This window comes from Pinus tabuliformis, chromosome J (genome assembly GCF_031772625.1).
Source record: "Pinus tabuliformis cultivar Carrire ecotype Pingquan chromosome J, CPIR1, whole genome shotgun sequence".
Classification (NCBI taxonomy): Eukaryota; Viridiplantae; Streptophyta; class Pinopsida; order Pinales; family Pinaceae; genus Pinus; species Pinus tabuliformis.
The window spans coordinates 271,002,065-271,074,153 of NC_142295.1; the positions used below are offsets into that span (position 1 = coordinate 271,002,065).

The following is a 72,089-nucleotide window of genomic DNA, read 5'->3' on the forward strand; positions in this document are numbered from 1 at the left end:
TCAGTATAGCCAAGCCATAAGAAAAAGTTTGTTAACGGAGGAGTTAACAAAGGAGGCATATCAAAGCTATTGCAGAATATCAAAGCAAGAGAGGCATGTCGAAAAAGGCAGAAGCCATCAAGGTATGAAGGTATCAAGAGGAGGTCATTGAAAGACATTGCAAAGCCAAAGGAAGACATTGGAGCAAGAATAGCCATATCGGAGGAGCATTGCATGTAATACATGCCCAAGAAGAACCAAGAGGAAGAAGTCATCAAAAGAGGAGTCAACATGCCAAAGGAGGCAAAACAGAGCTATCGAAGCTACAGGAGGAGCCATATATATTCCAAAGAAGAACATATCGAAGGAGCAGACAGAGCCATCAGAGGAGCAAACAGAGCTATCGGAGGAGCAAAGAGCAGACAAAGCCATTGAGGAAGCAATCAGGGCTATCGAAGCCATTGAAGGAAGCAGACAAAGCTATCGGAGCAAGAATGCCAAAGAATACACTATTGGGAGCAATATATGCCACAAAAAGGTTATATGCATGCATTAACACTATCGGAGGCGAAAGAATTGGTTGTATTGCAAATACACTATCGGAGGCGGAAATCATAGGTGTATTGGAAATTATTATAGGCGGAAGTTTTAACGCTATCGGGTCCGTAGAACCCATATAGCATCACCCCTGTGTATTTACTTGTTTATCGCCGAATGCCATTTACACAGAGAAATCACGCTAAACACTTAGTGGATTCGGGAAAGCAGACTTGAAATTTTATGCACAGGAGTGTTGAGTCTTATTGGGTCCAGCACATATTATCGCATCACTATAAGTGAGTGGTCTACGTTAAGGTCTAGACCTGAACCTTTGCGATTTGTGATTGCTGACATATATCGCATCGACACTTCGGGAGCGGGAGTTATAAAGTGTTAAGCGGCCCATTGCAATCACCGATAGCGATTAGCGATATCGCATCGGACCTCCGCCAAGGGCAAGCACCGATTGCGATGAATGTTGCAAACCCGATGCAACATTACAATTGACTTAATGCTATATCGCGCCCGCCTTGTCGAAAGTGACCATTGCAAGTTATAAAGGGATTGCGCGATATGTTGCCACAGCCGATTGTGATTACACTACGGACCTAATGCAGGTATAGATGAGGGTGCAATAAATTTGAAGTCCACCCATTTAGGGTTTTGTTCGTTTTTTCATATGTTCCCGTGTATTACATTTGCGACCATAAAAATGCGGGCCCGCATTACCTGAGCATCAGACCCTCCACCGTTGATCATCCCTTTGTAGATCCAACGGTCTACATATATTTCGGGTGGACTTATAGCTCAAGGAATACCCACCCGAAAAGCGGTATCCTCTTCCTTCCTGTTGCTACGTGTCGCCTGCTGAGTGGAATCGGAAGCCATCCGCTTAATACCAGTTCCTGCTTAAGGCCCTTCTGAAATACGACTTGTGGTATAAGAATAATTGCATTGCGCGGGGTTTTTTAGGCCAAAAGGCTTATGATAACAGTTCCGATAGTTCAGTTCGCTGAATCATGGCGATTGTGATTGCGATTGGGACGTGCCATCTCTGTTAAACTGTAAAGTCCTATGTATGTATATGATGATTAAAAAAAAAGGAGCGATGTTACAGTTTTAACTTAAATTATGTGTTCTCTGTGTATTATTCGGTCCTCGTCGTTGAATCAACATGTCTCAAGAGTGTTGGTAAGCACGAAGAGACAGAGGAAGCCACAGCGACCAAGGAGGGAAGTCAAAGGATCAAGCGATGCAGAGGAAACTACAAAGACCGAGGAGGAAGCCAAAGAGCCTGCGAAAAGAGGAAACCGATAGACAGAGACATGAGAAATGCATAAAACAGAAAAACAGAGAACAGAGTGTGGTGTTGTTGAAACAGTTGGAGGAAATAGAGGTCGCTGGACAAGGTCCAACAGAACAGAAAAGGGCCGAAGGACCAACAGGACAGGAGACAGTCGAAGGGGAGAAGTAGCCAGCAGAGAAACAGTCATGCTGAAGCATTCACTATGACAATAAGAACATATGTTTGAACAGAAAGTTGGTTCTTATGCAAAGCCTAGTGCAGATAACAGTGGACATACTAAAGTTGTGTGGAGACATTATTAGAGGTCATGAAGGCTATTGGAGACTCTATGTGAGCAGTATGAAGAGTTGTAAAGACTCCTTCATAAGAAGACTGGTTGACATTGATGCTATAGCATGGAGACTATAGTGAAGCTATAAACAGACAGAACTCAGTAAATAAGAGTTTTGAGAGCAGAACATTACGATCAAACATGCCTTGACAAGATTGGGTTGGAACCCTTAGGGCCGATGCCTCAGAAGTAAGAAGGATTGGAGTCCTTGGGGCTGATGCCTCAAAAGTAAGAAGGATTGGAGTCCTTGGGATTGGTGCCTCAGAAGTAGGAAGGATAGGTGTCCTTGAAACTAGTGTCTTAGGAACTGGAAGGATTGAAGTCCTTAGGAGTTGGTGCTCCTAAGTCCAAGATTGGTGCCTTGGCAAAATAGAGTTGGAGCTCTGGAGGATGGAACCTCACAAAAGTCCAAGTTGGTGCATGGCAACTGATTGCAACCACTTATATATTGTATCTATTTTACTGCAAAGATTATATTAATAAAAGCATTTATTCTTGTTGTTCATCTTGTGTTCTGAATATAAATGTTTTAACTGATAAAACAATAGTCAGAAAAAGAAACACTGATTCATCCCTGCCCCACCTCTCAATATTTCCAACAAGTTATTAATTCAATCTAAATTGACATAATATGACATAATAGTCACTTAAACAACACTCAACATTTGTTAATTTGTTTGTGTGAAAAGCTAATAGAAAAATTCCATATAATATGTTCTTTAATTTTGAAAATATCTTCTTTTCCTCACTCTGAAGCATGTTTGACCTACTATTACTCATCTTTGATTCACTTATTCTCTTTAACTGACACATTTCATCAAGTCTATCATAATATAAGATAAATATCTTATATTGCATTACCTAGTTAGTTCTTAATAAAACTTCAAATGAATGCATATACTATATAGGTCTTGCAATTTGGCATCAGTGTAGCGCTTTTAGTAATATAGTCAAACCAATTAAGATATCCCTCAGAAGTGTATATATGATATTACATTGCTAAATATGATATCATCTAACTGGAATGATGGATAAATACCGACATCTATAAAAATGAATCAATGATTAATTACGGTGTTACAATTTTGCGAGAGATCATTTTTCAAATATTTTTGCCATATTAGTGGCTCTTTTGAATATGGTTGTGCAATTAGAACCTATTTGCACTTCACTATATTTCTTTATTTTAGTATGTAATTTCCTTTCATGAAATTGTACCATCCTATCAACCATTGGTGTTGTCTAACAAGGCCACAAATTAACCCGAACTGTGAATTTCTCACTGGAATTTGGTGAAAAAATATAATTGTGGGAGTGTTTAAATCATTTTTCGATGGCAGAAATATATTCAACATCATCAAGAACCCTGGGGCACCGCAAAATCTTGAAGCTTCACAGTTGTAACCTGGATTTTCAAAAATTTCCCCCATATTTTTTCAAAATCATGCCAAAATCCTATTATTTTCCGAGCAAAATTGTGGCATGTTTAGACCTCACATCAACCATTTCAATTGATTGATAAAAATACACATCCTAAATTAACAATATTCTATTTTATATAATCATATTGGCCTCTAGCATCCATTTTCATATGAGTTGATGACTATTATTAACTCATCTGAATGATTAATTTAATCTAAAATTGAAATAATAATCACTTAAACAACACTCAACATTTGTTTATCTATTTGTGTGAAAAACTAACACCAAAATCCCATATAGCATGTTTTTCAATTTTGAAAATATCTTCTTTCCCTCGCTTTGAAGCATATCTTACCCATTATTACTCATCTTTGATTCATTTATTCTTTCTAAATGGTCCATTACAGTAAAATCTATTATACTATAATATCTTATATAAAACTCCAAATGAATGTATTTAACCATTTTGCCTAAGTGAAACATGCAATTACAGTGGTTGATTTCCCACATAAGTGGGAGCCCAAATTGTTGTAGCAGTTGCAACACCCTCCAAAATTTTGGCATGCATCCAATTTCGGAGACTTCCTTGGTTTTTCCCTTGATGTTTGCAAACACTCGGGCTCATCCCATAAGCTCGTGTCGAGTCTTTGCACCCTCCTCGCTTGACCGTTCACCGGACATCTTTTAGTATGTTGATCACAATGTCATGCTTGCAGTCATGTTCTGGCTATGTTGAAGGTCTATCTTTGTGTGTACAAATTGTGTTTGCTAAGTAAGCATTTGTCGCACTCACACACGAAGTTGTATGCAATGTCGCACAAGTGTCGTCGTGGTCGTTCAATGATCTATCTCAAGTATCGCACTTCCACTCGCACTCGTTGGCCAGTCACACTGAGCATGTTGTCTTGTTGGTTCGAGGTGTCTTGTCGTCGAGTCATGTTGAGTGTGTGTTCGCAAGGTCATGCATGCACGAGTTCACTTGTTCACACACTTAGTCATTTTGCCGAAGTATTGTCGACCAAACCACACTCCACCAGTCAGACCTCTGTCGAGTTGCATTGCACAGTCTCAGCCCTCAGTGATCAAGTATTGTTGCCCAGAATTGTGCAAAGCTTGAGGTTGTCTCCCAGGCAATTTGCACTGCGCAATCCTGGAATCAACCCAATTGTCACCTAGAACAGCGCAAAAGTTGCTCAGCAAGCCATCTCAATCTGTGCTGCCCGCAAGCAAATCTATCAAGCTTCCCGTTGGTCAACCAGAGAGTTTGACCAAGTAGTCACCCCGGGCTTCACTCCAAAAAATTGCGCAGAAGCTGCCAACATGCTCGCCTCCGCTGACTGAAGAAATTGCGCAGACATGAAGGACAGGCTCCCAGTACCTGTCACTGCATTGTCCTCGAAATTTGCGCAGTTCTATCAACCAATTCCCCTGTCAGCCGACCTGTTGCTCCTCCTGAAAACTGCACAGTTTTTTTGGGTTGTCCTCCAACTTCCCGACACCCCGCTCAGCCCAGAAACTGCGCACAGATGTCTTGCGAGCCAGCCTCCCAGTTCTGTGCAATTTTGGCCAGCAAGCTCCAGTAGCCCGTTGCCAGCCTCCCCGGAGAATCTGTGTAGTTTTCACTTCCAGTGTCCTCCATGTTGCCTACACTACCTCCCAAGAAAATTTGCGCAATTCTTGCCCTTCAATCGAGCCAGATCCTGCAGATGGTCACTGCTCTTCCGGACTGCTCATCCCAGCCTCCCAGTGACCTTTGCGCAATTTTCCTTGACAGTGCCTCGTAGCCCGCATCCCGACCTAAAATGTGCTCTGCGAAATTTCAGAGCCTTGTCCTCCCTCTCGATCACCTGCACCCGAGATGCGTCAAAGTAGACTAGGAGATTTATGGATTTGATGTTGTCTTGTCATGAGTGATTGCAGATACAAGTACATGGATGAGACATGGCGCGACGACGAACGGGATGAACAAGGAGCGCATGCTAGGAGACTTGTTCGCGAACAGATGAACACATGAAGCATGCCAAGTACCAGTGAAGGAGATACATGCACGTGCAACATCAAGCGAACACTGAGACCATAGAAGACTTCGCGCACCTTGTCATGCAGAGGTGAAGCTATGATACACCAAGAGCACACTCATCACTCAGCAGCGATGTAGCTCGACATGGACACCACCATAAGCATGAACATACCAGCATTGTTGTGTCGAGTCATGTCACGAGTCATCTCGACCACGTCACTACGGTGGGTAATTCTGTTGTAATCAATGTAATGTAATGTGGAAGTCCAAGAGACCCACATGTAAAGTTGAAGAGTCATGTAAGTCAAACTGTTATGAGGAAAGTCGAACAGTGACAAGGGTCAGTTTCACCCTTGGCTATATATACCCCTCATTTGTACATGCAAAGGACTTTTCACCTTGGCTCCTCCTACATAGCCCTGAGAGTTTGTAGTCTTTTCTTTGAGGAGCGAGCAGTGGCTCCAACGCCCTGTTATGGAGTTTAGTGATGTAATGGTGTACGGATGTGTCTTGGAACTTTCGCTTCATTGAAAAGCATGTTAACAGGCCAGCACATTTTCACACATGTATCGTATTCGTTTGTAAGACTGTTATTTGGACATTTGTAATGCATGTTTCTTTAACTTGTATTAAGATAGTTGAACTATTTCGGTTGTTCTAGTACATATGCTTTTGGAAATGTGTTGTATTAGTTGTTAGCATCGTCGCACTCGTGTGGACTATTCCACTAGGTGTTGTATGTGCTATTTGTTCACTTCGTGTTTGTGACTGCGGCATCCGTGTGGACTACTCCGTCGGAAGCTGCGCATGTCCTGTTGTGTTGTTTGTCTCTAACAGAGTTGGGACTATTCCCTTTCGACTTGAGACTCACTCTTACCCTCTCTTCCTCCGCAGTAAAAAAACCTTGACACAAGCGACACTAAGCACTCACCAAGCACACGAACCTCGTTGTTTGAAGAAAAAGTAAACCTCTCATGTGCTGACAAGCAAAAGCTAAGGCATATCTTTAAGATAATGGAAACCGAGCCATCGTACCGGATAGGACTCCTACACCAAACGGTGTGAGGTCTAGTTGGGACTTCATATCGGAGAGATCCCCTGAATGTTGTCAGGTCCAACAGCGTCAACACAAACAAACCTATTATAATATAATATCTTATATAAAACTCCAAATGAATGTATTTAGCCATTTTGCCTAAGTGAAACATGGAATTCCAGTGGTTGGTTTCCCACAGAAGCGGGAGCTCCCAAACATAATAAAAATATGAGGATCCTCCTAATATCAAATTAGGCTCCCATAGCAATAACTTATTTAGTTAAAGCATTCTTTGTAACCAAAGGATTGAAAAACTTCCAACTCTCCATCAAAATATTCGAAAACTATTTGAGATTGTCACTGTCCAAAATTACCAATCGATTCATTCCGTTTAGAACCATTTGGAAGCAAAAAAATCTGTGTTGAGTTTGTATGTGGCTATTATAAAAGAGCTTAAAATCAGTCGAGAAAATTTTTTCAGCAAAACCATCATAGTTGGGAAAAATTAAATTCCTACAATGCTATCATTTACAACATTACTCATATAAGTTAGTACTTCCAGAGACGATTTTTTCTCATTGATGTTGCTTGTTAATTGTCATTTTAAAATTTTAAATTTGCTTGAATTCAACGGCATCCAGTATCCTATCAGTACCACAAGGCTTCAGGCTAAATATGAAGATATCTCTTATGACCATGTATACATCCTTATGTATGCAATGGGTTATAAAGAACAGCCATTGGTGACCTATGAATGGAGGAATTTCACGCATGCAGGGCATCATTCTCAAGCATTGGTGTCTTGCATCGGTCTGAGATTCATTAGAAGTTAAGTTTTTAATATGACATCCTTTTGGCATAGATACCAAGTCAACCCATGTGGATAGGGCAGACCATAATAACAATGGAACCTTCAAGACAGCTCAACATTCCATCAACCTCACTAGTGAACTAACACCCCATAGGCGATGGAACACTAATTTGGTTTGCAATGTTATATGTAGATCCATTACAACATAAATTCCATGTAATGGCAAAGAAATTTCACATCTTACGAGAGTTTGAAGTTGAATTTCAAGGGAACTGCATTTTCCAATAAAAAAGATCAAATGGATGACTTTGATAAGTCTTGTAATACCACACAACAGGTTAAGTTTAACCACAAAATAAGAGACCAGCGAACACTAGAAAAATGGTTGAATTATGTGTGTCTAGTAGCACAATACAAATGAATGAATTGAGTGGACTAGACAGGAATATTACAGGTTGACCCATATTGGTTTTGTTATCCTGTGAGACAACACAGACACCAATACTTGGGCCAATTAAACTACAGAAAACTATATAAATATTCTCATGTTTAATTAGACTAAGATTTATCTTCAGATTATAGTGCTTTTCATTGACAAAGTCTAAAGTTTGTCAAACACTTCTCAGCTAGTACTATGTTTACTAATTGTAAGGTCGCATTCACCACATATCCAGTTTATGTTCATAAACTGATCTGTATGGGTTAGGAGGTTGGCATGCAAGTTTATTAGCCATTGGTGGTTGTTTCAAAAAAGAATAGGCAATGAATGAGGCCCTTTCCTTAAAAACAATAGATTGGTTAAAATTTCTTCTTCAAGTTGTATAGTAACATCTCTTGTATAGCACTTTCCCATTTTCTTGACCCAAATATTCCCATGTTGTTCATGGATTTCTGCCAGCGATGAAGAATTTATTCTGGTATACAAGAAAAAAAGAAGGAAATGGAAGAATCCTAACTCATAAGATTTGTTCATGATTTAACCCTTCAAACTAATAAGACGAGTATAAATGTGATTGTACAAGAAATTATAAAAATTAAAATGCCACAAAAGAAAAAGATTGATTTAGTAATATAAATGGGAAAGAAACTCCAAGAACATAATAACAAGTTAAAATACACTCTCAAATGCATTACAGTATAGAAAGCAAGATTATTCATATTTTACAAAAATTACATTTAATAGCATGTGAAGGAAGGAACTCATTCTGTTACAAGGATTCCGTGAACTGCGGAGCTGTGAAGTCAAGTTCTTGTCTCATAATGCAGCACATAAACCAATCACTGGTATAAGTTGGCATCCCCGTTATTGCTGCTGCCAGAGCTTCTGACATATCCTCCTCACATGTTAAAGCAAAAGCATGTGAAGGGTTTTGCACTTCTTCTAGGCTTAGCACAGCCTGCATAAACCACATCCACAAGCATGTTTCAAGTCAGCAGCAATTGATGCACAGTATTATGGAAAAAATTATAGTGAGAAAAATACTTACCTTGCCACCTGCAGCCATGATAATGGCTGAAAGATCCTCCACTTGTGGCTGAACATGTGGTGTAAGATACACATGAAAATCATTGAGTAACACACGGGGATTAGCAGATGCTTTAAGAACAACATCTTCCACTTTTACTCCATATTTTGACTCGAAATCTTTATCCTTCAAGACATATGGCATTTCACCTAAACATGATTAAGCACGACATAAGATTCCGGAGGGTGCAACTTGCAAGGTTATTCTTTCAACTTCATATACAATATGCAATAGTAGAATGAATCCTGCAGCTTACCTACAAATTTACTTTCCCTGAAGCTTGCTTTCAGCCACTCTGGTGAGACTACCCAAGCACTGGACAGAGAAAGCATATTAGAAATATAAAGTTTTTTTATTGGGTAATAAACTTTTTGTCTTTAAGAAAACAAATGCTCATGATGAGATGCACAATAGATTTTAAGAATCCCCTCGGAAATAAGATCTTACCCAGCACAAAGTGCAGCACAAAAATTTAGCGTCCTCCTCACTTGCCCCGTGACAATATGTGTGCAGATATTCCCATTACAAGAAACAGTACCTCCCAGGTTCTCAATAATCTATGCTTTCAATTGTTACAGAAGAAAATCAGCTCAAGACTGAATTAACACAAAGAATCAACCAAAAGAAGACCTCAAAACTAGACAACAGTATAAGTAAATGCATCAAGATCTAATTTATATGAACAAGATGCACTGATCCTGGGCATTAAATTCTGAGTAACTAATATCCTATTATCTATATAATGTGCACCAATGCTCAGAATCAGTTTCATGACATTAATATATGCATGTCAATAGATAATATTTGTGAATTGTGAAGACAAATATTTTAGAATTTTTGCTATTAAAATGTTTTCTATTCCATACCAAAGTCACCAGGCTTGACTCAGGATGAGACTTATTTTGACCAGATAGTCGAACATGACTCCAGACTTGGCAAAGATTCATGAATCAACCCAGCAAAGACTTGGCACCATGAAAAATACAAAAATAGAGATTTTCAAAATAATAAATATAAATTTTTAGGTTATACCTGTGAGATTAGTTTGACTTGGCAGCTTTTTTGGTTTGACAGTTTAGTTTCACCAAACAGTTTTCGCTTGGAGTCAGAAAGGTTTAAAAGATTTTGGCAAGTTCAATCAAGTCAACCCTGGCTAGAATCAGACCCACTGGATCCAGGTCAAACCAACCCAGATTGCCCACAGATCAGGTGGACTCATGTAGTCCTATTACTATGTTCCATATTAATGACTTCTATAATTTCTGTGTATGAGAAAACATTGAAAAGTCTTTAGTTTGTAATCATAAACAATATTTTGTGCAAAGTTCAATGTCATGAAAGATTTGCCACAAACAAAAGGTATCACAACTTTCATTATGTTGGTGGGTAACCCATAGGAGATAATTTTTCCCCTCATTTATGAGCCAAACAAAAAGCAGATAGCATTATGACAGAGTTCTCCACCCATTGCTCTAGTCAGATCTCTCTCCCATCTAGCATTCTTCTTCAAGGAAGGTGGGTTATCTCTCAACAGGCACTCTAACCATTCTAGCAATCACGTTCCTTCATTTAATGTTACGGGCATATTAATATGGATCACGGGGCAAATTGGATGATTGACCAATCTCAATTGTATCCTTATTCCACAGTTAACCTAGGAGATTAATCTTTGACTCTAGTCCAGTGGGACCTCCTATAAGGCCTTAAGGTTTAGTAAGGGCACTATTTGAGAGGCACTAAATGATATAGCATGTCCAAGGTAATCCATACCACTTTACATCTCTCTTAATTATCCATCTCCATTCTTTATGTTGGTTGTCATTGGTCATTGGGATTTGGCACCCTATATCCACATCCTTTAGTTAGGGCCCGAAAACTTGGCCCCAAAGGTTGATGTGGCTAAAAGAACATTAAAAGCATATAAAGCCACAATGACGGAAAATGTCAAATGCAAAGATGATTGGGACATATTTACCCTGTGGGCAAAAGCCTAGCATGAGCTCTACCCCTTTCATTAGCCATCACCTAGTTTCTCTAGCATCCAATACTTCACCTAAAATAAAGAAACTATTGAATGCCTCAACCTTGATGAGCAAGAAACTGCTACATCTGACAAGAGTATTGGAAAAGCATAAAGCAAACTTGGGCTCCTATGCTATGCACCAAATAAAGATAAATCATTAAAGTAAAAGGTGCATCAAATGGGTGGAAACGCGGGTCGAGGAAAGGGGTAACTCATGCCACCACAATTGCTCCCTCCTTACATCATTACACTTTGCATGTTGGACCCCATTAGTCGGTCTCATGGTTGTGCATTTTCCTTGAAGTCTCTCCCACTCCATGACCACCAAACAACACACACCTATGGATTGATGGGTCAACTTCGGACATGTCATCCCCCTTTGGCATTGGAAACACCTAATAGGGTTGTTTACTTAATCATCCCCAACATAGGCCAGATAACTTGTTTACAAGTCCTAATCTATTTAGACATTTGAAGGTGAGTTTTGTGTGAAGTATTTATTTGCTCCTAGCATTAAATATGGCCCATTATGATGCTTTAATGGCTTCATGTCCCTAAAGAAGATGATCTCACATGATCTACCGAGGTTTTGTTCAGGTGCTATGATATATGCAGCAAATATCCCTTGAGGGATAGCTTGATTCTTCTTCAGCACCTCCCAGTAGCTAGTTTGCCCTATTCTAAGAGCAAACCTGACTTTGTGGCCCCAACAATGGGCCTTCATAGATAAGCATTGGGCCTTTAGCGGCTTCCACATGCTACTACACCTCTTGATGAGCCTCTAGATGCTTAAACATTGAACTTGAAATCTTGGGAATCAGACAATTTAATGATGTGCCCAGATGGACCCAAGATGCCCTGAGCTAGCCTTGACCCTATTTGATGGACGATACTTTGTTTCGAAGCCTAGATGAGGATGGTTATCACATAAATGACTTAGGAGGGCTAGCACATCCCTCTTTGATGACAATGCTTACCCTAAGAAGTGCCACATAACTCCCACATGCATGAAAAGGGTGACATAGGGCTTCTTTTGGATGACATCATAGTGGGGGAGGCACCTTTTGGAGATGTACACATGTACTTTAGGGGTTCCTTGGAGAAAGGAACACTCTTGGACCATTGCCTCAATTCCTTGATGCAATATTGTCTATTTTGGAGGATGACATCATGGTGGAGACCATTTTTTCCCACACGTGTGGGTTATTTTTGGCATTTTGCTATGTTTTAAAGCTATTTCAAGGTCAGCTTGTGACCTTTAACCTAGTTGAACACTCAAGTAAACTTGTTTAGGGGATTTGCTTACGAAAATCATGAAAAAGTGATGTGCTTACCCTGCTATAAATAGAGGGGAATCACTTTTCATTTCATCATCACACTTCTCTAGAAGTGCGCAGTTAGCTCTTTTCTCTTCCACTTGGCCACAATGTAGTTTCATGGTACAAGTTTGTCTTCGAGGAGGAATTTTGCATGAGGAGATTTCTTTGGGATTGATTGAAGATATTATTATGGAAAGCTTATAACTTTATTGTTTATCTTTTGAATTTTGTGTCATTTCTATCTTATATGAATTATGGTTTCTATGTGTGCCATGTTGAAATTGCAATATCTAACTTGAAATCTTGATTCGTTATGCTATGCAAAATTGTTTTCCTTGAATCCCTCAAGAGAACTCTGCATTGTGCATCTCTTGAACTTAAAATCTCCCACTAAGGAAGCCGCCAGGGTTTGTAAGAAGAGGTTGTTTCCCTCTCACCCTCTTCATCAAGGTTGTGCCCAATTATATCAAAGCACTAGTCTAGGAGATGGTGATCAATCTCTTCTCTATAATTGTTTTCTCTCTCTTCTCTCTAAAATTCCAAATATCTATGGTTAGGGTTAGGGTTTCCTTGAAATATTGCTAAAAGGTAATTTTACTTGATGTTTTATTGCCCTTTTAGTAAGGATTGCATTTAATATTGATAAAAAGAAAAATATAGCATTAATCACATCGTAAAACCCTAATTCTAGAGCTGACATCATCATTTATATTGTTGTTTTATGCATGTCTTAGAGATAAAAGCTTAATTGCAAATGCTAAACCTTGCATATCTAATTGATAGCCATGCTCCTTTATTGACTTATCATTGTAAGGTTATGTCTTCTAATTGGTATCTGACATTGCATGCCACATCATTGAAAATCTATCAAACCCTAACTTATAACAGCGCTCTAATTTATTTAAGTGATCTAAAGATAAAGTGCTTGAATTTTGGCAAAGAATACCTTAGCCCTCTTGGTTGTACCAATACCCTATCTCAATTATTAGACCTACTCATCACCTTAAACCCTTCTTGTTACATATCCTTTAGGTGATCTATATATAGGGAAGCCTCCCTTGTGGTTTATTTGCCACAAAATAGCTGGAGAAAGGCTGTTGAGATGACAATGGTGGCCAATCCCTTCTTGCCACGAGGTCTGCATCTTCCTAGTGACACTTTGCACTAGGCCCTTTAGATTTTGTTGTAACGCATCTAATTCAAAGTAAGAGAAGAAATAAACAATCTACAAAATTTACCTAACATACTAAAAGCAAGAGATTGACTAGATAGGAAGGTTATATTCTTTCATCATTAATGTAATTCAAAGCTTTGAAATTTGAGGGCAGTTTCAACCATTTTGGTGAATATAAAGCTTCTATAAATTTCTGCCATCATTTCTTTTATCCAGATTCTAGTATCGAAACATAGGGCAGCGATGCTCAGAATATGCGGGTTTCCCAATTCAAATATACTTCTTGGTGTACACTATCGAGAAACTCTGGCCCAAAATCCCAATGTTATGCATCTTTGAAGTTTCCTCCAGAAAGAATGAAATCATATCAATATCCACTAGTGACCAAATATAGGTCAATGGGACTCGAGAGTCGAGAGTACATCTAGTGTCAATAGGCAAATGGGGTAGTGCTTAGGGCATCTCCTTTTATGGAATAACCACAACAACATAGAAACGTGTGTGAGTATGGAAAATTTCAGAATGAATCCTCAATCATACAGTGAAAATCAATTTCCTAAAGCATGAGAGAGAGTGAGAAAGATATTTCAACGAATGGAGAAAATCAACTGAGCAACCTTTAACTATCTAACCATCATCCAAGTCAAAGGAAAACATCAACCACTATGAAATCGTTGCTAATGCATCTGATACTATCTTCTAGATAAAGGCATGAACTCAAAGGAGTTGTCATGTAAACTATAGAGGTAGGTAGTTGAGGGCTCTACACTGAGGCTCTCCCATTACCCTAGTTAGATAAGCATCCAGAAGACATAGGGGCTAATCTGGGGATATGCTCCTACCCATGATGAATATGCCCTGTACCACTGAGGACAGAAACCCCACTACACTGAGAAATATTGTGTTGAAAATAGCAATACCATTAAATCTACTATTACATATTTTAAGAATGTGGAAAGTTTCTTATAATGACTGGAAAGTTTCTTGCAATGTAACGCAAAGGATGACGTATTAGTATAACTTGTTGCATGCATTTGACCTGTTAGAGCAGGTTAGAGTGTATAAAAGGAAGAGAGATGCATTACATTCAATGGGATTGGGTGAGACCAGATGCCCCCTGTGGGCTTCTCTGTTCTTGGTACCTGCTGCAGGAAGAATTGCCGTAATAGAATTTGTCTCAGTTTTTCTCCCCTTGCCCGTGTTTTCCTATCCGAATGCATGTTTCCTTTTTGTTGGTTATTTTCTGCATGCTAGTTTATTACATATGTATTCTATTTGCAGATATTTGCTCTATTTTTCTAACAAGATTGAGAAAAGAAAATACTGAGTTTTTCTGGCTATATCCATATGTAAAGCAATGTGATGGTTGTTAGCCAAAAATCGACAAAGCCCATAATGTTATACTATTGTACTTTATTGGCATTAAGGGACGTCATCAATGAGAGATAGTCAGGTAGTTCATAATTACGAACTAATTCTCTAGAATACAAATGTAGTCGAAAGTATTGGAGGGCATCAGCGTAAAGTATATGGAATTGTCCATTGTTGGAATTTCTAAGTCTATTCGTTAGAAATTCTTCCTGTACTATCTAATTTATTTCTTCCTACTTGTTCGGTTACTTAACAAGTTATTTACCCTGTAAACACTGAAAATAAATACAAGTATAGTATCAACACATAAAAATCATCAATTGAAAGAAAACAAGCCCAAGTAACACCGTTGTTTTTGGACTAATGTCCCTGGAAAAACCCAATGCGGGAAAACCGGTGCAGGTATCAGAGGATTTTATTATTAAGCAGTTTCAGAATATAATCTGGGTGCCAAAAATGGCTCACCCAACAGAGAATGCCCTCGGCAGTAGTACCTCTCAGTCAGAGACAGATATTCCGGCTAAATCATCGGAGGAATGATCCCACAGCAAAACTGCAGCACTTTTGCTACTCTCTGTCACCCTAATAGGGACTACATCACCCTATCCAGCGCTCTAGCTCCAATCTGCCCCACAAAATCTCCCAACACCAGCCTTTAGGGTCTGTGTCAGCCTCTCTGAACTAGCGTCAGCCTCACGAGGCTCTACGTCAACCTTTGGAGCCTCTGTGTCTCCCACGCTAGCCCTCCTCAGGCTCTGCGCAGCTCCTGGCTGCCTCATAGTGGCCTCTAGCTGGCTCTGCGTCAACCCTCTCTCAGCTTTTGCATTGATGCTCCCAGTACTATCTCTACCTCTCTGCTACTGTATTCAATGCCCCTCAGCTGCAACTCAGATCACTCCTTCAATTTCCTCAGCAAGCCCTGCCCCAGAAAATCGAATTCTTGATCAACTCGGTGTGTTCTCCAACTGACCCTCAAGCCTCCTCTTATACTTTTCTCGTTGGTCCATCAACAGCCGAGATTAAATCTCTAATCAACGGCTAAGATTAGATTTGGCTTGATCCATGACTTTTGGACCATTTTAACTCAATTTTATATTAATTCACATTAATATTTTATTTTTCCTAAGTTTAGACTTAAGAACTCCATTAAAAATATTAATTATTTTAATATCTCCCAAACTGGTTAGGTTCTGCCCAAACCATTTTTGGGTCTTGGAGATCTCATGTGCTATAGCCTCTCCACCAATTGTCGTGGCTAGAGCACATCCGATACTACCCCAAATCAACACTCCCTCTTAGCGAGGATTGTGCTCTAGTAATACTCCACACAGAGTATCACCCTGATCATCCAACATCGGTCCCTGTGCTGATGCTAAGCCTCCCCGCCCAACATCCTCTGCACTGTTACATCATGTACTACTACCCATGGCCCTGCCACTGCTGCATCTGTACGACAACTCCCTCTGCATTCGTGTTGCTACCCATGGCCCTGCCACTGCTGCATCTGCACTACATCCCCTCTCATCATGTTGCATTGTGCTACCCATAGCATTGTCATTGCTAACTGTTGCACTGCAACACAGTTACTGAGAAGTAAGTAGCTAATCCTCCCAACTCTGACATCTCTGTCAAGCTAGAGACACTCCTGACGTTGAAGCTCCCTTTGTCGTTGACAAGTGTTCCCTCTCTGACCTCTGCGCTACTGCAACAACTCCATGCATCTCGCATTGCTGCCTCACGTTGTCCTTGGACTCCTGCACTGTAGCACTCTCTGTCGCTCCATCCGCATCTGTCTCTACCAACATCTGCCAGTCCTGCTACTCCTCTTCAGGGCTCCTGTAGCAAGGTATAATCCAAGAGGTTGGGTACCTCAAGGATCATGCCCCTCATCACCTGTAGTCCGTCTGACTACATCTCGATGTCTCCCCACCTCTTTTCTCGAGGTGCATGAGCACTCATAGCACAGTCGTCATCAATTTCCACTTCCTTCTTCGCCTTAGTCGGCGCAACCTTGGTCTCAGAAACCTCTCCCTTGCTCTTCTTCCTAGGACACTGGTTCGCATAGTGACCCAGTTCCCCACAATCGAAGCAATTGACCTTGGAGAGGTCCTTCTTTCTTTTCTCTTGCTTTCCCACAGATGCGAGAGTCGCATCATCTTCTTCCTCCTTGATTCTGACCCCTTTCCGCTACTCCCTGCCTTGGACACCCATCTAATCTCTTCTTGACGAAGATCCACCCACAGTTCCTCCCAATCTGGAAGGCTCGTCCTGCCCAGTATGCTCTGGACAAATACCTCCCAATCCTCTAAGACTGCGTTCAATGTTGTCCTCACCATCAGTTCTTGATCCAGTGCGGCCCCTATGGAAGTTATTTGATCACAGATCTCCTTCAATCCACCGAGGAAGACATCTATCTGCTCCCCCTTCTACATCTGATATGACCGCAGTTGGTTTTCAAGTAACATCCTCCTCTGCACAAAAGTATGTTGGTACAATTTCTTTAAGGCCTCCCACATCTCATTTGTCGTCTCCTTCTCGGCAATATGTGGCACCACATGATCCTTGACACCATCAAGGATGATGCACTTTGCCATGGACATTGCCTCCTCGTACTTGTCATTTTCAGCGAGGTCAATCGGGATCGCTATCATTTTCAAGGCGAAGTGTTTGATGTGATACCTGTCTAGAATGGACAAGATCCTGGCCTTCCAGGCTACGAAGTTTGAAGCTCTGTCCAGTCTATCCTGATCTCTTAGCCCATTCATTGCCATTTCGCTACTCCTCTTTCGACTCTTTCAAGTCTCTCTACTTCCCGTCTGGAAGTTCTTGGTTTGACTCCCTCTAAGCCTCGATTTCTCTTCTGGAAATCCCTCTGCCAATCCTTGAAAGCAACTCCCTCCTCCTTGGTCTTGCCTTGTTAGGTATTGTTCTAACCACAGTACCCCACCAACTTCGCTCCGCAACTTACCCACAGCCTCCTATGCCCCAGCAGTCTGAAGGTTAGAGCCTCCAGACTCTGCGCAATCCCGGCACCGGCACAATCTGCACATCTTGGCCACAGCATCGATCCTTCTTGGCTGAGAAAGATGACCGGGCACTGCGTAGGTCAGATCTGCTCCTCTCTACCTCAACGTTGATCCTTCTCCTGGCTAGAACTGATGAAGCAAGCTCTCTGCGTCGCCCCTTTCTTGCTACTTTCTGCTAGGAATAGATTCTGTCACTCAAGAAAGTTGTTTTCGCTACCACTGCTCTACTCGACTGATGCCTTCAGTTATCATGTGATCTGCAACCACACTCTGATACCATGTTGGAATTTCTAAGTCTATCTGTTAGAAGTTCTTCCTGTACTATCTGATTTATTTCTTCCGACTTGTTTAGTTACTTAACAAGTTATTTACCATGTAAATACTGAAAATAAATACAAGTACAGTATCAACACATACAGATCATCAATTGAAAGAAAACAAGCACGAGTGACACCGTTATTTTTGGACTAATGTCCCCGGAAAAGCCCAATGTGGGAAATCCAATGCAGCTATCAGAGGGCTTTATTATTAAGCAGTTTCAAAATACAATCTGGGTGCTAGAAATGGCTCACCCAACAGAGAATGCCCTCTGCAGTAGTACCTCTCAGTCGGGGACAAATATTCAGGCTAAATCACCGGAGGAACGATCCCATAACAACACTGCAACACTTATGTTGCTCTCTGTCACCCGGATAGGGACTGCGTCACCTTATCCAGCTCCAATCTGCCTCGCGAAATCTCCCAACGTCAACCTCTAGGGTCTGCGTCAGCCTCTCTGGCCCAGCGCCAGCCGAGCGTCAGCCTCTCGGGGCTCTGCGTCAACCTCTAGAGCCTCTGCGTCTCCCATGCTGGCCCTCCTCAGGCTCTGCGCAACTCCTAGCTACTTCTGCATGGCCTCTCGCTGCCTCTGAGTGGCCTCTAGCTGGCTCTGCCTCAACCCTCTCTCGGCTTCTGCGTTGATGCTCCTAGTACTATCTCTGCCTCTCTGCTACTGTATTCACTGCCTCTCAGCGGCAACTCTGATCACTCCTTCGATTTCCTCAGCAAGCCTTGCCCCAGAAAATCGAATTCTTGATCAACTCGGTGTGTTCTCCAATTGACCCTCAAGCCTCCTCTTATACTTTTCTCGTTGGTCCATCAACGGCCGAGATTAAATGTCTAATCAACGACTAAGATTAGATTTGGCTTGATCCATGACTTTTGGACCATTCTAACTCAGTTTTATATTAATTCACATTAATATTTTATTTTTGCTAAGTTTAGACTTAGGAACTCCATTAAAAATATTAATTATTTTAATATCTCCCAAACTGGTTAGATTCTACCCAAACCATTTCTGGGTCTTGGAGATCTCATGTGCTATAGCCTCTCCACCAATTTTCGTAGCTAGAGCACATCCGATGATGCCCCAAATCAACATCCATGTACTCTCTCTCACTCTATGATAAAATATTTGTGTTTATCTTCAATCCTACATGTTATTTCTCTTAATAGCACTATTGTATGGCATCTGCATGAGCATTATAAACCAATCACCTATCTCTAACAAAAGGTCCAATTGAGGTCTTCGCTAATGTATTATAAAGCTGAAGAAAGTAAAACTTCTCTCTTGAACTCAAAACTCGTTGTTGTACAACCTTTGTGTTGGAATTGTTGAAAATAGTGTAGGTTTCACTTTCGGCTACAGCCAACCTTATAATGTAGTCATTACCATATTCCTAGGTTTGGCTAATGCTGACCATGTACATGTAAGCTTATAACCTCTTTCGAGAAAAATACCTTACTCATGTTAAGAATAAATACACAAGTCCCATTTGTAATTTATCATGTGATTCTATTTCTTTCTTAATAAAGTGATTGGCATAAGGGCACCCTCAAGTGTTGCGCTCTATTTTGTTCATAGGTTTCTTTATCTTTCTAGCTCACTTGTACTTAGGGTATTTATCTCTGCAGGATTACACCCCCTCTTGGCAGATTTCTCTTCATGAATTGGGCTGCACTAGTTTTGGTTTATTTTCTCTTGATTGCAGAATTAGTGTTAGTGTTGGTTTTGCTCGATTCTCGCACTATCTTGTGAATCTCAATAGAGTCAAAGTGGATGTGAACCTCCCTTACTCATTTCAGCAGCTGATCCAAACCTACTTGGCCAATGGCATCTCTTACTTTTTATGACTGCAGAACCAAGGTTTCAGATCATCATCCTTTTTTCCTCCATTCAACAACTAATCTGAGACTATCACTGGTGGCCTCACCGAGTTTCTATGAATGTGAAGTAACCAAGCTTTTAGATCATACCTTTTTTTTAAATAACACTTTTTATATTCACATAATATATTTACATCAGCAAAGTTAATCAAAGGGCGGAAGGGTGTATACTATATATAATATCAATTATATCCTCTTGCTCAATGATACTAAAGCATACATAAAGTCCAAATATGCATCAGGCTCTAGCAACTTCGCATCTTGATAAGCAAGAAACCTTATAATCAACAATGGCATATGACAAAAGGCTAACAAAGAGCTGACCTCATTCTCAAAAACATACAACAGATTTTCCAAAAGACAATAGAGAAAAGATCCTCACAGACCAAAGACCTAGAGTTACCAAAAAACAAAAATCCCTTGAAGAAGAGTCAAATGTTGCGTCTACACATAATCCCAACAACCCTTGGAAAACTGGCAATTCCAAAACATATGCTTCACTATTTTGGAACGGTTGCACAAGGCAAAGACCATCACAAAGACCGCTACCAACCAAACCTTGGATGGAAGGCCCTAATAGAGAACAAGCCACACAAATACAGGCAGCTTATATGACATCCACACTAACCAGACATTGTGCAACTTCAAAACTTGCTGACCCTCAGCATCAAAAGATACCCACCATACACCGAGTATGTTGAAGCTTATGATAACTTCAAAAGGTCTTTAGCATAGGCTTGGTGTCTTAGCATGTAGAAGATGATTTATCACCTCTTTATGTCTTCTTTCCCAACATATGAAAAGTACATTTAATTATTGTGGACTATTGAGTCAATTTCTAAGGATAAATAATGAAATTATTTAATTGACTTAGAAATGATCTCAACTATTGATCTACTAGATCTTCTAGAAGTGAGATTAGGGTTAGGGACTTGGACTTGATGAAAATTATAAAATAAGCCTAAAGGAGAGGTGAAGACACACAAGTAGAGAAAGTGATTTTCTCTAGAGCGAGAAGCTCAGCCAAACTATAGCGCAAAGGAGGAAGAGAGCAAGTGGATTCGAGAGCATTTCCAATAGAACAAATTTTCAAAGATTGCAGGGCCAAATTGTTGAAGTGAAAAGGAGGTCAAATTGTTGGAGAGACCGATTTTACAGGGCCCAATTTCTTCAAGCGCAAAGGTTGTTCATGGGGAAGACGTAGGTTCTAGTTGCTGGTGAATAGGTGGGCCAAAATTCTCTAGGTCAAATCTCTTCAAAGGCTAATTTCCAAGAGGTAGAAATTCCTAGGACCGAATTCTTCCAGTGGGGTTGAGCTACATGTTCTAGTCAATGCATATTTCTTTGTAATTTATCTATGGGTCGAAACCATGATTTTCTTGAGATTAATGAATGACGGAGAATTGTTGCGGGTGTTTATCCGTTGTAATGTGTGATTGATCTCTCTTTGATTTTATTTCCACTACCTATAAATTTATGGATGTTAAAAATACCAGCGATTTTATTTTTCAACAACTCAGAGTTTATTTGGTTAATAAAATAAATTGTTGGGCATAAATAATTGTTGCGAGCAAAGAAATCCAAATTGGTATTAGGAGATTTAACAGAGTACAAAGCCAAGCTCATGAAATTGATGCAAGATGCAAATCCATGTTCACCTTCAACAAATCCTTGCACAAAATGAGCCCAATAATCTCCATGATGATGGGTTGATAGCCTGATATGTAGGGAACAAGGCATACTTGCATGCTAAGGTTCGCCAATCCTAGGAACATGCATCTGACTACCACAGATCACACCAAAGAAAGATACCCTTCTTGCTCAACTGTTGCACATTAAAAAATGGAAGTTTGGCATTACAAGTGCCTTAATTCCTCTAGCTCCAAAAAGGAGCTCTAACGAAATCCCAACTTGCACAATTGTTGGCCATCTATCACCTAACCAACTTTGCCACTTTCCTCCAAGCAAATCAAATACTCTTGACAGTAAACTTGTCAACAATCTGAAACTAGTGTGGCACCCATAAGGTGCCATAGAAAACAATGGACCCTCATATCTTACCAATACATTGAGTTATAAGCAATCTATGTTTCAATAAAACCTGTTATAAAGAAGACCCTTCCAAACAACAAACCACCCACTTGGTGGCAAGAATGATCCACTAACCCTCAGCATCAAAAGATACCTACCATACACTGAGTATATTGAAGCATATGGTAGCTTTGGAAGGTCTTCTACATAGGCTTGGTGTATTAGCATGTAGAAGATGATTTATTGCCTTTTTAGGTGCTTGCTTGATGGAGTAAGTGATTTCATGTCTTCTTTCCTAAGTCTAACTTATGAAAAGTACAATAGTCTTGAAAATTGTTGTTGGTCTGAATCTGTTCAATATGACCCTGCTTTTTGTGCTTCTGACAAGAGCAGAGGAACTTTATACCTAGTGTAAGAGGGAGTTGATTAAAGAATCTTGTTTCTATCCAAGATTCGAGGTATAAAGCTTGGTGAACTCCTCGTTGAGATTTGGCATAGTGGATTGTGTGTCCATAGATATTTGCATGATAAGGAATCTTTGTTGCTAATTTGATAAATCATATTGATTGGCTCATTGAATTATCTGATGCGTTTAGGACTAGATGCAAAGAGCATTTATGAGTGTTATGTGAACCTGAATGACATGGATGTTATTGTTGCATAGATGACTTATGAAGCATTTGGCCTTCAAAAGTTGTTTTGTATGATCTGGTATACATCTTCGTTGATGAGCAAGTTGTTGATTATTGTCTAAAATGTGTTGCAAGAAAAGAAATCAGATTGCAAGGATTCTTTAACTCTAATTGAACCGAAAATACTAATAATGGTAAAATTACAAACGGTGGATGTGTTAATTTTGGTAACTCGATGACAAATTCCAACCATGAGACTAGATTCTTCTTTTAGAGATGACCAATTTTGATTATTGAAGCACTCAAATCAAATAAGGGAAAGTGAACTTATAAATAAAAACCCACATATGCACATTTGGACAAGTCGGCCCTAACAAGAAATTGGTCACCCTTGGAAGCCTATAAATACAAGTGATCTCAAGCTCATTTGGACATCACCAAGCATCTTCTTCTTCTCTTCTTCATTGAATGATTCGCACAAGTCTGAGGCGGGGTCGAGGAAATTGGTTCGCACAAGTCTGAGGGGGGATCGAGGAAATTGGTTCGCACATGTCCGAGATTACAAGGTCTGAAAATCGCGTGTTTTTCTAGGGTTTTGGGTTATAGTCGTAGGCTTGTCAAAGGAAATTTTTGACAATAGTCGCAAGCTTGCATACTCAAGGTAGCAACTGAAAGCTCTCAGTCGCATGCATGTCTCTTCCTTCATGCGACTAGAAACTACAGCAAAAATTTGACAGTTGACAGCAATTAAATTTGGAAACTAGGGCCAAACTCCACCTTGGACAATGCATATGATGCATCTGATATTTTTATTGGATTCCTCTTTCTAAGAGGTGTAGGATTGATCTAAAGATCATCTCATTCTGACATGTACAAATGGAATTATGAATTTATTTCGTTTATGGACAAATTGTCAAGGTCGGCCAGCAAATTAATGTAGGCTCAGAAGCCCAAAAGACATGTATTTTCATCCTCAACGTTGCATATAAATTCAAGGTGCATCTACCTCATTTGGACATACATCAATCATTCCCACACATCTCTCTCTCATCTAATTGGTTCGTACACTTTTATGGACAGCCTCTCTCTCCACACATGCGAAGGACAAGACAAGGAGTTTCTGTTTCAGCATTGACTGAATTTCAAGAAGGGTTGACTAGTGTTGACCGAACTGCTATTGACTTGATTTCACTGTGTTTTTCCTTGGAGAATCTCTATTTGGGCAGGGCGCATTTCTAGGCACAGAAATCGAGGCAATTTGAGTTGTTTGACTAGCGTTCACCGCAGGTGCGATTGACCACAAATTTGACTCTGCGATGACCAAGTTTGACTGAGTTTTTTGAGACTGTTTTGCGTTGATTCGGATGATTGTTGGAGGCCAAGTTGACTAGGTTTGACCAAGCTGTTTTGGAGGATAAATTCTGCCTCATTGACCAGTGTTGACTTTTTGGTTAGGGCTTCCTGTAGCTATTGTTTGTCTGGACAAATTTAACTTTGATTGGGCAAGTGAATCTTGCATATTGTACTCTCTCTCTGCTGAACTTTTGAAGAATAATAAGAAGAATTGATCAAAGGGTTTCCCCACATTGGGGTTTGTCCCTGGCTGGCACCACATCTTGTGTCCACTTGTCTTGGCTTGTCTTCTACTATTTTTATTTATGTTCTATCTGCATTTATTGTCATGTTCATGTGATTGCTAATCTAGAAATTGATATTGGGCTAATAAGAAAATTGAAGCAAATTGCTCTTAAGCATAGAACATACCATTGTTATCTAAAATTAACATGGTATCGGAGCTAAGGCGAAGACAAAGCCCAAGCAAGAGTGAAAAGAACAATCACTAAGAAGAGCAATCACTAAGATTTGTTGGACAAGGACAATATTCAATGGCCTCCACATCTTACTTCAAGCCTGATGACAAGCTCAATGATAAGTTTGATTATCATGCATGGAAGATGTCTCTTGATTTGACTTTGGAAGAGCAGGATGTTATGGATTATGTGTAGGGAAAGATCACTAAAACTCCTTCAAATGCATCGGCTGCCGCTAAGACGAAGTACAAGAAAGGTGAAGCCAAAGCAAAGAAGATCATCAAAGATTCTATTAACAAGCATTTGGTTGCATACATCTCCGATTTGAACACATCTAAGGAGATGTATGATAGGATGGTTGGCATGTTCAGAGTTAACAATGCAAACCAAGTTCTCTTCCTCAAGAACAAGTTGAAAGACATGAAGAAGGAAAGAAGTGAAGATATCCAATCCTACTTCATGAGGATTACCGAGACAAAGGGGACCATTCCCCTCTAGCGAGAACAAGACAAATAACATCCTCCATCTCATTCATTCTGACATATGTGCTCTGATGCTCGTGCATTCTATTGGTGGCCATCTTTACTACATCACCTTCATTGATGACTTCTCAAATAAGACATGGATATACTATTTGAAGCACAAGGATGAAGCCTTTGAAATGTTCAAGGAGTTCAAGGCTTTGGTCGAAAATAAAACAGGGAAGAAAATCAAAATATTCAAGTCTGACAATGGTGGAGAGTACATATCAAAGGAGATCATTGATTTTTGGAAGAAGGAAGGTGTCAAGATAGACACAATTGTGCCCTATACTCCTAAACAAAATGGAGTGGCAGAAAGAAAGAATAGGTCCATTATAGAAGTTGTATGTGCCATGCTCCATGATCAAAAGTTGTCAAAGTTCCTTTGGGGAGAAGCAACGAATGTTGTTGTATATATTCAAAATAGGGTGCCTCATCAAGCATTGGACAACAAGACCCCCAAGAAGTATTCAGAGGTGTCAAGCTCAATGTTGTTGTACATGTTCAAAACAAGGTGCATCATCAAGCATTGGACAACAAGACCCTAGAAGAAGTATTCATAGGTGTCAAGCCCGATGTTCGCCATCTTTGTATCTTTGGCTGCCCCGTATACTTTCATGTGTCGAAGGACAAAAGAAACAAGCTGGAAGCCACAGGAAGAAAAGGTATATTTGTTGGATATTGTGAAAATTCTAAAGCTTTTAGAATATATATTCTTGGTCAAAGGAAGGTTGAGATTAGCAGGGATGTAACATTTGATGAAGATGTTGCCCTTGGGAAAGCAAGGGACCTTCCTCCACCTCCTCCTCTTGAGAAGAATGATGATATGGATATTTTAGATGGTCCTTCCATGCCTGAATCTGAGACAAATATTGTTGATGATCCCATGGAGCCTATGGATCCCTTAGATCCTCCTCCATGTGATCCTCCTGCCAGGAAGAGGCCACTTTGACTCTATGACACATTACAGGATGATGAGAGACGAGTTCTTGTTCGAAGATCATTTAGAGAAAGGAAGAAGCCATGCAGATACCAGGGATATGTTGCAGCCATGAGCACTATGATACAAGTCGAATCTCCGACCTTTGAAGAAGTTGTGAAATAACAAGTTTGAAAGGATGTTATGGCTAAAGAATATGAATCAATCATGAAGAATGACGTATGGGATGTTGTGCCGAGACCAAAGGGGAAATCCGTGGTGACTTCAAAGTGGCTATTCAAGATTAAACATGGAGTTGATGGTAGCATTGAGAAATATAAAGCAAGGTTTGTGGCCCAAGGATTCTCCCAAAAAGAGGGAGAAGATTATGATGATATATTTGCACCTGTGGCTCGATATACAACCATTCGTTCGATAGTTTTCCTTGTCGCAAGTCAAGGATGGACCCTTCATCAAATGGACGTAAAGATGACATTCTTCCATGGCATGCTACAGGAAGAAGTGTACGTTGAGCAACCACAAGGATTTGATGTAGAGGATCAAAAGACACATGTTTGCAGGTTTAAAAAGGCATTGCATGGTTTGAAGCGAGCCCCCAGAGCATGGTACGCCCGCATTCACAGTTATTTGGTGAATTCAGGATTCATAAGAAGCAATGTCGATCCTAACCTCTACTTTAAGGTAGTCCAAGGTATGTCGTTGATTTTGGTTTTCTAAGTTGACGATCTATTCTTGACAAGTAGCGAGCCCCCTGATGATCGAGTGTAAGAGGGAGCTAGCCTTTGAATTCAATATGAAGGACCTTGGACTCATGCACTACTTTCTAGGCCTTGAGGTGTGGCAAAGGCCCGGTGAGATTTTCCTTTCACAAGGAAAATATGTTGTGAAGTTGTTGGAGAGATTTGGAATGACAAAATGCAAGTCCCTACCCACACTGATGGAAATGAACTTTAAGAAGTTATGTGGAGAAGTTGCAGGACCCGATTTGGCAAATCCATCCGAGTATAGACAGTTGATTGGGGCTTTGATGTTCCTAGTGAACACCCATCCGAACATATGCTATGCAATGAATATGTTGATTCAATTCATGATCAAGCCTCTCCATGCACATTGGATCGCTGCCAAACACATTTTGAGATATTTGCATGGGACGATCACACTTGGTTTGAGATATTCTGCCGGAGATGTTCGACTTCATGGATACACCGATGTTGACTAGGCAAGAAACATTGTCGACAAGAAGAGTACATCTGGATGTTGTTTTAGCCTTAGATCTGCCATGATATCTTGGATGAGCAAGAAGCAGAAGTCCGTAACATTGAGTACCGTAAAAGTAGAGTACATTTCCACTACAATGGGTAGTTGCGAAGCAGTTTGGTTGAGGAAGATCTTTGGAGAGCTATTTGAGCAGGTCCTATACACTACAGTGATATATTGCAACAACAAGAGTGGGATCCATCTGGCAGAGAATCATGTATTTCATGACAAGTCCAAGCACATAGAGATTCGATATCACTTCATTCGAGACATGGTGCAAAGAGGAGTCATTAGACTCCATCACATATCAACATATGAGCAAATTGCATATACTCTCACCAAGGCTTTACTGAAAGGGAAGTTCTTGGTCTTCACAGAACAACTTGGACTAATGGATGTGACCCTCCTAATAAGGGGCATCACTGATCAAGAACATTGTGTCAAATCTTCCCCCCTGTTTAAGATCCCAAGGTGAGGAATTAAGATGGAGGGCTCTTGGGGTTGAGGGATCTCTAGACAATCGGGTCGTAGATGTTGCTCCCCTATCTGTCACCCATAGTGTTGGAGAAGTTGACTCCCTTGTCTTGGTCTTTGAAGAGTATACCTTAGTTGGCATCATACCCACAAGCTGGACTTGTTGGGATTGTCGCTCCCGGTTTGGCCAATGGGTTGAGAGTGTACTTGGGAGTGTACAACCCACGTTGATTATGATGCAAGTGTTCTACCACATAACTCTTGAGGGTCATAGTTGGGAAGATTAGTGGGAAATAGGATGGATTGAGATGTGTTCCCCTATATCACCTATTGCTCTATATGGGGTTGTAGATGTTTAGCTCCACCATGAGATTCTGGGTTGAGATGTGCTTCCTGATGTGGTTTCAGGTTGAGATGTGCTCACTGATATTGTTTTTGGATTGAGATATGTTCTTCGACATTATAGAGTGTGGAATCTAATGCTCCTCGATTCTTCTTCTTAAGATTTGAGAATGTTTCAGCAAATAGAGTTGAATAGAAATGGGGCATGATATGACAACAGGATACACATGACATGATGCAGTTGGAATTTGTCCCTTGCTAAGAGGGAGTGTTAATTTTGGCAGCTCAGTGACAAATTTCAACCATGAGACTAGATTACTCTTTTCAAGAGGACCAATTTTGCCTATTGAATCTCTCAAATTGGATAAAGGAAAGTGAACTTATGAAGAAAAGCCCACATATGCACATTTGGACAGGTCGGCCCTAACAAGAAATTGGTCACCTTTGGAAGCCTACAAATACAAGTGACCTCAAGCTCATTTGGACATCACCAAGAAACCTCTTCTTCTCTTCATCGTTGATTGGTTCGCACAAGTCTTGTTGTCGTCCGGATTGTACAGGGACTGCAACAAGGCTCAGGGCGAGGGCTGTCACTTTTATCCCCGCCCACTCTATTCTAGTTGTCTCCCAATAGCAGGCGATGGAGGGTAGTCCCTATGGAATGAGATGAAGGAAAACAAGTTGGAAACCAACTTGATTGGGAGACATAGATGAATGGCCTAGGCAACTGGTTAAATTCGAGCAAGATTATTAATTAGATTAGATCTTAAGGTATGAGACCAGTGCCTTAATGGAGTCACAAACTCTTGGTTATAATAAATTGGAACCAAATGACCAGATGGACACCCGCTGTTTAAGATGATTGACTAACCTGAATGATATGCAAACCTTTGAGCTATGTGTAATGCAGAGATCTTGGTTGTTTTTAGTTAAATGCCTAATCTAGATGTAACCTTCCCTTAACTATTTTGAAGTTGGGCTCCAAGGTAGGTTATGGGAAGGAGGCCAACAAGAAGCAGGTTAGGGCCTGATTAACGATACATTTTGTTGTGCTCCTATCACCCGATGTCTCTGGCGCTCAAGAGACTGTGGCTCTGATGACTGCAAGGTCACAACGCTAATCGCCGAAGAGTTGTCGAGGCCTCTCAAGCTAAGTGAGAAGGGTTGCCCTATATCTCTATCAACTTAGCTTATGCTAGGAGGTAAATTATTAATGCAATCCAAATCTAGTATGCTTATGCAAAAAAATTTAAGTGAGATTATCTTGAGTTAAGATTGCTTAAGTTACTTAAGTACTTATGTGAAATTTATCTTAATGCAAGAGTACTTAACAATGTTGTGCGACAATCTTAAACAAGATCAATGCTAAGAGATATAAGTGTAAATTTCAATTAACCGACTTAACTACCAATGATTATTAACACAAGATATTATGTCAATCAACAAGATCAATGTTAGATTCTCAGTGCAAAAATGAGATAAGCCAATTTCAAATCTATGACAATTTATATCAATAGTAAAAATTTAGAAAATTCAGACTTTATCAATGTTATAACAGCAGTGAGGAAACCACTTCAAACCGTGAAATTTGTCCTACACATAAAACATAAAAAAATCTTTTTAACCAACAAATGCAAATTAACTTGTTTAGCCCACTTTGTCATGATGTATCCAATGATATTTCAGATCTGATTGCTTAGTTTACAACGGTAAACAACCACAGATCAACAAGCTAAAGATTCCAAAAATAGACGGTCAATGTGCCCAAAAATAGTAAAAATGACACCCCCAGTTTTGTATTCTTGTATTAGTGGATATTTGAAGGCCATTATCCCTAGTACGAGAGCCCTAGACTGTTGTATTATTCAATTGGATTAATATAACAAAGTTGGGTTATTGTACAAAATTGTAAAAAGTTGTCTATATTTTGTGGACTAGTAGATTCACTATTGTTTACATTCCGCTGTGCAAAGTAGCTTCGTTGTGATTCTTGGTTTGGTAGCTTCAGAGATTTAAGATTCTATCCTAGAAACAAAATTGTTGAAATTCAACATGGTATTAGAGCGTGTCTGAGCTACTTTGAGGGACAGTGAATCAGAGTGTGCATAGCGAAGCAACTCAAAGGGAGTTGTGGGTGTCTAGATCATGGAGCAGAGGGTTCAGCTGAAGACATGGAGATGTGGTCTTGATTGGCTTGGCAGCGAGATTGGCTGGGAGTTCTGGTGGATTGGTGGTGAGCCTGGTGAACAACAGTTTGTTGTAGGGCAGATTGTTGATCATGGATTTCCATTGATTTGTCATGGATGGTTGGGACAACTCGAAGGCTTCTTTGGCTTGGATGAGATCAGGTTGATCGAGATAGCTTCATATGATGGACTGCAGATTGGCATTCTAGAGTCTTCATCGGATCATGATGTTGCATATCCGAGATTGGCAGGATTTAAACGAGTGGTATTTAATCCAGGAGGATGAGTGCTTGCAAGACTGAGTCAGTGGAGATTGTGTAGGCTCAGAGCAAGTCTAGCCTCAGAGGGAGTAGCCCTATGGAGGTTTGGGATCTTCAGGTTCAAATGTGATGAGGCAGAGACAGTATTGAGATTGCAAGGTTCATTCTACATAGTATGCTGCAGTGATGGACGCCATATGGGCTAGTGTCGACAGAGATGATGACGGTTACTTCCTAGTCTTGGAAGTACCACCCTCGCTAAGAGGGAGTCTTGATTTTTGTAGCTTGGGAAATACTCCAAGCCTTGAGGATCGAGGGTTTGGAGGAAGGAGCTCAATAAATGGCCTTGTGGGCTTGAAACCTAAGCTTGGCGTTTTGCACCCGTCGATGTTGGGGACAAAAACATGAAGAGATTTCGACATGTGATGGATGAGGATGATATTACTCGTCGAGACGAATCCGACACATCGAAAATCATTCAATTTTGAGTCGTAGAAATTGAGATGTGAATTTTTTAAGTTTGTGTAAGGGCTTGGTTAATGTCGGCCTAGTGATTGGAGGCCTTATGAGAGCTAGACAAGCCCTCTTGGACGTTATGTTGTAGCCACACCTTGAGATATAAGTAAGAGGTGTGTGAGGTTATTTGAGACATCCAAAAGTGCATCAAAGGCATAGAAATTCACCTTTGTGACAGCCACAGCAAAGAGAGGACAAAGGCGTGGGACCAAAGCACTGTTTGAGGTATGTTTAGAGGTATTTCTGAGTCTGTTTTATGTCATATTTTGGTGTGGACAGCCTCTATCTTGAAGGCCGCAGGGTTCTAGTTTTGCACAAGAAGCCGCAGGGGTGTGTGGACAGCTCAAAAGGGAGTGGCAGTCCTGTACAGTTCTTGGAAGGGGGGTCGAGCTCTATATCTCTGCCTGGAAGAATGTCGCAAGGCCTAGAAAGGGTTGGTAACTCTCCAAGGAAGCAGCATTTAGGAGCAGAGACAAGAGAAAGGTGAGCAATGAAAATTCTACTACTGCAACAATTGATTTATTTTTCCTACTTATTCCTCAATAAGTTATTTACGAAATCGCCTCAATAAATATTAAAATAAACTCTACTGCAGATATTACACCATAGAACAGAAACAAATACATGCACAAAAAACAAACACCAACACAGTTATTTTTGGACAAATTTCCCTGAAAAAAAACCCAATGCAGGAAAACCAGTGCAGCATAGGAGGATTTTATTAATCAACTATTCTTGAGTACAACTGGGTGCCAAACTGGCTTACCCAACAAAGATAAATTCTCCAGCACGTCCCCCAAACTCAGCGTCAGACTTGTTGGCCTCTGCACAGCTCCCAGACCCTTTGCGTCAGCTCCTGCCTCTCTACGTCAGCACTGGGCCTCTCTACATCACCCACACAAGCCCTCCAGTGATTGTGTAGTCCTACTGCCTCTACGTCTGCCTCTCTGATCTCTGCTCTGATCTTCTGGTATTGTTCCTACCTCTCTGTTTCGTACTCGCTACCTCTTGTTGCAATCCAGACCTCTAGTTTGAATTTCTCAGCAAACACGGCTCCAGAAATTGAACTCACTGGTCTCCCTCATTATACTTTTCATGTTGATGAATCAACAGCCGAGATTAAGTCCCTAATCAACGGCTAAGATTCAAACAGACTTGATCTTCGTCTCTTAGAAGCTTCTCACCCTTATCTTTATTAATACTCATTAATATTTTTATTTTCCTAAGTTTAGACTTAGAACTTCATTAAAAATATTAATTATTTTAATAACTTCTTATCTGGATGGAATTTTCCAAAACAATTTTTAGGTCTTGGAGATCCCATGCTCTTTAGTCTCTCCACCAATTTTCATGGCTAGAGCACATCCGATGCTACCCCAAATCAACACTCCCTCTTAGCGAGGAATGTGCTCTAGTAATACTCCACAGTGAGCATCACTCTGATTATACGGCACCGGTACCTGTGTTGATGTTAGGCCTCCCCACCCAACATCCTCTGCACTGTTGCATCCTGTATTGCTGCCCATGGCTCTATCACTACCACTGCTACATCTGTACTGCAGCTCCCTCTGCATCCGTGTTGTTGCTGGTCCTTCTTCCCAACATTGCATCTACATTGCAACATCATACCCATTTCTGCTACTAAAATGGATTCTTTATCATCACCATCTTCTCCCTGAATAATCAAACTTGGTTCTCCCAAGGGCCTTGGTAAGGATGCCTGCCAATTGTTCTCCTGTAGGAGTGTATCTCAACTGTATAGCTCCTCGTTGGACACAGTCTCTGACAAAGTGACACCGAATATCAATGTGCTTTGAACGATCATGAAATGCTGGATTCTCAAAGAGCTTGATGCAACTCTGATTATCACACATGATCCTAGTGACCTCCTTCTTTCTTCTGAATAGGTTTACAAGTAGTTTTCTAAGCCATATGGCTTCGCATGAAGCTGTGCTTGCAGACATATATCCTGCTTCAATTGAGCTCAGAGCTACGGATTTTTGCTTTCTACTGCACCAAGAGGTCATTCCCGATCGAATGTTGAAACAGTACCCAGAGGTACTTTTCTGAGCCACTGAACTTCCAACTCAATCTGTATCAGTAAATCCACTCAATCTGATATCCTTACTCCTAGTGTACAAGAGTCCATAATCGACTATTCCCTGTATATATCTGAGAACATGTTTGGTTGCTGCCCAATGCGCCCTCTTCGGTTCCACCATGAACTGACTGAGGATGTTGACAGCGTAACAAATGTCTGGCCTGGTATTAACCAGATACATCAGGGACCCTATGAGCTGCCTGTATAAGGTGGGATCAATATCCTTGTCTTCTGATGCATCAATTTTTTTCAAGTTGGTGATTATTGGAGTAGCCATGGATCTACAATCCTACATCCTGAATCTCTTTAGAATTTATATAGCATATCTCCTTTGTCCAAGGAAGATCTCCCCCTTTTGCTGCCAAACTTCCAACCCCAGGAAATAACGTATCTGTCCCAAATCCTTCATGTCAAATTATGTGGCTAAATTCTTCTTGCAGTCCCCGATGAGCTTGGATGATCCTGTCAAGAAGAGATCATCCACATAAAATACTAGGATTAGAGGCTCATTCTCTACAACCAAATAGTAGAGATTTGGATTTAAGTCACTCTTGACAAACCCCATCTTCTGCAAGTAGCCATCAAATCGACCATACCATGCTCTAGGTGCCTGTTTCAGCCCATACAAGGCTTTCTTCAATCTGCATACATGAGACTTTGTCTCATGTGTCTCAAAGCCTCTTGGTTGTTCAATGTATACCTCCTCTTCTATCACCTCATTCAGGAATGTCGTTTTGACATCCATCTAATGAATCTCCCATCCCATATGTGCTCCAAGAGATATCACGGTTCTAATAGATGTACACCTAGCTACTGGGTGAAGGTCTCTTCATAGTCAATTCCTTCCTTCTAAGCATACCCCTTTGCCACAAACCTGGCTTTGTATTTTTCCATACTGTCGTCTGCAGTGTATTTAATCTTGTAGATCCATCTCAAACCCACCACTGATTTGTCTTGAGGCCTCGGCACTACCTCTCAGACATCGTTCACCATTATAGAGTTGTATTCCTCTACCATCGCATCCAACCAAACCTAATGTTGAGCAGCCCCTTGAAAACTGGCAAGCTCCCCATCCTGAGCTACTAATGTTTGATATCTATCTGGCTATTTTCGCTCCCTTTTATTGTTTCTTGGTGCACCGATGAAATCCTCTGCATCTCGCAGAATCTGACGAAGTTCCCTGCTCGTTCTTCCTCTGGTAGCAGGTGCTTCTATTAGCTCCTCCTGTGATTCTTCCTGATCCGAGGAAGAATTCTTGACTTCCGTTGGTTGAAGTGGATTGACCAATGGCTCATCTTTTGACTGCTCCTTGAGATTTTTTGAATGCCCTATCCTCCATGAACTTCACATCTCGTCGAACTACTACCTTCCTGCTCCCTGGAAGATAGATTCTGTATGCCTTAGCGTTCTCGCTATATCCCACTAGATATCCTTTCTCTATAGTTTGATCCAGCTTCTTCCTCTTTTCCTCGGGTATGCGGCAATATGCTAAGCTCCCAAATATCCTGAAATGGCTGACTTCAGGTGTCTTCCCTGTGAAGACTTTCTCTGGAGTAATCTTGCCCAATGCCCAATGAGGAGTTCTATTCTAAACATAGACTGTCGGGTTGTATCCTTCCGCCCACAGGAATTTTGGCATATCCTGATCATACATCATGGCCCTGGCTGCTTCTACGATAGTCCGGTTCTTTCCTTCTATTACTCCATTCTGTTCCAGATTGTACGGAGTTGTCCACTGTCTTCTGATGCCCTCCCTAGCGCAAAAGTTTGTGAAGTCCTTGTCGACGTATTCTCCACCATTTTCTGAGCACAAAACTTTTATTTGCTTACCAATCAAATTCTCCACCAGAGCCTTGACCTCTTTGAATCGACTGAAAACCTCATCCTTGGTTTTCAGAAATTAAATCCAAGTTTTCCTAGAGTGGTCATCGATGAAAGTGATAAGTATTCGGCACCACTAAGAGCTTTAGTGGACATTGGTCTGCAAATATCTCATTGTATCAACCCTAGTACACTCTTGGCCCTGTTGTTACTTCTAGGAAATGTTGCTTTAGCATACTTGCTCAGAGCACATCCTCTGCATACATCATCTCTTTCTGTACTAAGATCTGGAACTCCTATTACAGTTTTCCTGAGGATTCTCAGAGCCGCATGGTGCAAATGTCCCATTCGTCTATGCCATAGTTCATTCAGATCCTTATCCCCATGACTGCCTATCAGTGCCATTGGTGATTCTAGTTGTAACTTGTTACTCCTGATTCCGATCTGCACTTTCTGTTTCCAACTTGGGTATTTGACGTACACTTTCTCCTTGATGAAGAAAACATCATAGCCCTTGCTTTGAAGTTGTGATACGGATAGTAAGTTCATCCCCAGTCCTGGCACATGCAGCACATTGGTGGCCCAGAACCGCTCTCCCGTTTCTGTTTGAAACACTATGGTCCCCTTTCCTACTGGAGTACACTTTGCCTTATTCCCCATGGTGATCTGAAAATTCATCCTTTCCTCCTGATACTCAGAGAAACATTCCCGGATTCCTGTCATATGCCAGGAGGCTCCACTGTCTATATACCATACCTCAGATGATGTCGAGCTTGTTACACAAGCAACTTCTTCTTCCAATCTAGAAGCCAACATAGAGAAATCAAGATTTCTATCCCTTGTGCAATTTTCTGAAAATCTGCATGAGTCTCCTGATGTTGATGCCTCTGCATCATGATCTCGACCCATAATTGATTTTCCCTTCATGTCTCTGATTCTTTGCTCTCATACCATGTGAAAATTCTATTACTGCAGCAACTGATTTATTTTTCCTACTTATTCTTCAATAAGTTATTTACGAAATCGCTTCAGTAAATATTAAAATAAACTCTATTGTGGATATCACACCATAGAAAAGAAACAAATACATGCACAAAAAACAAACACATCAACACAGTTATTTTTGGACAAATGTCCCCAGTAAAACCCAATGCAGGAAAACCAGTGCAACAGAGGAGGATTTTATTAATCAGCTATTCTTGAGTACAACTGGGTCCCAAACTGGCTTTACCCAACAGAGATAAATTCTCCAGCACCTCCCCTAGACTCAACATCAGACTTGCTGGCCTCCGTGCAACTCCCAGACTCTCTGCGTCAACTCTTGCCTCTCTGCATCAGCACTGGGCCTCTCTGTGTCACCCACGCAGGCCCTCCAGTGACTGCATAGTCCCGCTGCCTCTACGTCTGCCTCTGTAATCTCTGCTCTGATCTGTTGGTACTGTTCCTACCCCTCTATTTCATCCTCACTACCTCTTGTTGTAATCGAGAACTCTAGTTCGAATTTCTCAACAAACCCCGCTCCAAAAATCGAACTGACTGGTCTCCCTCAGTATATCTCCAACTGACCCTCAAGCCTTCTCTTATACTTTCCTTGTTTATGAAGCAACAGCCGAGATTAAGTCCCTAATCAACAGCTAAGATTAAAATAGACTTGATCTTCGTCTCTTAGAAGCTTCTCATCCTTATCTTTATTAATACCCACTAATATTTTTATTTTCCTACGTTTAGACTTAGGACTTCATTAAAAATACTAATTATTTTAATAACTTTTCATCGGGATGGAATTTTCTAAAACGATTTCTGGGTCTTGGAGATCCCGTGCTCTTTAGTCTCTCCACCAATTTTCATGGCTAGAGCACATCCGATGCTACCCCTAATCAACAAGTCACAGCGGTAGAAGAGGTTTTCGAGGAAGATTAAGGAGCTGAAGCGGAGTGTTATCAGCCCTAATCAGAGACAAGACCTACAGCAGTTGGACAGACTTAGATCAGAGGTATGAATTAATGTTGTTTTTTATGTTAGTGGATGGCAGTCCTAGATTAGGACAGTTGAAGGACATCTAGAGGAGCAGATCATCATCAACATTATACAATGTCAAGAGGAGCAACAGAACGTTGCAGGGCAGTTTGGTCATCCTCTTGAGTTGATGATTTGCAGGTAGATGGGTGTCCTAGAAGAGGATTGTTGGTGAAGTTTGTTGGCAGCCAAGAGGAAGGGTTTCCTAGGTGTTGGATGCCCTAACTAGGAGAAGATGCTACAACAAGGATTGGTCACTCGTGGACTATTGGAGGGCAGCGTGAGAGTGGACCAAGTGTGGACGTGGATTGGGCATTTATGGTCTGCTGGAGAAAAATGTGATAGTGCCCAAGTTGGAGCCCAGTGTGCACCATCTTCATGGACCTAGGTGGTTGCTAAAGTGGCAGAAGTTGAGCTCAAGGTTTGATTAGCCAGAGGAGCAGTTGAGAAGCCCTAGACTTGTGTGTGGAGAAGGACTTCTACAATAGATGATGGGCAGTCCTCCTAGCCTGTGTTCATTGTGGGAGATGGACATCTTGCAGTGATAAGTGGCAGCCCTTCGTGCCCTATGTTGGTCTCCATTGGAGCAGCGCAGGAAGACCATAGTGGGCTGAAGTCCTTGAGTAGTTGAGGAGAAGCAGTGGGCAGATTGAGAGTTGTTCACAAACGGAGTTGTGAACAACTCAACAGGAGTCTCGATGTGTTGTGCCCTTGATGGACTAAGGCACAACTAGTGAGCAAATTGGATAGTCGAGGTTCAGTGGCCAGATGGACTTGGATCATTGATAGAGGTAATGCTGCAGATTGGGAGTCAAAGGACCGAGCAGGTACAGGGTACGACCGAGAGGAGTTGACAAAGCATGTGACAGCTAGATGGTCAGAGTATCTTGTTGAGGGAAGATTGGTTGTCGATGGGTTGACACCAAGGCCCAGTTTTGTATTCTTGTATCAGTGGATGAGGGCCATTATCCTTGGTACGAGAGCCCTAGACTGTTGTATTATTCAATTGGATTAATATAACGAAGTTGGGTTATTATACAAAATTGTAAAAAATTGTCTATATTCTACGGACTAATAGATTTATTGTTGTTTATATTCCATTGTGCAAAGTAGCTTCGTTGTGATTCTTTGTTTGGTAGCGTCAGAGATTTAAGATTCTATCCTAGACCCAAGATGGTGGAAAAACAACAAGGAAACCACTTCAAACCATGAAACTTTCCCTACACATAAAACATAAAAATTCTTTTTGACCGGCGAATGCAAAATAATTTGTTTAGCCCGCTTTGTGATGATGTATTCAGTGATATTTCAGATTTGATTGCTTAGTTTACAGCAGTAAACAACCACAGATCAGCAAGCTAAACATGCCAAAAATAAATAGTCAATGTGCCCAAAAATAGTAAAAATGCACTATAACTCAAAATTTTCAATTGTTAGGGCTTTTAGGAAGTGTTATTCAACAAATTTCAGAACTGCTATGTTTATTACAACAGTGAGACAGTGACGGATCGGCAAGCTAGAAATACTAGAGATAATGCCTAAAAATAGTAAAAGTTTGTCGGAGACTAAAAATTCAACTATTTTTATGTTTATTAAGTTTATGCTTCAGAAATATTTCAGGCTTGAATTTTATAGTTATGTAGTAAATTCCAGCAAGCTAGAGAGTTAGATCTAGGTCAAATTAGAAATGCCTAAGTGGTCAAAACTTGTGAAAATTTAGATTTTACAATTCTAACTAATTTTGACCGAGCTCACGGAGGCAAGTTTGACAGTTGCATTGACCATCTTTGACTTTCTGGTTAGAGTTGATTTGATTGCAGTTGACTGCAGATTTTGATAGGGTTGTTTTGACCTTGAATTTGTCAAGTCAATTTGACTTTTGTACTCTCTCTCTCTCTGTTGAACATTTTGATATAATAATAAGAAGAATTGATCAAAGGGTTTTCCCACATTGGGGTTTTTCCTTGGCATCCGCCAAATCTAGTGTCCCCTTGTCTTGGCTTGTCTTCTGCATTTTGTTTTATGTTCTATCTACTTTTACTGTCAATGTGATTAATGGTTAATGCGATTGTCATTGGGCTGCTAAAGGAACATTGAAGTAATTGTGTTAAGCATAGAACATACCATTGTTAATTAAAATTAACACTTTTGGAGGTATTTTTTGTTGGAAAATCAGGAGACTTGTTGATTATAGATGATTTTCCTTATCTTGATAGTTACTTGTAATATTTGTTGGAAACTTATTATATAGTATATCTTGTTCATCAAGCAATTACCAACCAATGAAGATCACAACGAGACAAAGTGCACAAGATATAAGCTCCAAGCCAAGGCAAAACCCCTCCAAGGGGAAAACCCAAAAAGAAAGCTTCTCTTCATATAGAATCTTCTTACAATGAGACTTCCAAGACCCAAAGGCCAAAGCCCAAAATCCTCCCAATCACCAAGTTAGCCTTCCAGCAATATCTTCAAGGCAGCGTCAAAAATTCGACTTTCTGCAGCTTCACTCTATAATTTGGGCCTACAGTTACACTTCAGAATTTCAGCCCTACAATTTCAGCCTCCTGCAACTGGCAGCTTTACACATGTGGACAAAAAAATATGATCTCCAAGAAACCTCGACTTCTTCTTCTTCTATTCGTCCTCCTGGCTCTTTCTTCTTCTTCGTTATCGCAGATCGAACTTGAGATGAGATGGTGCTTCAAATGAGTCGAGATCCTTCTATTTATAGCCTTCTTGAGGGGTTGAATAGCCCACCCTTAGGTCGTCTTCTCCTTGCTTGGGCCGACTTGGTCTAAGAGGAATAAATGGTTTTTCTTGACTCAAAAATAAATATTTTACTTGGTTACAAAGAGTCCAAATGGGACTATAATACATGACACAAATTCTTCTTTGTCGTAGAAAGCCCTATAAGCACGAAGAACATGCTTTTGAACTAGTCTTGAGCATGAAACCCATGCTTTGAATAAAAAAAAATTGTTTATCTTTCTTTTTCTTTCTTTATACAAAATATACAATGTCATGATTACAAATTGGTCATTATGAAGACCAAACCTAGTTACAATTTCCAACATTCTTGAGGCAGCCTTTTGGAGCAAACTTTCGACCAGCTTTTGAAGCGTTTTTTGAAGAGTCCTTGAAGTTGTCTTTGAAGAGTTTTTGGAGTTGACCTTTGAGAATCTTTTTATCAACATTTTGAAGTGAATTTGAAGCAATCTTGAAGCCATCTTTGGAAGTCATACTTGGAACAACCTTTGGAGACACTTTGAAGGAAGTATTTTGGAACTATTTGGTAAAGTTTTGAAGTATTTATAAAGGTTGGAGCTTAAGAGGATTGGTGTCCTCATATAGACCAAGTTGGTGCCCGTATTTGCATGAGAGGATTGGTGTCCTCAATCAAGGTTGGTGCCTTGCACAATTGAAGGGATTGTAAAGGTTGGAGCCCATATTAATAAAAGGGGAGTGGTGTCCTTAGCGTTGTAATTTGAACAAGCATTATATAAGATATTTTTATTTTATTTCTTGTGTTTTGGCATAACATAACAATTTTAAAGAAATATCGATTCACCCCCCCCCCCTCCGCCCTCAATATTTCCAACAATTGGTATCAGAGCCAACTTCTTCAAGATCAACCTAACAACTGGAAATAATTTTTTTTTTAAACTACAATGGCCAGCAAGGAAGCACTTAAGGCTCCCCATTTTGATGGAACAAATTTTACATTTTGGAAGGAGGAAGTACTATCTGATGTCTCTTGGTATTGAAGTGTGGCAATCAATTACAGATGGATATAAAATTCCATCTCTTCAACCAACAGACCAGGACGAAAAGAAGGCATATGTAGCAAATGCCAAGGCTTTCAATGCTATAACAAGTGATCCATAAGTCTCAAAATTCACCAAGCTTATGAATTGTGAATCAGCGAAAGAAATGTGGGACAAGCTTATTACTATCTATGAAGGAGATGGCAAAGGTCAAAAAGGCAAAGCTTCAAACAATTCGAACGCAGTTTGAAAATCTCAAGATGAATGATGAAGAAGATATTGTTGCTTACTTCCTCTGAGCAGATGAAGTAATCACTCTCGTAGAGGGCTAGGTGAAGATGTCAAGGAAAAGATGATTGTCCAAAAAGTTTTAAGCTCTTTTAGATCATTTTGATGCTAAAGTTTGTGCCATAGAAGAACTAAAAGATTTGGATAAATTATTAATGGATGAGCTTCATGGAATTCAAGAAATCCAACTCACAAGGAATTTGCATTCAAGGCATCAAAGACATCGAGAAAGGGGAAGAACTATGATTGCACCAGCGATGATTCTAATACTGAAATGGCACAATTTGTTAGGAAGCTGAAGAAAGGATCCAAACTTAAAGGTAAGTTACCTCTCATTTGTTTTAGATGTGGTAAAATAGGACATTATGCAGCCAAGTGTCCTTTCAAAGATGACAATGATGATGAAGACGAACCCAAGAAAAGAACATTCAAGAAGAGAGGCTTGAAAAAATGATTTCTTCTCCAAGCAAGACAATGATGACTCTGATGAAGAAGAATATGATGGAAGTAGAGATATATTGTTCATGGCCTTCACAAATGAAACAGATAATCCAAAAGAAGAAGAAGTATGGATGAACTATTGATCAATGCCTTAGAGGAAAATGATAGACTCAGGAAAAAGAATGGAAAATTATCTCAAGAAATCATCTCTCTCAAAACCAAGAAAGAAGAAGCTAAAAGAATAGAAGAAGCCTTGAATAATAAACTAAAGGAAAAGGAAGAAATTTGTGAAAATTTGGAAGCTAAAGTAGTATCTTTAAAAAGGGAGTTGGACAAAGCCAACAAGAATTTGAGTTCTCAAACCTTGGATGTTATTCTCAACTCCCAGAGACAATCACTTGACAAATATGGACTTGGCTATACAGGCAAATCTTCAAATTCAAAGGAAGATACCAATGTTCATCATGAAGAAAAACCTAGAAGTTTTGTTGATGTCCTTAAAAGATCTCATCACAATAATCCTACAGGAAACAAAGTTCATCCAAGGAATGAGAAGTAGTCCCTCCCCAAAAGGAATGTCTCATCAAGGCAAGTCTATTCTAACAAGTATCAAACTATTTTTCTTGGTCATTGTTTCTTTTGCAAAAATTTTGGTCACCAAGCAAAACACTATAAGGAGTTAAGGACTAATCACCAAAATAAGTTTGTTGGCATTAAGAGAGAAGACCAAATCAAAACTTATAATTCCTTTGCTCCTCTTGGAAAGCATAGTCTAAAATGCTACAAATGCAACAATCTAGGCCATGAAGCAAAAAATTGTCCACTGAAGCCAAGAGAGAGAGTCTACAGAAAGAAGACTGAAGAATCTACCCCTGAGAAATGTGGTCTGGTTATGTATGTTCAAAACAAGGAAAGTCAGTGGTTTGTAGATAGTGGATGTTCTAAGCACATGACAGATGACTAGAAAAAGTTAATCTCATTAAGCAAGGAAAAGGATGGAAATGTGACCTTTGGAGATAACGGATCTGCTAAACTAGTTGGAACATGCATAGTAAGTCTCAACAATGGCAAGGCCAAAGCACAAAATGTTCTATATGTTGAAGGCGTCAAACATAATCTTTCGAGTGTCAGCGAAATGTGCGATCAAGAACATAATCTCAATTTTCGTGCCAAAAACTGTGAAATAAGGAGATCATCTTCAAGAAAAGTAGTAGGAAAGGAGTAAGAACAGTGGATAATGTACACATTCTTAGTGAAATTCAAGAAGAAAAATGTTACATGAGTCAAACAAATGAAAGCTAGCTATGGCACAAACGTCTCGTACATCTAAGCTTTGATAACTTGGTGAAGATCAGGAAACCTCAAGCAGTAAGAGATATCCCCAGAATGTCAAAACCAACAAATGTTATTTGTGTACCATGTCAACATGGAAAGCAAACTAAGACCATTTTCAAGTCAAAGGGATATTCAACATCAATGCCTCTAGAAATTGTACATACAAATATGTGTGGTCCAACCAAAACTCCAGCATTGCAATGAGAAAGGTACTTTATGTTATTCATAGATGATTATACTAGAATGTTTTGGGTATCTTTCCTTAAACATAAGTCAGAAGCACTAGATTGTCTTAAAATTTCAAAGCAACAATTGAAAATGAAAGTGCGTTGAAGATCAAATGCTTAAGATCAGATAGGGGTGGAAAATTTGTTGGAAATGTAACCAGCGTCGGTCTTCATAATGCAATTCAAATGTACTATTGATGTATTTATTATATTCATTATTATTATTTGTAGTCAAAGCATGTTATTTGTGCTTATAGGGTCAGTTGAGTCAAAAGAAAATTAATTATGAGTCAAAGAAATGTAATTGAGTCAAAGTCCTATTTGGACTTCTTATAAGAAAATAAGAATTATTTTTGTCTTGAGTCAAAGAGTCAAATTGTCAACCACAAGACCAAGTCAGCCCTCCTTGACTAGTCGACCTAAGAGGCATCTTTTTGACCTCCTGGACAACTATAAATATAAGCCAATTTATTTGACCAGTTGAGGAGCTAATTAATTCAGCCATCATCACATCGATTTTTGTGCAAAACAAGAAGAAGAAGATAGTTGAAGTCAAAGAAGAGAGAAGAAAGTCAAAGGAGAGAAAGAAGATGAATTTTTTGCCCTAGTTTTGTTCACACGTGAATTTTTTTGATGTATTGCATGCCAGAAATTTCAGGGGTTGAAATTTCAAGAGTTAACCAAATGTCATAATTTTGACTAGTGTTGACTTCTGTTGACTTTGACTTGTTGTAGGTGACTTGGAGGAGGGCTGATTTGGGTTCTTTGTGACAGTGTAGTTCTTAGTTTTGGGTCTTGGATATCTCACTTTGATCTAATTCTATAAGAAGAGGATTTTTGGGTTTTCTCCCTTATGGGATTTTTGTCCTATCTTGGAGCCTAATTTCTTGTGTTTTGTCTCTTTGTGATCTTTATGTTTTGGTAATTGCTTGATGAATAGAATATAAATTTAATAAGAAGCCAACAACCATTCACAAGTAATTATAAAGAGAAAGCAATCATTAACTATTAGCATCTTGGTTTCTCAACAGAAATTACCTCAGGAGAATTCAATGAGTTATGTGAAAAACATGGAATCAAGAGGCAACTTTATGTTGCTAGGACTCCACAACAAAATAGAGTGGTAGAAAGAAAAAACAGATCTGTATAGGAGACTGCAAAAACAATGTTATCGAGATTCGAGAGATAACATAGCAGTTAAATTCTAGATGGAGGAAGTTGGGGTAGCAGAATACATCTTAAACAGGGCACAACTCCAGGTAAACAATGATAAAACTCCATACGAGCTATGGAAAGGAAGATTTGCTTTTGTAAAACATTTCAGAATATTTGGAAGCAAATGCTTTTTATGAAGATAAATGACAATTCACTAGGCAAGTTTGATTCTTGCATTGACGAAGTAATTTTTCTCGGATATTCATTAAGAAGCAAGGCCTACAAATGCTATAATAACCATCTTCAGAAGGTGGTAGAAAGCATTTGATGTAAAGATAGATGAGACTCTTCCCGAAAAAGAAGCAGATCTAACAAATCAAGAAGTCCTTATCCTTACAGATTTGAAAGTGTAGCAAAAGAAGGGCACAGATCAGAAGATAAAAAGTGTAGAAATTTTAGGTTGTGTTGTAGTTGTCCCCGGTTTCAGTTTGTTTTGCATAGAAGTTTAATGCCTAACCCCATAGTTCATTACATAGATAACTTAAAATGCAGATTGAAATAGGAAAACTACAATTATATAGATAACTTAAAATGCAGATTGAAATAGGAAAACTACAAGACTAGCTCTACTTTTCTTTCACTTTCCAGCTAATATGAAACATTTAACAAGCACAGACATAAATTGAAGGCACTTATTTTTGGTCAAACACTGAACTTGGAAAAACCCACAAGGGGAAAACTAGTCTTGAGGAGGATTTTATTTGCTAATCTCAGAGAATTTATTACACAGCAATTAATACACTTCAAGTACTTATCTCTCCCTTGAAGTTTCTGCTTAGCCTTCTAGAAAAATGTCTCTATCCTTAAATCCCTTGCCTTTGCCAAACCTCTGCAATGTGCTTCTGTCAGACCTCTACGTTGGGATTTATGCTTAGACAGATTGAAGAATTGAACTTTATTCTCTAGAAACTCATGCCAATACAGTAATTACCCTCAAAAATATGTTGTCAGACAGACTTAAATTTCTCAATCTACGTGCCACTGACAGATCTCTTCCAACCTTGAATTTGCAACCTCAAACCGACTGTTTATCTGTGTTTCGTTCTATTTCCTCTCCTCTAAACTCGTGCTGAAGTCTATTAAATTTGCAGGCCAAAGTCTCCTAAAAATGCAGGCCTGAGCTTCCTAAAATCTTGCCCCAAAATTTGTATTGTCCCTGCTACAGAATCTCAGGTTCAGTGTTGATCCTCTCTACTAGGAAACTCGAGCTAGGTGGGTGACTTCTCTTGCTACAAGTTTATCCTATCCTTCCGCAATCTTCAGCTATCACAGCCTCTCCTTGTTCTCTTCCTCCTTGATCTTTTCTCCAACAAATGCTCATGAAGAATGAATGCTCTCTATGCATTTTTACCCTTTCTAGTTTCATTATGTTGAGAGAAACCCTAACCCTATGATTAAGGGCTGAGATTAAATCTCAACTCTCCTTGATCAAGGGTGGAGATCTTATCTCCCATTGACGCCCTTTTCATGTCTCCCCCCTCATTAATGAGCACCCTAGTCACTTTAATGTTGTTTTGGTACCTTGTGCCTTTTTCACATAAAGTCAACTTAAACCCATAAAGTGACTTTAATAATATAAAGTACATAGTACTAAAGTACCTCATGAAGTGACTTTAAGTCACATGACTTTAATAACTCATAATGTCACTTACTAAAAAGGTGTTCTAATGTGTTTTCCTAGGCAAAAAGGCAAAAGCACTAGGAAACACCTCCTTGGTACATTTTTTCAACAAAAAGGAGGAACAAACTCAAACACCATCAAAGACGGCCTTCAAGTTTGTACAGAGGCATCATCCAGAAGACCAGATTATAGGAGATATGGACAGAAGCATCATCCAGAAGACCAGATTATAGGATACATGGACACAAGAATACTAACAAGAAGAAGGATGATAAACAGACCGAAAAAGAGTGATATCACCTTGTTGTTCCATATAGAACCAAAGGATTTCCCTCAGGCAATTAAGAATCCACACTGGATGAAAGCAATGGAAGAGGAGATGAACCAAATTGAAAAGAATCGAACATGGGAACTTGTACCTCGTCCAAAGGATAAGAATGTCATAGGAACCAAGTGGGTGTTCAAAAACAAAGTGAATGAAGATGGACAAGTCATCAAAAACAAGGCAAGATTGGTGTGCAAGGGATATACTCAAATTGAAGGAATTGACTTTGAAGAGACCTTCGCTCCAGTTGCCAAACTAGAGGCCATGAGGATGTTTTTAGCATTTGCATGTTCAAAAGGCTTCAAAGTCTATCAAATGGATGTAAAGTTAGCCTTTCTAAATGGCAATTTAAAAGAAGAAGTATACATGGAACAACCAGAAGGGTTTGACTTGTCAGAAAATAAAGACTTTGTATGCAAATTAAAGAAGGCCCTGTATGGATTAAAACAAACTCCAAGAGCTTGGTATGCTAAACTTTATCATAATCTCCAACAACAAGGGTTAAGGAGAGGAGTTGCAAGAAGTAACCTTTACATGAAGATGGACGAAGATAATCTACTAATCACATTGGTATACATGGATGATCTGATTTTTGGCAACAATGATGAAATGAGTCACAAATTTGCCCAAGAAATGTCAAAAGAATTTGAAATGTCAATGATTGGAGAAATGTTCTTCTTTCTTGGAGTTCAAGTAACTCAAACCAATGTTCAAATGTTCATAACACAAACAAAGTACCTCAAGGAAATGCTTAAGCGATTTGGGATGGAAGAATGTGTTGTCGTAAGCACACCTATGATTATAGGTTGCAAGCTGAGTAAGGACGATGAATCTCCTATAGTAGATGCAACTCTCTACAGATCAATGATTAGAGGTCTTTTATATCTGACAGCTTCATGACTAGACATCATGCAGGCAATAGGTATGGTGGCAAGGTTCCAATCAACCCCTAAGGAATCTCACATGCAAGTTGTAAAAAGGATATTCAGATATCTAAAGGGCACCCATGATTTTGTACTGTGGTATCCTAAGAGCACAAATCTTACCTGGACAGCATACACCAATGTAGACTCGGCAGGAAACATTGATGACCGGATTAGCGCCAACAGAAATGCATTTTTCTTAGGAGATTGTCTTGTATCTTGGTTGAGCAGGAAACAGTTATCCATATCTATTTCCATAGCTGAAGCCAAATATATTGCAGCAGCAGACTGTTGTACACAAATACTTTGGATGAAGGAATCAGTGCAATCAGTCTCTCAGAAAACCCAATCATGCACTAAAAAATGATACATATTCCAATCAAGTACCAATTTCTTCGAGAATACGTCGCTGATCAAAACATCAAAATGCCAAATGGAATATGTTAGCACTAAGGAACATATTGCAGACATCTTCACTAAACCTTGCCTCAAGAAGCATTTGAATACCTTCATCAAAAGATGGGTGTCATCTATCTTTCATCCTAATAAGGCACCCCTTTGCTATTGATGTCAAAGGGAGAGTAGCAGGAAGTCGGGGGGACAACACAAAGTCAGGAGGAGCAGCACAATGACAGGGGGAGCAGCTTGATGACAGGGGGAGTAGCACAAAAATTGGAACTTGAGGAATGTTGCCATCAATAACAAAGGGGGAGATTGTTGAGAAAAGACTTGTTATTGATGTCAAAGGATGTCCAGTTGAAGAGGAGAATAACATAGGCTTAAAGATCACTTTAAGCCCTTTCCAACGAGGTATAGCATGCCCCCTAACTCCTCTCCATTGAAGAAAAATGAATTTTCTAAGACAAAAACCACCTATCTGCCCTCCATTCAAATCGGCCCTATTTTGGGTGATCCAACCAGTATAAATAAGAGAGTCTACTCCTCCATTTAGGCTCCAAAAATTCAGTCAAGCAAGAAGCAGAGGAACTCGGACCCAAAGAGGAAGCAAATAGGTTCATATCACATGAACCTAGAGGCAGTTTGAAGGAAGGTTTTATGGTTTTTATCTCTGTTCAGATTAAGAGATCTTGGAGGCTTTTTTCTAATCAGATTTTGAAGCATTTATGAGCTATCTTTGTGGATGAATTCGGCCTCCTTGTAGCACAAAATTTCGGCCTCCTTGTAGCACAAATTTCGGCCTTGAGACAGCCGTAATTTGGCCTGCACTTGGACAGATTCAACCCTGTAATTCAGCCTTGTGATTTCGGCCTGGTTTGGAGCAGACTTGGAGCTGGTTTTTGATATGTTTTGGAGGTATTTTTGAGGCAGCTTTTTGGAGCAATCTGGAAGCCTTTTGGAGCAGACTTTGGACCAGACTCTGAAGTGATTTTTGAAGAGTCCTTGAAGCTGTCTTTGAAGAGTTTTTGGAGCAGACCTTGGAGAATCTTTGATCAGCCTTTTGAAGTGAATTTGAAGCAATCTTTAAACCATCTTTGGAAGTCATCCTTGGAACATCCTTTGGAGACACTTTGAAGGAAGTATTTTGGAACAATTTTGGTAAAGTTTTGATTCTTGAAGTATTTATAAAGGTTGGAGCTTAAGGGTATTGGTGTCCTTATATAGACCAAGTTGGTGCCTGGATTTGCTTAAGAGGATTGGTGTCCTCAATCAAGGTTGGTGCCTTGCAGAATTGAAGAGATTATAATGGTTGGAGCCTGTATTAATAAAAGAGGATTGGTGTCTTCATCATTGTTATTTGTACAGTCATTATATAAGATATTTTTAATTTTATTTCTTGTGTTCTAGCATAAATTGTGATTCTTAACTGGCATAACATAACAATTGTAAAGAAATACCGATTCAGCCCCTCAGTGTTTCCAACAGTTTCAAGCTACTGAATTTATATAAGTCCAAACATATTCTAGTCTAATGTTTCTTAGGATGTTATTTGGTTTCATTGTTTCCATGTTAATTGGAATCTTAGAAAATAAATTAATAAAAATAAATAGAAGAACAGTATACAAGACATTATGCCCTACAAGCACAATGTCGTTATTGTATAAGCATTATGCCACAAAGCAGTATATAATCATATAAAGAAACTACCTTTGTAAGATGCATCCTTTTCTTCTCATCAGCCATATTCATGAGCATTATCACAGGTTGTTGAATTCTAGCTGCAGAAACTGCTACAACATTGCTTGGAGAAGCTTTTATTGGGTCAAGAACATATGCATCCACATTGGAAACTTCCGGTTGTGAAATTGGAAATTGAGTGTGTATAGGAAGAAGTATCTCACCCAGTGGTTCTCGTGATGTACACACAATATTAGTTGGTGTCACATTTCCACTGTTGACTTTAAACATAGATTGAATGTTACTTTTGTATTCTGCAATTGTACTCGCATCATTTTGATCATTCTCAATGACTTTTCTTGATTTGGAATACAACTGTTCAAGTAGCCCACTTCGCTTTGTTCCTCTTCTCATACACAAACATGTTGTGCTCACCTTTTCTAAATTATTTGAATTTGCTAATGTTGCTTCCATATTATCAGCTACTTTACAATCACAAATCTTCCCCTCCATGCAAAAATCCAATACTGAATTACCACAGTTCTTTTCATAGTTTCTGTTCACCATGTCTGCAAACAATGCATGTGGCATAACCAATAATTTATACGCAAATATAAATGCTCAAAGAAGATGAACTATGTCAATATTGCAACAACCCATTATACTGAAAGTGAAATTGACCACATACCTGCTGTGCTATCCAATTGGCCATCATGCAGTTTGACAGGAATGTCATGCTGATTCATAAATGCATCCATTTTATCATTCCCCAAACAATCCTGTGCAGCAGATAATTTTAAAACATTTTCTGCTTTTGCAACTGTTTCAACATCATGAGTTAAAACATTTTCTGCTTTTGCAACCGTTTCAACTTCAGGAGTAACTGACTGATCAACATCCATTGCTACATTCTTATAGTCTAGCCTGATACTTTCATCCAAAGAACACTTTATAGTGGAAAGTTTGGCCAGATTTCGTTTCGATTCAGTTATTACTGGAGTAGTTATATGGTAAAATGGAGATGCTTTTGTATTCGACTTGGAACCGTCGAAACCAGTTACTGAAAATCGACATGGCTTTATATCCCTTGGAGGAGTAAAGTTTTGGGCACTTCCAGACACATTATTATCACCATTTAAGTGAGAAACCAAAAGCATGGCATTACCAGGCATAGACATTGCCCTACGAACATCAGTTTTTATTGGGAGCCTCTTGGCTTTACCCTTATCATCCACCTGAGCAATTGTTGAAAATCCCTGCAATACAGGCAAATGCGGAGAAAAGAATCAATAAAATAAGAACAATCCAACACTTAGATACCTTAATTCAAACAGATTACCTGTTTGAGCCAAAATCCTTCAGATTCCTGATCACCCCAGCAAAATAATGTTAAGACTCCGACATCATGCAGTCTTTTCTTAACTTCTCTAAAAAGAAGCCGACCAAACCCCTGGTTTACACATCCAGGAATCAGTATATAAAGGAATCACTATAGTAGAGGATTTGCTAATACAGAAGCAAGTTTTATAACTCTAAAATGTTCAAAATATAAACTAAATTTCTCTGTCCTGATTCTTAAGAAATTGGTTGTGTCTCTAATTAAAATATTATGTGGATAACCCTGTAAGCAACAAGTATGGCATCATAAAGGTGAGTTTGTGATGACTACTCAATGTAATGCATTTAACCATCACTTGTAAATACCTTATTCACTAAGTATGCATAAGAGTACATGCTGGATAGCAGAAGAGAAACACAAATTGTGGTCTTTAGTACACAATAATTGAGATATACAACAGCATCAAGTACAAAGTTTGTGAAAAGATATGCTGCATCATTAATCCATTGATTAATTATTTTGAAGAGATAATAATTAATATTTCCCAAAGTTTGGTACTCTACTATATATTATGAAAGTCAAAAACACAAGTTGGAGCAAAACTAGCAGTAAAGAGATTCAAGGAAGTTACGTTGCAATCTAGAATCATTCTTAATAAATCAATTTTACTATTTTTGTCTTTACCCTAGACCAGCATCTCTTAAATGAGATAAAAAAAATCTTATAATTTTATAATTTCATCTCATTTATGTTGAAAATTCGCAGCTAAGGGATGAATTTCCTTGAATAAAATTTCATTTCTGACTTTTCTAGAGTGACTTTCTAAATAAAGATTGTCATGTCTATCATTGCAACCATGACTTTCCAAAATTAGTGAGTCATCTTGCTTCAATTGGTAATCATGTATATATGATGGAAAATCATTTATCCTTAATCAATCTAAACTGTTTATTTTTTTAATTTAATCATCAATTTTATTATTATTATTACACTTATGATACTATAATGTCATCTAAAGAGGAATTACATGTCACCTCTCCTACTTCTCACTCAATCATGCCACTTCACATCTATCTCCTTGATGGCAAATCAAACTCTCCCATTCAATAATACATTACTCTCTCCCTCTCTCTCTCTCTCTCTTTAATGCTCTTACGCACCTCTTACACTCTCCTACACACTTTAATGACTTGTCTTAAAAGAATCATCTTACACCAAGATTCCTCTTACACCCTCTTTAATGCATAAGTTACACTTCTCCTTAATGGCTCGAATTACTAAGCCATGCGTTCTCCTTCTTTATGGCACAAGTCACTAAGGCATACGTACTTCCTCTTGATGGCATGAGTTACTAAGGCAAGCGTACCTCCTTTATGGCATAAGTTACACTCCTATTTTGGCATATGTAACTGTTATGTTATGGTATGTTCTATGCTTAGTGCAATTTACTTCAATTTCTTCTTATTAGCCCAATGTCAATTTCATTATTTAGCAATCACATTAACATAAAGTAAAATGCTGATAAATCGAGAGAAGACAAGCCAAGACAAGAGACACCAGAAGTGGCGGCTAGCCTGGGACAAACCCCAATGTGGGGAAAGTGAAACCCTTTGATCAATTCTTCTATAATCTTCAATAATTCAACAGAGAGAGAGAGTACAAATATACAATTCTGTAATTTTATTACAGCAGCAGCAAAACCCTAACCAGCAAAGTCAAAGCTGGTCAAACAAGTCAGAATTGACCTCCAATCAGCTTGGTCAATATCCCAGTCAACTCGGCCTCCAACAGCAAGCCCAAAAACAGTCTGAAAACTCGGTTAAACAAAGGTCAACAAAAGTCAACCTGCAGCCAACAATTAGGGCAGTCAACGCTGGTCAAACCTGAGGTCAAATCACCTCGGTTTGTGTGCCAAAATCTGCGGTCTGCCAAGGAGAAGCAACCACACCAAATCCACAGTCCAAGAAAAGTCCACGCTGTTCAATGCTCGTCAAAGTGTCTTTCTGCAGCCCTGGTCAAACTCGGTCAACGCAGCACTAGCCAGAAATCACTTCGTCCTCCCACACGTGTGAGAGAGATGTTGCTCCTAGATGTGTACCCAATCAAATAAGGAGAGAGAAGAATGTGAGATGAGAGATGAGTGAAATAATGCCACAAGGTGTCTTCTATTTATATGAATCGATGAGGATATGTGCCACACATTTTGTTGTTGGCCAACCTTGACAGATTGTCAAGCATATACAAATAAAATCATATCTCCGTAAATACATGTCGGAATCGAATGATCGTTAGATCAATCCTACACCTCTCCATGAGAGGAATCCAAGAAAAATATCAATTGCTATAAATAAGATGACCCACATGGAGTTTGGCCCTAGTTGCCAATTCTAACACTCCCTCTCAACTAGGGAGAACTCCATCTGCTAATCCATCTGACCATCAGTACTATCTCTGCCATCAAATGCACTACCCTACATTGCTCGGCTTTGCTCTGCTGAAATATGAAGAAGAAGAAATGAACGAGGATGTATAATACCATCCTCTACTAACCCGAAGTCAGTCCCAGATAAAAGGGAGTGCTCGATAGCGCTCTTAATGACCCGAAGTCAATTCCAGAGAGTGTGTCATACCACTCTTACTAATCCCAAATCAATGCCAAAGGAGAGTCAGCTATATCACTCTCACTGACCCGAAGTCAATTCCAATTGATCCCAGATTAACGTCGGTCATCCTAGCATAGGGAGTACAGTAGATACACGATGCGTCCATCAGTACTACTATTGTCACACCCCTACACTGGCGGTAATCTTCCAACCGCACTATAGGAGGTGCGGCACCACCGACCCTTTTCCTTTTAACAATACTAACGATCGCGGACTACGCCTTACTTCTATACTTAGAATATTTTTCAACAGCTAAGTACAATCTTTCATTAAACACACAGTGGAAACTTTCACATCATTAACATATTATCACCATTAACATTCAAATGCACAATGGAATATCATGGGAGGGGCAACTCCCTGTAAGTATGAGTCTACCCGTATCAATAATGATAATATTCAGATTTATACATAAACTTTACAATGGAGGGAAACCCCAAGTTTCTCCTCTTACTTGCAAAATCTAACTTTCATGCACTGTCGTGCAACCTCGCCCAACCATCGGGCAAAGTCACACGAGTTGTTGCCCAACTCGTGCACCCGTCGCACTTATCACACAACCCGGGCGCCTGTTCAACCGTCGTGTCGAACATGCACACCAACCCGTCGTTTACCCCGGGCGCACTTCACTTCAACCGCTCATTTTGTCGTTTCGTCGTGCTGCCTGTCGTCGTTCACCCGTACTCGGTTCACCCGTTCACAGGCGCCTTCGCCCGATTCGCCCACCCGTCGGTCCTCTGCTCAACTCGTGCACGAGCGCCCACCCAAACTCGCCTTACCCGACTCGCCTGTTCCACCGTGCCCACACTCATCTAACACACCCGCCCGGCTGTTCGACCCTTGGCTCGTCACCCCGGCGCACCGTGTGCGCCCGCCTAAACTACTACCCAACTTGCGCTAACAACCCGACCACCGACCTATTCCGCCCGAACGATCTGTTGCCCATGTCTCACGCCCTATGGCCTGTACGCCTTGTGGTCGCCCAGCTCGCCTCGACCTGCGGCTAGGGTGCTTCAGCCCCTATGTCCGCCCACACCATCGCCCTTAATTCAGAACGCCCAACCTGCTTGCTTCTGCACCTAAGAGAAGGCCTTAGCTCGCATTTGTTGATGATCGATTGATGATGAAGATCCTCTCCATCGCCATATACTTATACACTTCGGCCCTCCACGAATGGTCACGTCGACCCATGCCAGCCGACCCATAAACATGGCTTTCCATCTATTTCTTGCACGTCGGCTTGTGGTTGGGGCGCCCACACCTGGGACCGCCCAGTCATATAAACCTACATCCACCAAACACTTAGCCATTTTTCGCCTCATGACTTCGTGTTTCCACATGCGGTTGTCCAGCTCGCCCGCGCTCCTCCGTTGTGTGCTTTCGCCCAAACCACCCGCAACTCGGGGGCCTTACATCCTCCCCCACTTAAAGTCATTGTCGCCCTCAACAATTCTTCATCTCAGCAACCATCTGTCACTAAGATATCCATCCACACAACTGTGTATATGGGTAATCCAGATGTCCACTACTCAACCTGTTTCACGCCATAGATATGCCACTGTTCTGCAAGGAATCATGTGCTGGTACCCCTCATGTTGGTGATTAGTTGGGTAGCTAATCCAACTATGCATCGCCTCCACAAGAACTCATGCCCCTACATCATCACGATTGTCCACTGCATGCTACCTGTCAACCTGAGTCATCTCACCCCTAGATGCCTGCTCAAAGTGTTTGGAGATCCATTGCCATGAGCAGCTAACAAGGAGCCTCATCCTCCGTGATAGTCTAAGATGATGAGGGAGCAAAGCCTAAAGGCTCTCCCTCACTAATCAACTTGATCCACCTATCCAGATCTTCCACTTCCATTCTCTGCAAGTATGCTTCCCGATCCTCCATCTAAACATTCGGCCTCACATACTCTTCGTCATCGTCATCCTCCACTGCTTCCAGCCTCTTAGATAGATCCAAGATGCTATCTGACAATGTCCTGATAACCTGTGACTGCTTTGCAAGCTTTGCCTCTGCAACAAACAACCGCTTACAGATCTCTTCATCTCGCTTCCCATTCTCCATATTCATCGCTGTCAGCTTACATTCGGGCTTAGTTACTCCCAAGGTTGGTACACCAATGGGTACATCCTCTCGTCCATCGTAAATGTACAGTTTCTTCATATGGGGAACAATCATCGCATCAAATTCCTTCATGAATTCTATACCTAGTACAGCCTCATAGTCATCTATCCGCACCACAGTGAAATCGACTTTCCCTGTCCATTCACCAAGTGTCACATCCACTTTTTCAGCCACACCAATCACAGAATCCAGAGGAGAATTCATTGTCTTCATTTGTGCCTGCACCGGTACAAACTTCAGCCCAATCCTTCTCACAGTATCCTCACTCATGAAGTTGTGAGTTGCGCCACTATCCACCATAGTAAGCACAACAGCACTCCCAACCTTCATTTCGACATACTCCAATTTGTTTCTTTCCGGGTCTCTCCTTGAGACGGCGTCCATAGCCACCACAGCTCTTAGGATCTGCATAACCCCTAAGGAAGTTTCTTCTTTCTTCTTCGCATTGGATTGTGCCAAGGCAACCACCTTTGGTCTTGAAGGACAATTCTTCACCATGTGTGGTTCCTCACATATCCAACACTTCAACGATTTCTTCGTCTTCGACTTGTCATTCAATCTCGAAGTCTCCTCTTTCGTATTCTTCTCTTTCGGTTTGTCATACTTCTTCTTTTCATCAAAACCATCATCGTAGTGTTCCACCAAACGATCCACAGCAACAAAAGCCTCCTCAAGTGTCTTAATCTTTTGCCTCTTCACTTCATTCCGCGCCCAAGGTTTCAACCCTATGATAAAGTTGAACACCTTGTCCCTTTCCGCCATGTCAGGAAGTTACAAAACCGCACTTGAGAACTCTCACTGATATGCTGGCAGACTTCCCATTTGCTTTATATACTTTATCTTCATCCTTGCATCCCATGTTTCGTCTTGTGGACTAAAGTGGGTTTGCAAAGCCTTCTTCATGTAATCCCACGAAGTTATGTCTTTAGCATTGCCGTTGGCAATCTGATCCATCCTCCTTCGCCACCACATCTTAGCATCCTTCGTCAAGAATTAAGCAGCTACCTTCACTTTGGTTTTCTCATCGGTCAATCCCAAACGCTCCCAGTACTGTTCCATATCCCATAGAAAGTTACCAAGAGTTTTCGCACTCCTTGTTCCATCATAAGAATCCGGCTCTTTGACTTTGACATGAGCCACACCTCCACCTGAGTTGTGTCTCACAGCCCTCTTCAAAACCGCGATCTCATTCAGAGCATCATCAAGAGCTTGCCGCAATTTCAAGATTTCAGCCAAACCTTGATCTCTTGCTTCACCAATCTTCTTGACTTCTTCTTTCGTTTGTGTATACTTCCATTCAGTATACTCGTATCGAACCTTAAGGTCTTCAAGTTCCTCCTTCACCTTCGCATAACCTTCATGAACCTGCATGTTCTCGGCCTTCATCGAAGCCATGTCGGAATCCAATTCTTCCACATGATCCAATACCTTGTCAAGGAAAGCTTCTCTAGCATCTTGGCTAGATTCACCCATCATCACCTGAGGTTCTTCCGCCATCTTTGCCATCTGCTTTCTTTGCGATCTTGTGTAGACCATAAACTGCAAGTCTGAATCACCCTTCAGATTTCTTCGGTGAGCCTGGTTCGACTGAATCAAGCTCTGATACCACCTGTCACACCCCTACACTGGCGGTAATCTTCCAACCGCACTATAGGAGGTGCGGCACCACCGACCCTTTTCTTTTTAACAATACTAACAATCGTGGACTACGCCTTACTTCTATACTTAGAATATTTTTCAACAGCTAAGTACAATCTTTCATTAAACACACAGCGGAAACTTTCACATCATTAACATATTATCACCATTAACATTCAAATGCACAACGAAATATCATGGGAGGGGCAACTCCCTATAAGTATGAGTCTGCCTGTATCAATAATGATAATATTCAGATTTACATATAAACTTTACAATGGAGGGAAACCCCAAGTTTCTCCTCTTACTTGCAAAATCTAACTTTCCTGCACTGTCGTGCAGCTTCGCCCAACCACCGGGCAGAGTCACACGAGTTGCTGCCCAAATCGTGCACCTGTCGCACTTATCACACAACCCGAGCGCCCGTTCAACCATTGTGTCGAACGTGCACACCAACCCGTTGTTTACCCCGAGCTCATTTCACCGCACCCGCTCGTTTCGTCGTACCGCCTGTCGTCGTTCACCGGTGCCCGGTTCACCAGTTCACTGGCACCTTCGCCCGGTTCGCCCACCCGTCGGTCCTCCGCTCGACTCGTGCACGAGCGCCCGCCCCAACTCGCCTTACCTGGCTCGCCCGTTCCACTGTGCCTGCACTCGTCTAACTCGCACACCCGGCTGTTCGACCCTTGGCTCGCTGCCCTAACGCACCGTGTGCGCCCGCCCAAATTGCTACCCGACTCGCGCTAACAACCCGACCGCCAACCTATTCCGCCCAAACGATCTGTTGCCCGTGTCTCACGCCCTACGGCCTACACTCCTTGCGGTTGCCCAGCTCACCTCGACCTGCAGCTAGGGTGCTTCGGCCCCTATGCCCGCCTGCACCATCACCTTTAATTCAAAACGCCCAACCTACTTGCTTCTACGCCTAAGAGAAGGCCTTAGCTCGCATTTGTTGATGATCGATTGATGATGAAGCTCCTCTCCATTGCCATATACTTATATACTTTGGCCCTCCACGAATGGTCACGTCGGCCCATGCCAGCCGACCCATAAACATGGCTTTCCAACTATTTCTTGTACGTAGATTTGTGGCTGGGGCACCCACACCCAGGACCGCCCAATCATATAAACCTCCGTCCACCAAACACTTAGTCATTTTTCGCCTCATGACTTCGCGTTTCCACCTGTGGTTGTCCAGCTCGCCCGCGCTCCTCCATCATGCGCTTTCACCCAAACCACCCGCAGCTCGGGGGCCTTACAACTATGGCCCCTAACCCCATTTCCCTACTCATTGGCCAAATAAGAGGTACTTCCCATGAGTCCCAGACTGCATGGGTAGGATGCCTCGACAGGAGAACCACTCATCCTGTCCATAAGTCGTCACAAGGTATCATACGGGAAGGTTGAGCCATTCACCCTGTACACAGTGCACCACTAAGGGAGGGTGAGTCACCCTATGGTCGCTTGTCACTCCAAGAAGTACCCCAAGCCTCCCGAAGCTCCCAGAGCTCAATGCATGCATCATATAGGACCTTCATGAGAGGGTCTCTCAACGACTCCAAGTCGTTCTCGAAAAGTCAAGAATTTGACCTTTCCTAGGGGCTTCGTCAAAATGTCGGTGACCTACTCATCTGTACCAATATGATGAAGCCTTATTGCTCCTCGTTGTACCATATCCCAGATAAAGTGGTACCTGATATTGATATGTTTGGAGCGATCATGAAATACGGGATTCTCTGATAAATGAATCCCACTCTGGTTGTCACAAAGGATCACGGTAGTATCCAATGTATATCCAAACAGCTCACTGAAGAGCTTCCGCAACCAGACAGCCTCACAAGAGGCCATACTCGCAGCAATGTACTCTGCCTCAGCGGTGCTCAAAGCCACCGACTTCTGCTTCCTACTCATCCAGGATATCGAGGCAGATCCCAAAGAGAAACAGCACCCGGAAGTGCTCTTTCGGTCCACCACACTGCCTGCCCAATCAGCATCAGTATATCCATGTAGCCTCACATCTCTGGCAGTGTATCTCAACCCATGAGTGATTGTGCCTCGAAGATATCTCAGAAGGTTCTTGGCACCAATCCAATGTGAGTGGTGAGGCTCAACCATATGTTGACTCAACATGTTGACTACAAAACATATATCCGACGGGAGTCCACTAAGAACATCAATGCTCCTATGAGTTGACGATACTGGTAGCATTTCCCAAAGCAGGTCCGGCAGCACTACCGCTTAACTTCTTGAAATCAAGCTCCATCGGGGTAGTCACGGGCTTGCAGTCCACCATACCGAATCTCTCCAATATCTTCACCACATATTTTCCTTGAGATAGGAAAATCTCCCCTGGCTTCTGCCAGACTTCTAGCCCTAGGAAATAGTGCATCAGTCCTAGGTCCTTCATCTCAAACTTGGAAGCCAACTCCCTCTTACATTTGTGAATGAGAGGGTCTGCACCTGTTAGAAAGAGGTCGTCAACATACAGCACCAGTATGAGAGGCTTATCATCTTCAACCTTAAAGTAAAGGTTCAGATCGACTTCACTCCTAGTGAATCCCAGCTTCATCAAGTAGTTATCGATCCTCTCATACCAAGCTCAGGGTACTTGCTTCAGCGCATAGAGGGCTTTATTCAACCTGCACACGTGAGATTCCCGATCATGAATCTCAAATCCCTCGGGTTGTTCCACATAGACTTCCTCTTTGATCGAACCATGCAAGAACGCAGTCTTGACATCCATCTGATGTAGGTTCCATCCTTGTGAAGCAGCAAGGGCTATGATCGAGCGGATAATGATGTATCGAGCAACAGGTGCAAATATCTCGTCATAATCTATACCTTCCTTCTCAAAAAAGCCACGAGCGACAAAACGAGCCTTATACTTTTCAGCACTTCTATCAACTCCATGTTTTATTTTGTAAAGCCATTTCGAGGTGACAACTATTTTGTCCTAGGGTCTGGGGACCACATCCCAAACATCGTTCTTCATGATGGTCTCGTATTCCTCAGTCATAGCATCCTTCCATACTTGATGCTTCACGGCTTCTTTAGATGATGAAGGCTCATTTTGAATGATCGTGCTCATAATGGTCAAGTATCCCTGATACCCGGTTGGCTTCTTACTTTCACGAAAAATCCCTATGGGTGCAATGTGTCCTTCGGCATCAAGTGTCCCCCCAAGCCATGAGGGCCTCTTCCTAGAAGGCTCTTGCAGAGGGGGATCAATAGGATCCATAGGTTCTTCCACTTCGGGCATCGTCTCATCTTCTTTCTCATCCGGCTTCTTGGTGTCAGCTTCTTTAGTTTTCCTTAGAATAGGAAGATTGCCAACCTTGCTAAGAGCCACGTCTTCGTCAAAGGTGACATCATGACTAATCTCAACTTCCCTTTGACCAGCCACATAGATTCTATAGCCCTTAGAATTTTCTCTATAGCCCACGAAGATTCCCTTCTCTCTAGATGCACCCAATTTATTCCTTTTCTCTTTCGGCACATGAAAATATACGGGACATCCAAAAATTCTAAAATGAGAGACATCAGGTTTATTACCAGTGAACATCTCTTCGGGAGTCTTGGAATCCAATGCTTGATGAGGGCATCGGTTTTGAACATATACGGCGGTATTCGTAGCTTCGGTCCATAGAAATTTCGAAAGTTTTTAATCATGGAGCATGCAACGAACAGCTTCCAAAATCGTACGGTTCTTCTCCTTTTTGCCACACCATTTTTCTCAAGAGTGTATGGTATAGTGGTCTCCCTCTTAATGCCAACCTCTTTGCAAAAGTCATGGAACTCATGGGATTCATACTCGGTCCCATTATCATTCCTTAAAATCTTGATCTTTTTCTCAGTTTGATTCTCGATCAAGGCTTTGAAGTGACAGAACCAGGAGAACACTTCATCCTTCTTTTTCAAGAAGTATATCCATGTCTTGCGAGAATAGTCATCTGTAAAAGTGAGATAATATAAATATCCTCCTAAAGAGTTCACGGGCATCATACCAGATATGTCGAAGTGAACCAATTGCAAGATGTCTTTGGTCTTGCTATGGCTTGAGGGGAATGGTCCCCTGAGCTTTCCTTCGGCACACCCCGACCATACACCTTCTTGCTCCACTTTAAATTCGGGCATCCCCGTCACCATTTGTCTCACATCGAGTAGAGCCTTATAGTGAAGGTGGGAAAACCTCTGGTGCCATAGTTCAGACTGAAGAGTTGTGTTGCAAGACATGACTCCCAACGGACTTCCTCCAACTTGATATAGAGAGTCAACTCGAAACCCAAGAGTGAAAGCATCTTTAAAATTCTTTTTCCATACACGTACCTTGCCATCGATGAAGGCCACCTTGTAGCCTTTGTCTTCCATCGCCGAAATGGACACCAGGTTCTTCTTGAGATCAAGTACATATAGGACTTCTTGCAAATGAATTGTGTTACCTTGATTTAATTGAAGAGTAACATTTCCTACACCCTTCACGGGATAGGTGGAGTTGTCTCCAAGAATAATCTCCAGGTTGGTCTCCTTCTCTATCAAATTAGAGAGAGCTTCCTTGTAACCAGTGAAGTGCCTTGAGGCACCACTATCAATAAGCCAATTGCCCAACGAGTCTAGAGGAGAAGTAGTAGAGAGGGTTGATATCAGATAATATTCATCTTGCTTATTGTTAACAACATTAGATTCATACCTGGAGTTTCTTGCCTTCTTGGAGGGTTGACCACTTCCTTGATTTCCGGCATTCCTCTTTCCTCTGCCATTGAACCTGCCATTCCTTTGATTGTGATTGGAATTGCCTCGGGAGTGATTTTGATCATCGTCATGAGATGTGTCTTTTCTATTTGGACACTCCCATGCATAGTGACTGAATTTGTTGCGAACAAAACATCTTCCCTTCCTTCCACCTTTCAATCCGGCCTTTCCTTTGGATTTAGACCCGGAATTATTTCTCCTTTTAGCATGAGAGGAGAAAGCAGTGGGGTTGCCTTTAAATGCAGGCATTTCCTACTCTTCCATCCTAGTCTCTTCTTGAATGCATCTTGCCATCAATTCCTCAAATCCCGGAATTACATTATTTTGAGAAGAGTGGTTCTAAATACATACCATTTATATGGGAGCCCTCCAAGAGTCGTGATAGTCAGTTCCCTGTCAAGAATGACTTCCCCAATCAATAGGAGATCATTCTTGATCTCAGTGATCCTTCAGAAGTAGGATTGCATATTCTCATATTTTCCTTTCTTGATTTCCTTCAGCTTATTTTTGAGGAACAAAACTTGATTTGCATCACTAACATTAAACAAGCTTACCAATCTATTGTAGATCTCCTTGGAGGTGTTCAGCTCGAAAACATAGGCCACCAGGCGCTTATCAATAGAGTCTTGGATGATCTTCTTTGCTTTGACTTCACCGTTTGTCCACTTGTTCCTTGTAGCAACCGATGCATTTGATGGAGGCTCAGTAATCTTGCCTCTCACATAGTCTGGCACTTCCTGCTCTTCCAATGTCAGATCGAGAGACATCTTCCATTCGTGATAGTCAAACTTATCACGAAGCTTGTCTTCAGCGGGGAAGTGTGATGAAGAACCCGTGAAGTCTTAAGACTGTATCCAACAGTCTTCGATCTTGCTCTTGCTTGGGCTTTGTCTTCACCTCAGCTCCGATACCATGTTAAGTTATGGTATGTTCTATGCTTAGTGCAATTTACTTCAATTTCTTCTTATTAGCCCAATGTCAATTTCACTGTTTAGCAATCACATTAACATAAAGTAAAATGTTGATAGAACATAAATAAATCAACAGAAGATAAGCCAAGACAAGAGACACCAGATGTGGCGGCTAGCCAGGGACAAACCCCAATGTGGGGAAACCCTTTGATCAATTCTTCTATAATCTTCAATAATTCAACAAAGAGAGAGATAGTACAAATATACAATTCTGTAATTTTATTACAGCAGCAACAAAACCCTAACCAGCAAAGTCAAAGCTGGTCAAACAAGTCAGAATTGACCTCCAATCAACTTGGTCAATATCCTAGTCAACTCGGCCTCCAACAACAAGAAGCAACAGCCCAAAACAACCTGAAAACTCAGTCAAATGAAGGTCAATAGAAGTCAACCTGCAACCAACAATTAGGGTAGTCAACACTAGTCAAACCTAATGTCAGATGACCTCAGTTTGTGTGCCAAAATCTGCGGCCTGCCAAGGAGAAGCAGCCACACCAAATCCGCAGTCCAAGAAGAGTCCACGTTGGTCAACGCTGGTCAAAGTGTCTTTCTGCAACCCTGGTCAAACTTGGTAACGCAACCCTAGCCAAAAATCACTTTGTCCTTCCACAGGTGTGAGAGAGACGCTACTCCTAGATGTGTACCCAATCAAATAAGGAGAGAGAGGAATGTGAGATGAGAAATGAGTGAATAATGCCACAAGGTGTCTTCTATTTATATGAACCGATGAGGATGTGTGCCACACATTTTTTCGTTGGTCGACCTTGACACATTGTCAAGCATATACAAATATATTCATATCTCCATAAATACATGTCAGAATCGAATGATCATTAGATCAATCCTACACCTATCGACGAGAGGAATCCGAGAGAAATATAAGTTGCCATAAATAAGACGACCCACATGGAGTTTGGCCCTAGTTGCTAACATTAACTTCTCCTCAAGGCATGGGAGTTACTCCTTCATGAATTCGACCTCCTTGCTCTTCCTATATATGTGTGCCTATCATCCTCTCTACTACTCACTTGTGCATTGTGAAAGTAGAGAACAAACTTGAAAAAGAGAAACTAGAGAAGAATTGAGAGAAAGAGAGAAACTCTTGAAGAGTAAGAGCAAAACTTGGTGAGTCAAAGTAATTTTGTGTTTACATCAGCTACTGCTATCAAAGACCTTCAAATTTGGGTGAACTTCTTCTTTCTCTCCTTGTATTTTGTATCTCTACTGAACATTTGATTTCTAATAGAAGAAGAATCTAGTTGGGTTTTCCTCTTGTGGGCTTTGCCCTGGTCATTGGACCTAAACTCATTGTGTCTTATTGAGCTCTTGGTTGTCTTCTATTGTGTATATGGTTTATGTTCTATCTACATTTGCGTAACTAATATTGCAGATTAAAAAAGTTGTTGGATCAAGTAATTGTTATAGCATAAAAGTTCAAAATTTCAACATGGTATCAAAGCTTTGGTGAAAACAAGTGTTGTTCCAGCCCATTTTCTACTGAAATATCTCTTGTTGTCCACTCTATTTGCAGCCCATATTCTAGTAAAATATCTCTTGTTGTCCACTTTATTTACAACCCATTTTCTACTGAAATATCTTTTGTTGTCCACTCTATTTGCAACCCATTTTTTGCTAAAATATCTCTTGTTGTCCACTCTATTTACAGCCCATTTTCTGCTGAAATATCAAGTGTTGTCCACTCTATTTGCAGCCCATTTTCTATTGAAATATCACTTGCTATTCCTTCTACTTGTTGCTCATTTTCTGTTGAAATATCTCCTCTTTTGCTGCTGAAATATCTCATTTACTGTTGAAATATCTCTTGTTGTCCCTTTCTATTTGTTGCTGAAATTTTGAGCAGATCAAGATGTCTTCCTCTTACTTTAAGAATGAAGAGAAGTTGGTTGATATTTCAAAATTTTTCCCTTGGAAGGCCAGATTAGATACTTGATAAACATGAGATTTTGAAGTATGTTGAAGGAGAGGTAGCAAAACTAGTTGAAAACTCCAATGTTGTTATCAAGGCCAGATACAAGAAAGGAGAAGTCAAGGCTAAAAAGATTATCCTTGATTCTCTTGGAGACCACCTCATCACTTATGTCTCCAACTTGAAGAAAGCCAAAGAAATGTATGACAAGCTAATTGGAATGTATTAAGTGAACAACTTGAGTCAAATTCTTGCTCTGAAGAATCAGTTCAAGGATATTAAGATGAACAAAGGAGAGACCATTCAAGCATACTTCATGAGGATATCAAAAATCAAAGATCAGTTGTCAACTTCTAGTGAAGTTGTTTCTGATAAAGAGTTGGTGTTGATTACACTTGGAGGTCTTCCTTCTTCTTGGGAAACTTTTATTACTACCATCACTAACAATGACAAGTTTCCTACATTTAATGAGCTCTTGCAAAAGTGTATTCAAGAAGAGGCCAGAATTATTTCCAAAGGAAAAATTCCCAAGAATGAGGAGGGAGAACCTACTGCCTTTGCAAGAAGAAGAAAAGAAGAAAAGACCATCATTATTCGAAAAGTATGCTCCCAACAATTCCTCTAAATGGAACAGAGACTTATCAAAAGTCCAATGCTACAACTGCCAAAAGAATGGCCACTATGTTCGTGATTGTCTAGAAAACGAAAGAGCACCAAGATCCAACTTCAGCAATCATTTCAACGAATCTGATTATAGAAGAAGATGAGAAGCTCCTTCTACTAGTAAAGGGAGCTTTCGTTCTTCAAGGAACCCAAGGTATGTTAACAATGCAGTTGAAACACAATCAAAATACTTCAGTGTTCCACGGGGACGCGTCCCCCAGGGTCGGGTGCACGCACCCCTCGCACCCGAGACGGGGAGTCTCTTGGGGGTGCGTTTCCCCACGCACCCTTTTTGGGGAGTCTCGGGGAGACGCAAGGGGTGTGTTTCCCCAGTGTGGGAGTCTAGACTCCCCAAAAAGGGTGCGTCTGGGAGTCCCCCTTCAATGTAGGAGTCTAGACTCCCAAAAAGGGTGCGTCTAGGCATCCCCCTTCAAAAAGGGTGCTTCTGGGTGTCCCCCTTTAAATTTGTCTAATAAGACCCAAATTAAAAATTAAAAATCAAAACAATTAAAAAATTTAAAATTAAAACTAAATAGAACAAAAAAATATTAAATAACTAAAAGTCTAAAACCTAGGTTCAAACTTTGAGTTATATAAATTTAGTGTTCAAACTTTGAAAATATACTAGTATGTTTTGCTTTCAATTTAGATTCTAGAATGATGAATGATGAATTTAATTTTTAAATCAATGTAGATTGTAGAATGATGAATGATATGGATCAATGTATTTGAATATTTCATTATTGATTTTTATTTATTTTTATCGAATCTCATGGTATGTATGAATAATTCAATAATGAGACTTGAGTATGTCATATGAATGATGTATGTATCAAAATGAATGATGAGGATGGATCAATGATTCAATTGTCTATTTAATATTTTTATGCTTTCATTATTGAACAGTGAACAATGAATATGAACTTGAATTATATATATATATATATATATATATATATATACCTCGACGTCTCCCCGCACCCCCGAAATTTCCCTAAAATTTGAGGGTACTCCCACACGTCCCCCCTGTGCATCTCCCCGCACCTGAGTCTTTTTGGAACATTGGAATACTTTCATGTTTCTGCTCTTTCTAGTTCCTCTCCTATAGATTCTTGTGACAACTGGTTGGTTGATAGTGGTGCCTCAAGGCACTTTATTGGCTATAACGAAGTGCTCTCTAATTTGGTTAAGAGGGAGACTGATTTGAAAATCATTCCTGGAGACAACTCTGCATATCCTATATAGGGATCTCGTTTTGTTTCCTTCCATTTGGATCACTGTAAAACCTTAACTCTACAAGAAATTTTGGATGCACCTGGTCTGAAAAAGAATCTTGTTTCTATTTCTATTTTAGAAGATAAAGGAATGAAAGTTGTTTTCATAAATGGTAAAGTTCTCTCTTGGCCGATGAAATCCAGCATAAGAGTTGTCTTCACTCTGAGATCAAGATGTGGAGGTTTGTATAAAATCAATGGAAGACCTAGTAATGCATTAATCCATGATAGCAATCATCAAAGTGAACTTTGGCATCCCCCGGATGCGGGTGGTCGCTAGACATTTGGCACACAAGGCTCGTCCAAAGGGCAGGTGTCCGCCCGGACGAGCCAAGCATGACGGAAGGACACATCCTCAATCCACCAACCTGCAGCATTTAAGGAGGGGAGTAAAGGAGGTTGACAGAGGCGTCCTGTCGACATTCAAGGCGAGTCTTGAGAAGCGCATCATGGCGCTTCATAACAGCATTCTCTCGGACATTCTTCCGCCATTCCTGCCTGCAACTGTTTCGTTCTCGCCGGAGGTAACGGAGGTTCTGAACTTCGAATGTGAATGTGGGTGTGTTGCTGCTGAGGAGTGGGGCAATTGGCAAGCTCACAAGCAAGCCAATTGCGCCTCTGAGAATTTGGCAACGCCTATCTGTCTGCGTCTTTCGTTAGCTCCTGTTCTGGCTTCGTTAGAAGGTGAGGGGCACAGAGTTTCAGCTCTTATCCGCGTCTATTGTCAGCTCCTGTTCTGGCTTCGTTAGAAGGTGTGGAGGCACAGAGTCTCAGCTCTCAATCAAGCATTAAGAAAGAGGGTCAAGGCTCTGCGGCCACTGCTCTTGGCAATTGGGAAACTCAGACCTGGTCTGGCAGTATTTCTGGGCCGACAACGTTGTTACATTGTGGAATTGAGCGCTCTGCTCATAAGACCAGCATGCATCGCAATCGCGGAAGGGGCAGCAGTGGTAGGGGAGGTTATAGTGGCAGAGCCCCCTCGACCTCTTCCTCAATTGAGGAAACCTCTGAATGCAGAAGGCCGAGGGGAAGGCCCCCGGGCAGAGGCAGATTGGGGGAACCTCCTGCGCGCATGGATTGTGGGCATACGGAACACCCAATGGTGAGATACCGCCTCCCCTGCACCTTAGCCAATTCTACTTTCTTTGTGACTGTCTCTGTAGAGCATTGTAGCAATCCCTGGGAAGATGAGGACGACAACCCTCGGGCCAACCCTCCGCGTGTTCCTGGGATCGTTCCCATGGTGGATATGGAATTCCCTGCTGTTGAGATGATGCGGCCCTTACATGACCCGGGAGCGAGCCTGAGAGAGCCTGTTTGTGACTCAGGCGCTGGCCCAAGCGACCGTGGAGCGCGCAACCTTGGCAAAGCTATCCTACAGCCTCCACGCTGCAAGGCAGAAGATGAGCCGCAGACCACTGATGAAGATTGACATGCCCAGCTCGCGCTCCAGGTTTTACAGCAAGAATTTTTCTCAGTCAGCTTCCTATGCGGTTATATATGAGTCTGTCACTCTGTCTCTATGTAATTGTGTCGGTTTTATGTTATCTCTGTTCTGTGTCGATGTTCTGCAAGTGTTTATGTCCATGTGTCAGCTGCATGAGCGTAGCTCTAAGTCTTTATCCATGTGTCCTATGTCCATGTGTCCTATGTAATTCTGGCATGAATTCTCAAGTGTCTACTGTCTGTCCTCGGACAAATTTTACAGGGCCGCGGCCCCGTTGTAATTTTCACAATGTAACTCTGCTCTTGCTGTAATATAATAGTTTAGTATTACTTAGAAAAAAAAAAAAAAAAAAGTGAACTTTGGCATCGAAGGTTCGCTCATTTGCACTATAAAGCATTACCTCGTGTGAGAAAGATGGTTTCCGGAATGTCAAAGATTAGATTTGATCATGATGGTGCCTGCCAAGGGTGCGCTAGAGGGAAGCAAGTAAAGGGACCATTCTCTTTGAGCAAGCATAGAACCAATCAAATACTTCATCTTGTACATTATGATTTATGTGGACAAATGTCTATAACTTCTCTTGGTGGCTACTTGTATTATATAATCTTTGCAGATGATTTTTTTCGCAAGACATGGATCTGTCTTTTGAAAATAAAAAGTCAAGCATCTAACATGTTTAAATATTGCAAATCTTTGGTAGAAAAACAAATTGGAAAACAAATCAAAATCTTTAGATTTGATAATGGAGGAGAGTTCACTTCAAATGATTTCATTGACTTCTACAAAGAAGTTGAAATCAAGAAAGAGACCACAGTAACATATAACCCAGAACAAAATGGTGTGGCTGAGAGAGATAATAGGACTATCATGGAAGCAATCAAAACTATGTTGCATGATCAAAAACTAACAAAGTTTCTATGGGGCAGGGTTGCGGGGGAGTGCCCCCGCCCCCCCTCGATCCCACTCCGACTCGGGAGCGGGTCAGGAGGGCGCTCCCAAAATCGCTCCCGAATAAAAAAACCGCTCCCCATTTTTTTGGGATCAAAGGAGGGAGCGTCGCTCCCGACTGGCGGAGAGCAACACCCACGTGGTCGAGAGAGGAGACAGCGGCGTGGAGAGAGGAAAGGGGAGGGGGAATAAATCAACCCTCTCCCCTCCCATTATTCACTTCATCCCAAGTGAGAGAGAGCAGGAGAGTTTGGAGAGAGAGCAAGAGAGTTTGGAGAGCAAGAAAGAGTTTGAAGCAAGGAAAGCAGCTTAGTGAGAGAGGAGCTTGGAGGAGTTTGAAGAGCTTGCAAGGGGAGATTGGAGGCCAAAGAGGTAGGATCTACACTCTAATCTAGCAATTTTTCTATGTTCATTGCTAAATAAATAAATAAATTTCTCTATTTCCCATTTCCATTCCATTTTTTGCAGATTCAAAACTTCAAATTTCAAACATCATGGTTATATTGCTTGGCATTTTCTTCTTCTTGATTCCTTTTTTGGTTATTATGGTGTTGGAGAGTAGAAAAAGGAGGGTTGAAAATGAAGGGGATGAAGAAGTGGGTTATAGTGGATTTGATGAAATCCCCGAAGAGGAGTACCTTGGTGAGGAGGAACTGAAGGAGAGTGAACATGGTTCAGCTCAAAAAACTAAACAAGACCAAACCCCATTGTGTAAATATGTTACCAGGCCTGAAGCAGGGAAAGGGGGTGGAACCACTAAATTTCACTACCCCCATTGCAACAATAATTACACAGGTTCATACACCCGTGCCAAAAACCACCTCTGCGGGAAAAGGCCATCGTATGGAGATAAAAAAAAATAGGAATCAAAACTTGTACAGGTGTGTCAGCAACACAAAGGGCCAAATACATAAGAGAAGAGGAGGAAGCCCAATACAAATCTAAAAATCAGAGGGTTTCTTTGAACCAAGCTCACAATCACATGCACAAAGAACTCCTTCAACATCCTCCCATGGTAGTGGATATGGAGGCACGGGGTCACCAAACATCTCTTTAAGGCGTAGAACCATATCAGATTTCCATGATGAAGGGTGTAGGAATGATGTGGATTCAAAATTTTACCGGTCTCTCTATGTGTGTGGGATACCATTCAATGTTCTTCGCTCACCTTATTGGCATGAAATGGTTCCTGCCATAAATGATGCCCCTAAAGGATACAAGAGCCCTAGGTATGACAAGGCTAGAACTGTTGGACTTGATCATAAAAAACAAAAATATTACATTCTTTGAGTAGAATGACAAATTCTTAGACTAAGCATGTGGTGTCCATTGTATCTGATGGATGTACAAATGTAAAAGGCAAGCCATTGATAAGTGTCCTTGATGTGTCTGTTAATGTGGTGCCATCTTTCTTTCAGCATATGATTACTCAAACAAGTTCAAGACCGGCATCAACGTTGCAGAACCATTACTTGAAACAATTAAACGTATTGGGCCATACAATGTCATCCAATTCATCACTGATAATGCTCCTAATTGTAAGGCAACGGGAGCAATTATTGAGGATAAATACCCCAACATATTTTGGTCTAGGTGTTTGGTTCACACAATGAACCTTTTGATGCATGATATTATTAAGAACAAAAATCAACAATACAAATGGATTGGTGATTTGTACGAAAGAGGCAAACAAATGATAAAATTTATTACAAATCATAGCAATACCCATGGCCTTTTCCGCAGTCACTCAAGATTGGAGTTGTTGAAGATTGCAAAGACTAGATTTGCCAATTATTACCTCACCTTCAAGTGCCTTTTGAAGGTAAGAGATTTGTTGCCTAGCATGGTATCAAGTCCACACTGGCAGGTATTAAAGGAAAGAGCTACAAATGCAGCTAACAAGCAAGGTTTTGAACAAGTGGAGGAGACCGCTCTTGATGGTTAGTTTTGGGCACGTGTGAGGCAAGTATTGGAATTTACCAAGCCCATTTATCACGTGATTCGTTTTGTAGATACATGATCCAGGTGGATAGTGGTGGCCACCTGCCAGTCCACCTGGACCCCCACCATTGTCTTTCTCAGCATTTTCAGTTTCCTTAATTGTAGCACAGTTTACTATTTTTAGCAGTTTTTCGGGTCCTGAACTTCCGGAGCCGTTTTGAGGCCCTAAACGACGTTTTTTTGGAATTCTGGGGCGACCGAGCCCTATGTTGCCTCCCAAAGTGGTAGTACTCGGATAGATCTTTCTAACGAGCTATCGTACGCGTCAAACGGAGATCGTATGCCAAAGTTACGACCCCGGAAATTGATGTACCAATTTACCCAAACGGGGCCCACAATTTGGCGTTTCATCTTCTAGGGTTAGGTTTCGGTATGTGAAGGGTTTTCCATTGTTTCTCAACAATAAATAGGCCTTCGAGCCTCATTGTAATACAGTTCAGAACAGTTCAGAGGCATGTAGCCATCACATCTCTTCTCAGAGATAAGCTACCATCGCCCTAGCTAGTTTATTGCCATTTCTGTTTGTAAGCATATGTCAGTATTTTCCATTAATGAAATGAAGTATTATTTCCGCTGCATCTTTGTGTATATGGTTATCTCTGTAATTTGTTGCGTTCCTGTTTAAATCTGGATCAGTGGTATCAGAGCGGTCTGCTTTTTCTCTGTTTTTCTTTGCATGTCCCCAACAAGGTCGGGATATAAGGAGTTAGGGCTTGAACTGGTTGAACCTTTGCAAGACCAGCCTCGCAAATCCCGACGGCCTCCCATGGCGGACGAGAAGAAAGACGAGGGGGCAGGAGATCCCATCAAAATCTTGCTCGAAGAAGCGCTCGAGCGACAACGGAACGCGATGATGGACAGCTTTGCGCAGATCCTTCAGCGGCTACCCAGAAGCGGCGCATCGGCTTCCAGCAGCTCCTCTGGAAACGCCACACCCTTTAAGGTACAAGTTAATTTTGAAATCCCCATATTCGAGGGTCAGATAGACGCCGATGCCGTAGATAAATGGTTAAATCTGCTAGAGGGTTATTTTTCTGTTCATGAATTTTCGAGTCGGGAAAAGATTGTTTTTGCTCTTCTCAAAGCAGCCCCCCACGTCAAAGACTGGTGGGAAACCTACTGCG

At 40.9% G+C, this 72,089-nt stretch overlaps 1 protein-coding gene across 1 annotated transcript; it reads right to left on the bottom strand.

Moving 5' to 3' along the window:
- Positions 1–8,497: 8,497 nt before the first annotated feature.
- Positions 8,498–54,524, bottom strand: LOC149226817 (uncharacterized). The gene is made up of 9 exons (XM_089380304.1): positions 54,365–54,524; positions 50,917–51,041; positions 50,552–50,662; positions 49,901–50,468; positions 49,243–49,781; positions 9,419–9,528; positions 9,228–9,286; positions 8,933–9,120; positions 8,498–8,842 (listed from the first exon to the last, which is right to left on the bottom strand). The coding sequence occupies exons 1-9, from the start codon at positions 54,522–54,524 to the stop codon at positions 8,654–8,656; spliced, it is 2,049 nt and encodes a 682-aa protein (XP_089236430.1). The 3' UTR covers positions 8,498–8,653.
- Between the last annotated feature and the right edge of the window lie 17,565 nt (positions 54,525–72,089).

Bases quoted from the DNA above. Each gene is read 5' to 3' on its own strand.
- LOC149226817 (XM_089380304.1), bottom strand. From the start codon at position 54,524: ATGGCTAAGTGTTTGGTGGATGTAGGTTTATATGACTGGGCGGTCCCA. The intron at 50,469-50,551 runs GTAATCTGTTTG...CCTGTATTGCAG, and splicing joins AAGGATTTTGGCTCAAACAG to GGATTTTCAACAATTGCTCA. The intron at 9,529-49,242 runs GTAGTTTCTTTA...TTGAAAGCATAG, and splicing joins AAAGGATGCATCTTACAAAG to ATTATTGAGAACCTGGGAGG.